The sequence below is a fragment of the Vipera berus genome (assembly GCF_964194415.1).
Source record: "Vipera berus genome assembly, chromosome: Z".
NCBI lineage: Eukaryota > Metazoa > Chordata > Lepidosauria > Squamata > Viperidae > Vipera > Vipera berus.
The window spans coordinates 23,780,474-23,852,562 of NC_138205.1; the positions used below are offsets into that span (position 1 = coordinate 23,780,474).

The 72,089-nt window shown below is 41.9% G+C and overlaps 1 protein-coding gene and 1 long non-coding RNA gene across 2 annotated transcripts; one reads left to right on the plus strand and one right to left on the minus strand.

The window, feature by feature from the left end:
* Nucleotides 1-2,068: 2,068 nt before the first annotated feature.
* LOC308677789 (von Willebrand factor A domain-containing protein 5A-like) lies at nt 2,069-36,174 on the minus strand. Its single transcript, XM_081344485.1, has 20 exons — nt 36,068-36,174; nt 34,700-34,776; nt 31,690-31,892; nt 31,052-31,274; nt 29,667-29,833; nt 27,564-27,678; nt 27,149-27,321; nt 26,435-26,523; nt 25,547-25,691; nt 22,213-22,292; nt 21,859-21,973; nt 10,163-10,426; nt 9,985-10,088; nt 8,989-9,194; nt 8,192-8,278; nt 7,390-7,497; nt 5,290-5,335; nt 5,050-5,188; nt 4,126-4,249; nt 2,069-3,547 (listed from the first exon to the last, which is right to left on the minus strand). Exons 2-20 carry the CDS (start codon nt 34,737-34,739, stop codon nt 3,468-3,470), a joined length of 2,508 nt encoding a protein of 835 aa, XP_081200611.1. The 5' UTR covers nt 34,740-34,776; nt 36,068-36,174; the 3' UTR covers nt 2,069-3,467.
* Nucleotides 36,175-45,218: 9,044 nt separating this feature from the next.
* On the plus strand, nt 45,219-47,021 carry LOC308677238. The gene is made up of 3 exons (XR_014028436.1): nt 45,219-45,281; nt 46,262-46,349; nt 46,819-47,021. It is a non-coding gene; the product is annotated as an uncharacterized lncRNA (long non-coding RNA).
* The last annotated feature ends 25,068 nt before the right edge of the window (nt 47,022-72,089 follow it).

A 72,089-nucleotide genomic window follows, 5' to 3' on the forward strand; every position in this document is an offset into this window, starting at 1 on the left:
TCTCTCCCTAAGTGTATTTGTAGGAAGATATTGGAAGGTAAAATTACACTGTAGTATATTGCTTAATATCCACTGGCCACACATTGGCCAATTCAATCCATGATTTCAATTCGTGCTTAGTAATATTGAGTGGGGCATGAGATTCTTCTGCTGAAGTAATTGAAGTGATTGATAAATGTGTGTGAATGTTTGGCTTTTAATTTCTCATTTCCCTAAGGGTCTGCAACCTTTCTTGCTTTGGTGAAATCCCAGAGGAGAAAATCGTGTGGAAACATCTCCCACAGGACTTGTTCAGTTACGGAGCCTAGGTATCCAAGGACACTGCAGAGTTATTGAGAGATGTATAAGAAAAACAACTTCAGCACACTCAAAATGCCATCTAAGGTATTGTGAGAATGAGGTGAAAACAGTTGAAATAAAAATCAATTCCAGTAACTTCCATACTATCTCAGCAGATCTTACTGCAACCTTTTAAGATAGCATTTCTATTAAAAGTGGAAGTCTAAAATCAGGGCTCTACCTAATGCAACTGGGTGAATTCAGGTTAAGACAAGATTTGAATGGGATTTTTCCCCCTCAACAATCTCTAAAGCTGTAGATTTAGTAAGATCTGTGGTCATGGAGTAAAATCTGATAAACTCTAATCATCCAAGTACAGGATTATAAAGATCTGACTTGCAAAAATCTGAATGACTACTAGATGGCAACACAAGCATACAGAAATCTCATTTTTGCTGCCATCTACTGGTCATGTGAACTGATGGGTTATAGAATATAATCTTTGGAGAAGCACTGCTAACTCTCTTACCAGTATATTTCCATTTTTGTAGCTATTCATTTCCTTTATGCCAGAGCACTTTTAGTTAATTTTTCATTTTTTTAAAATGTAATTATTACCCAGTTACTGTCCTTATATGTCACAAAAGTCTAATGGTTACTCATATAATCTGAGAGATTTCAAAAATATTGCATTGGATTCCATTATTTGTATATACAGGTAGTCCTTGACTTAGAACTGTTCGTACAGTAACCATTCAAAGATGCAACAACACTGAAAAAAGTGACTTATGACTATTTTACACACTTAGGACTGTTGCAGCATCCCCATGGTCATGTGATCAAAATCTGGATGCTTGGCAATTGGTTCATATTTATGACGGGATCATGTGAGCAGATTTTGTGACCTTCTGACAAGCAAAGTCAATGGGGAAGCCAGATTCATTTAACAATAGTGTTACTAACTTAATAATTGCAATGATTCACTTAACAGCTGTGGCGAGAAAGGTCGTAAAATGGGGAAAATCCCATAACAAATGTCTCATTTAATAACATAAATTTGGGGCACAATTGTCATAAACCAAGGACTACCTGTAGTCGGAGCCTATTTAAACTGATTTAATCTGGGAGGAAATCTGAGCTGGATCACTTAAAGAAGACTAAGACAGTGGGAGAATATCCTTGACCTAAGCTTATGTGGCCTTCTATTTAATAAGGTCTTATTCTGCTTATCTTCCTAGCCCACGCAAAATTGGGAGAGAGGCTGTCACCTGCTGAGAGATTGTATGTAATGTTATTTACAGGCTTTATCTTGACAATTGGAGGAGTGTTATTCATTTGTGCCTACCTTAGAAAACTCATTTGTTTAGGAAAAGTATTTGATTCAAGGGACTGTGTAGCATACTTTGTCAAATAGTAGACCATTAATATCCATGGAGATTCTCAGTCATCCAGATCACAGGTGCTTTTTCAAGAGGCAACTAGACTTTCTTGTTTTTCTTTGAAGAAGTTTTGCTTCTCATCCAAGAAGCCTTTTCAGCTCCACCATCCAGTCAAAGCTGAAGAAACTTCTTGGATGAGAAGCAAAACATCTTCAAAGGAAAAACAAAGAAGTCCAGTTGCCTGTTGAAAAAGCACCTTTAGGACAGTAGACCATTAATGTATCTTAGAAGCTTCATTAATTTAACTCCCTCAGTAATCTATTATATTGGGGATGACTAGTGCCCCCACAATAAGTATCTGACCAAAAAGTAAAGTCACTTTTACATCCAAGATAAAAACAAAGGGCAGTTTTTAATCACAGCATTAAATTTTTATGCAGAACAGTTATTCTATTCATTATATAAACAGTATGAATATGTACCATCTATCCAAGACTGCATGTCTGGGATGGTATAAGAAAATAATCACCTTTGGAATGCTTCAGTAAATTCAAAATTCTTTATATATTGATAAAACTCCAAATGATTGCATAATTCAACATTTTAAAACTATTGTAAGCTTACTGTTCCTATTTCCAAACTTTATTAACATATTTATGATTTAGTAAATAAAGTTATACACATAGTGAGAGAAGTTTGTATTTCTAAGTATGCGTATGCTTTTGAATTATTGTTGACTTTTCAGGAAGGTTGGAGTAGACCCTGCTGTTTGTTTATTTTGGTAAGTTTTTTTCAGCAATGGTTTACCATTATGTGCTCCTTAAGACTAAAGGAGTGTGACTAGCCTGAGGTCACACAGATGGCTTTGTGCCTAAAGCAAGATTCGCAACATCCTAATTTCTGCTTGATGCCTTAATCACTACATCAAAGTGGCTTTTATTTTTTTGTAAGCATCCCCTCCATTATTTTATACCACCAGCATAATGAAATTTACAACCAACCATAAACATTATCTGAGCTTAATACTGATCTGGGGTTTTTATTCTTAACTAGAGTGTTTAATCCTTTATTGCTCTTTCAGATCAGTGAAAATCTCATTTATTATACGAATCTATTTTGGGCTTTGCTGGGATTAGGAATGCCTAATTTTTAATTAGTGGAAGATGCATACAGATTTATGCTCCGAGGTCTTAATATAAACTTTAGATTGCAAATTAACACAGAAATATTGGGGTGGTAGATGTCAACTTTAATTTGCATTCTTTCATTTCATTCTAACAAGTAATGATTTTTTGGGTAAATATATCTATATCTAATCTGTATCTATATCTATATATCATGGAACAAATATAAATCTACTGGTTGCATAGTGTTTAGAATGCAGAATTGTAGCCAAACTGCCCACAGGCTGGAATTCAATCCTGATGATGGGGGTCAAGGTTGACTCATCCTTCCAAGATCGGTTAAATGAGGACCCAGACTGTTGAGGGCAATATGCAAATAACGTTTCAACATTGTAAACCTCCCAGAGTGTGCTGTAAAATGCTAATGGGGTGCTATATAAGCCTAAACACTATTATTATTGCTACATTTATACCTAGAATGTGTCCATATCAATGCACCAATAAAGCAATTTGTGATGCATTAGAACTTAGTGAGTTTGTAAGCAAGGCACTGGTACTTTCAAGGGAATAACAACACAGGACCTAATATATTGTTATGGGGGTTGCAGGAGGTTACATTTCAGCATGAATAGAAGCAGAATAGATGCAGATGTTCCAGTTTCAGGCATAGGATGACACTATAAACTCAGAGCCCGAATACCTGGGGGCTGACCCTACCTCCCAGAACTGCATTACCAGCCTTCACACACTTAGCCAGTTGATCTCCTGTAAATGAATAGTCAAGAATCAGGATTGATCAAGCAATATCCACTTCAATTTAAACAATACAGCATTCAGCACATCTTCCAATGTCCAAAAGACAGTTCACATCAATTTGGATGCCCTTTAAACTTCAGGAAGTCAACTCCCAGAAATCTCAGCAATAGCTATTATGGCTGGGGAATTCTAAGGAACTGATCTACCCAAAAAATACTTCCAAGAACTAGAATCAGCAAGAAGGGTGGCATTAAGTAGTACTGCTGCTGGAATTTCATTCACCAAATTCTCTTTTTCCATAAAACAAAGATTCCCTTGAATCAAATTCCTGGTTACCTCATGGACATTTCAAGATAGCCTTCTTGGCAACAATATAGAATTGATGCTACTGCCTTCTTTTGAGATGTTTATTCAACTTCTCAGTCTAGGCAGTAGTCCTACGATTTCCTGTGATCTCCAAGTACTAACAAGGTCTGGTATTGATCAGCTGTTTCCATAATCACCCAAGGTACATTAAGGACTTCCACACACTATTATTTCTTATCCTTACATTGATTTCCCTTGACAAGCTGCTCTCAGTACCTCACCTGCGTTCACTTGGAGCCAATGGACAGCTTTTCCTTCCAGCAGTTCCCATTCATCTTTCTGCTCTGCAGCATTCAAATGAAGCCAGAGAACAGCCAGCACTGTTGCCCATATATCTGAGGCCACCTGAAAGCAATGGTGGGAAAAAGATGCTGAATGAGCCTTACATGTTATTCCTATAGAAACGTGCAAAATATTTTTCCAAACGATGGCTAAAAATAATTATTCAGTAACTAAATCAGAAATACAAGCTAGCCATTATCCAGCATTCAAAACAATAGATTGAAATAGGTAATGGATACCATGGTTTTCATTAACAATAGTAGTTAAGACTCTGTTTTTCATGGAGCGAAATTCAGTTAAGACATCTCTCCTGATTATTGTCAACCATCTCCAGTGTCCTAGTCCACTCGATGTCTTAATGCTGAGATAGCTTTGTTGAGCGAGCTAAATGTTCCATGATATGTATGAAATATTGAAGATGTTAAAATGTTTTTAGGGAAAGAGCAACAATAAGATGGCTGTGCCCTTCCATCTCCCATCATGGCAAAGTGAAGGATTAAAGGCAGGGTAAACATGCATTGGCCTGTCTTCCCACCTACTTTGACAGCTCCTGTGTTCCTAAAAATGCCTGCTTACCTTCTATTAATGTCACAAAGCTCTTTTTTCAGTAACAGTTCAATCTGAACTCTGAAATTTGCTATCCTTTGGACTTTCTAAAATACAACTCTCACAACGTCTTGCTTCGGTCCTGCAGTGATGCCCCCTGTACCTGGAGGATTCTAGAACGCTTGCCTGATTTTAATTCTGTACTCCTTTCCCTCAAATTAGCTGAACGTGGACTCAAGAAAGCTTTTTCTATTAATAGACAATAATAAATGAATAAAGCTTTTGTAGTCCATTATGAAAAGTTTACAAAAACTTACATTAGCCGGTGCTTTGCCTGAGATCTCAGCTTCACTGAGGTTTAGTATGGCGGCTAGGGCAGGCCCATGAGGCCAGGAGCCATCTGCATTCTGCAGGGATACCAACTTCAAAAGAGGAGATTCTTCTTCCTCGGTTCTGCTTAAGTTGGTGAAAAAGGAGATCTCAGATTTCAGAAACCATCAAGGTTTACCTTCAATTTCCTCTTAGCTGGTTTCTTTACATTGAATGTGTCAACTTGCCTCTTTGTATCTTTTGCTGGACGGGCTGAATGGAGTGACTTTTGAGCTAAATACAGAGGCAAAAATCATAGTGTAAGAGAGAACTACTAATGTAACTCTGGATTATTTACTTTTTTAATCAAATTCATATGACCAATTGCGTTGTCTTGAGAGACGACAGCGAGACAGCAGGCAGGTTCAAACCAACAGCGTTTATTTGGGCAGAGGTCCCGAGCGAAACAATGCTGGGAATCTCTCTTATTTATAGTAAATTGGAATAGCAACAATAACTCTCAAAACCAATAAACAGGCAAGAATCTCCCGCCAGAATAGGACGCCCAATAAGCAGGGGGCCGGCTGTGGCTGAGGCGGCTTGTTGCCGGGGCCAGCTGGCAGTTTTGACAGATCCGGCCGAACTGCGCATGCGCGGCTCTGTTGAGTTTGACAGCTGTCAGTGTACTGCGCATGCGCGGTAGTTTGACAGCTGTCAGATTTGGCCGGTTTGACAGCTGTCATTGCACTGCGCGTGCGCGGCAGTTTGACAGCTGTCAGAATCGGCCGCTCGCCGCGTGTGTGGGGGGGGGGAATGCCGCGGCAGCCATTTGACGGCTGTCAAACGGCTGCCGGGGATTCCTTATGAATGTGAGGGGTTGTTTGTGTCTGAATATATAACACCAATCATCTCATAAATGTTACCTTCACCTTTTCACTTCTAAAATCCACTCGTACCCAAAATATTCATTTGCTGTCCAACTTCTTAACTTTTTACCAAAGAGGCTACTCTTAATAAAATGAAATCGGGTTTCAATAAAACCAAATAGGTTTTAAATAATATTTATTTTTATTTTATTTTTGAGTTGAGGCAGAGAAGGAAAACAATGATGTCTGTTAATTCAGGTGTTGCATTTTAGATTCGTTAACCAGAGATGGAACAAAGGAATAAGATCCTTTTTGTGTTATCTGGCTACAGGTAGTCCTTGACTTACCACAGTTCATTTAGTGACTGTTCAACGTTGCAACAGCACTGAAAAAAGTGACTTATGACTATTTTTCACAGTTACAACCTTGGCAGCATCCTCATGATCATATGATTAAAATTCAGATGCTTGGCAACTTATGACCATTGCAGCATCCCAAGGTCATGTGATCCCCTTTGTGACCTGACAAGCAAAGTGAAGCCAGATTCACTTAACAACCAAGTTATTAGCTTATCAACTACAGTGATTCCCTTAACAATTGTGGCAAGAAAAGTCATAGAATGGAGCAAAACTCAATAAATGTTTCATTTAACAACAGACATTGGGCACTCAATTGTGGTCCTAACTTGAGGACTACCTGTATTAATATGAAGAGATTTAAAAACAGGATTTTGAGGAACAAGTTTCTAGATCTCATACTTACCAATTATTAAATTGCGTTTAATCCCTACTCTACATTTACCATTTAAATTTGATTATCTGCAACATCAGATATGAATCTTTGGGCGGCACAAATCCCAGGTATCTGCTTAAAGGTCCAATGTTGATCTCTCATATTTTTCCACCCCATTCTACCAACCTCACAAAAGCAAAAGGTTGGATATCAGAAGATACACTATAATTTAAAGATATACAAATGGTAGCCAGGTGATTTGTGGGACCACCCATCTCCCTCTCATTTGTGTTTGTGAACAAGTCGTGCTTTAGGTCCCTTTGTGTCACTGTCACCTAGCTGAATCAAAGAAACATGTCTTTTTTGTGCAGCACCTGCATTTTAGATTGATTCCCCCCCCTCCCCCCAACTCCAAGATTTGATCAATCTCAACCCTATCAGCTTTTCAAAAGACATTAAAAATCTATTTTTTCCCTCTGGACATTTGGGATGTTAAATATTCCCATCTCAGGAGGCTGATATCAGGAATGTGTATTTTGTCCTTATTGATGTTACTGTTTACCCAGATTTGGTTTGGCAAGCTTGGACAGTCATATAAATAAACACATTTCCTACTTTTATTATTTAAGTCACTTTGTAGTTACTGACACAAACCACATTCCACGTTCGACTTATACGCAAAATGTAATGGACATTTGTGAAAATGGCTTTTTTAAAAAATTAGGGTTCCATTGTGATGAGGGGAATTACCTTCAAGTGCCATTGGTGGTGCAGCACGTGCCTTCCGAGGGCTTCCCATCTTCAAAACTGAACCTAATGACATTGCTCCGAAATATGCTCCATCATCTAATTTGGCAGCTATAGACATTCCAAAATGAAACACCACAGGAAAACAACTTTTGCAATAAAAGCTGTAATAGCCCCAAATTAATGTTTCCTTCTCTTTGTGTCTTTCCAGTCCTCCGTGAGCTCTGGATGGTTTAGATCAGTACAATATTTCTCAACTTTGACAACTTTTAACATGCATGCACTTCAACTCCCAGAATTCCCCAGCCAAGTGAAGTTCACATATTTTAAAACTGACAAGGTTGAACCCTGCCCCCACTAAAGTAAAGTATAACTCATTATTTCAATCAGTCACTGAAGGACAGATTTCTAGAGCTCATTATTGTTAACTATAAAACTGCCTATATTCTTCCCACCATATCACAATACTTTACATTTTGTTATCTGCAAATTCAAAAACAAGACTTTCCGAGGTGCAAATGTTAGGCACTGTCTTAAAGGTCCAATTTTGGACCCCCAACAGTTGTTTCCACCTCAATTCTGCCAGCCTCACAAAAATGAGAGGTTGCAACAGCCCAAAACCACTTTACACAAATAATATTCTACATTTATTTATTGTATTTATTAATACGAATGAACGTATCCCATGTTTGATCTTCATACAGAATATAAAGGAAATTAATGAGAACATCATTTCTTTTGCTTGTACAATGCCTAACAGGAATTACCTTGTTGGTTATGATACACACTTGCCCATAGAGGTTACCTGAACTTTTACGGAGGATCTTTTCACATTGATAGTTAGATGCTAATGTTCGTGGCATGCAGTTTGCTCGTGATGCTGCCATCAAAGCTGCAGACGTTCCAAAATAAAACAGAACACAGGAAAATATTTTGCAATAAAAACTGTAATAAGCCAAGATTGATTTTTCCTTCTTTTTGTGTCCCATTCCCTGCTGAGTGGTCTAGATCAGTATTTCTCAACCTTGACAACTTTTAAGATGCATGGGTTTCTTAAAAGTCCCAGAATTCCCTAGTGGGATTAAGTCCACACATCTTAAGGTTGCCAAATATTGAGGGATGCTAGCCTAGATCCCAGCAGATGCAGAGTGAATGAGGTAGCAAGTACCACCAGTAAACATTAAATGTGACCCCAAATTACTAAAAGGCTGTCCTTCCATCCTTCTCGGAAGGAAAGAGGGGATGTCCTAATGAAGAAATCATTGCTGTATTCATTCTTTCGATTTTACAATCAACGATTCTCATTCAGATATTAAAAAGCAACAGCCTGACAGCTCAGGAAGGAAGTAGAAAACCAGCAATCCAGCGAGGTCACTACAAAAATATGATATGTTGATGATACCTGGCAATTAACACCTGGCAATCAATACCTGACACTCGCTCTGCCAATTGTTGGACAGCTAAAGTCCAGGGAGCAATGGGCTTTTTAACAGAAGCTCCACCAGACTATCTGAAGAAACTCAGCTGCAAATCAGTCCCTCATTTGGTTCAATGACCACTCAAGGCCTGGGACTGATCCGCCGTATTTTGCTGCCAACTCACCTGGAAGGGGGACATCTCGGTGGAGGAGAGCTCCTTGAACCGGCTTGCCCAGCTCTGTGTTCACACCCACGTAAGCCGTCTGGGAACACACCACCCCAGAGCTCAGGCTTGTCTCTAGTGCCAGGAGCTGCTTTTCTTCAACCTTCTCCTTGTCCTCCTCTAATTCCTGCAACAGCGCCTGAGCTGCAAGACGGTGAACAGGGAGCCTACAAAGAAAGGGGAGGGATGGGCAGAGAAAGGTCTGCCATCACGCCACACACCAAGTCTTAATTTGTTGTCAGCTCCTTTTATATCGTGGGTTTCTCTCCGGAGGATCAGCTGACAGTAAATATAACAAAGTTAATAATGACTAACTGCTTGTGTTGGATTTTAACTCAATGAAGCTGAAAATCTGGAGCAAAAAACCCTTTCCTTGTTGTCTCTTCCCTGAAAAGAGAAAAAGCAGAGCCTGAATGTACCCCTGGAGAAGCACTTCTGTAGCCTGGAAGTAACATAAAAGAACACAAGTGGTTTATTTTGCATTGGCTTGGGCTATTGGGCTTTAGTCAATATGTTCTTAACTATGTTTTCACAATGAAAACTGCCAGAACAATGATGAATCTAGTCAAATCTCTGGGTCCTTAGCTAAAGGTTTGTGAATCCAGAGGGCAAGAGATGACACACACATCTAAGCAATAAAGTTGATCAAGGTGGTGGCTTCCTACTTTCACTTGGCATTAACATACAAAGGACACGTCATCTCCAAGGGGAAATGGCTCTGCTAGGTGAAAAGCACCTCTCTCTGAATCAACAAAACGGCTTCATCTTTTTCTTGGTTCATAAGCTACTCCTGGCTGCATTGTATGTGAAGAGATAGCTGGGAGTAGGACATGAAGAAACTCTGTGAATCTGAAAAAAGAGGCATCTGCTTCAGGAGTCAGAGAAATATTTTGGATGTGCTCCCACTGACTCATTCATGTGCCTCTTTTCAAGGGTTTCCTCAGCCTTGGGTTATACCTGTCTGTCTTCTCAAGTTGGAGTGAGAACTTGGTTGTTTCTGTGGAAGTCTCATTTTGGAAATTATACCGAACAATGGCTGCCCCCTCCATGGAGCCTGACGCCTGTATAAAAACAAAAGTTGCAAAGGAAGGAAGGGAAAAAGAAGGGAAATTCTTTCTGAGGATCAGGACAATTCTAGGATTAGAGCTGCTGAAGGAGGGCAGCACAGGGTATATAGTCTGCACCACAGGAGGGAGGATTTCTCAGGTTGGTGGGCCTCAGGTGGATCACTTGCCTGAAGTTGCCCCCGGATCTGGGCATAGATGAGGCAGCGCTGACCTTGGAAAATGACCTGAGGGCCTGACCCCACCAGTGTGGCCTCAAGGCCAGAAGGCAACTCCCAGTTCAGAGAGATCCCCGTCATTGCTGGCTGAAGGGCCTTCTTCAGACTTTGCAAAGCCTGCAGGAAACAGGAATCTTATGAAGAAGCAGTATATGATTTCAGGATGCTCTGAGAAATAAAAGGCAAAATTTACTTTGAAAATATTAAGGTTGTCCCTGCTCTAGCTTTGAGATTATAAAATAGCTTCTGCAAAAACAATCAAAATTTTGACTGCACAGTGTTCTATTCTCCCACTCCTCATGATAAACAGTAGCTTTTGGCTGCAAAGAAGGTAAATGCAGATTTATGCTGCAACTGCAGAAGATTAATTTTCAAATAATTATTCAACTGTATTCTGCTTTGTACAGCTCCACCTTGAATGCCATGTCTAGTTCTGGCCTTTACTTTTTAAGCAGAAATGAAAGAACTGAGCAAATTCAGAGGAAGATAAGAACGAAGATCAGGGAATTAGCATCTAAGCTCTGTGAAGGCAGACTGAAGGCGCAGAGTATGTTTAGAACTCAGAAAAGATGGTTGAGAAGGGATACAGTGGCCCTCTTCAAATACCCGAAAGGGATTGCAGAATTAGTGATGAATTGGGTGGACTTAAAACATTTAAATAAATTTATACATTGCCTTGAGCTCCTAAATGAAGGAAACAAAGAAGACATTATCTTTTATCCCAGAATGCAGGGTATGGAATAGTGGATTTAATTACAGGAAGACAGATTCTGATTTGAAGTTAGACAAAACTTTCTGATAGTTAAGAGCAGTTCTGCAGTGGAATCAGCTACCTAGAGAAGTAAAGAAGAAACGGGGCCTAGAGAGCTGTTGGAGGTCCAGCCGATCCAAATCCGACCGGTTGCGACTAAGAACCTATATTAGGTCTTATCTCGCAGCGATGAGGGCGGCGAGGTGTAATTACTTCTCTGCCCTCATCGCGTCCGCAGATAATCGCCCGGCCGCCCTGTTTAGGGTGACTCACTCCCTCCTTAATCAGGAGGTGAGGGAGGATCCCTTGCAGGGTCGTGCCGAGGAGTTTGGTCAACATCTGTCGGATAAAATCGCTCGGATTCGGACCGGTTTGGACTCCAGCTGGGCAGAGTCTGACGATCAGGACACGGGCGGTCTTGTCAACGTTATCTGGGAGGAGTTTGATTCTGTGACCCCTGAGGAAGTGGACAGGATTATAGGGAGGTTGAGCTCCACCACATGTTTATTGGACCCGTGCCCTTCTTGGCTGGTTTATGCAGCTAGGGAGAGGACACGAGGCTGGTTCCAGGCAGTTATATCTGCTTCTTTGAGTGAGGGTAATTTCCCCACCGTCTTGAAGGAGGCGGTGGTGAGACCTCTCCTCAAGAAGCCTGCCCTGGACCCAGCTGTGTTAAACAACTTTCGTCCAGTCTCCAACGTTCGCTTTCTTGCGAAGGTTGTTGAGAGTGTGGTGGCGCATCAGCTCCCTCTGGTCCTGGATGAAGCGGATTATCTAGACCCGTACCAATCGGGTTTCAGGCCCGGGTACAGCACGGAGACGGCATTGGTCGCTCTGGTGAATGATCTCTGGAGGGCCCGGGACAGGGGATATTCCTCTGTCCTAGTCCTATTAGACCTCTCGGCGGCTTTCGATACCATCGACCATAGTATCCTGCTGTGGCGTCTCAGGGGACTGGGAGTGGGAGGCACGGTTCTTCGGTGGTTCTCCTCCTATCTCCTGGGACGCTTGCAGTCGGTGTTGGCAGGGGGGCAGAGGTCGACCCCTAGGTCTCTCATTTGTGGAGTTCCTCAGGGGTCGGTCCTCTCGCCTCTCCTGTTCAACATCTACATGAAACCCCTGGGTGAGATCATTCGTGGTTTTGGAGTTGGGTATCATCAATATGCCGATGATACCCAACTTTTCATTTCGACCCCAAACCACCCCAGTGATGCCCTCGCTGTGATGTCCCGTTGCCTGGAGGCGGTTCGGGTCTGGATGGGGAGGAACAGACTTCAGCTCAACCCTGACAAGACTGAGTGGCTGTACATTCCGGCATCCCGGGACATTCAAAATGCTCCATCGCTCTCTATGGGGGGTGAGTTTTTACCCCCCGTGGATAGGGCTCGCAACTTGGGAGTCCTCCTAGATTCATGGCTTACCCTAGAAGACCACATAGTAGCCGTGACTAGGGGGGCTTTCGCTCAGGTTCGCCTGGTGCGTCAGTTGCGGCCCTATCTGGACCGGGATGCCCTGTGTACGGTCACTCATGCGCTCGTGACCTCTCGTCTTGACTATTGCAATGCTCTTTACATGGGGCTTCCCTTGAAGACCACTCGGAGGCTCCAACTGGTACAGAATGCGGCCGCGAGAGTTGTCTTGGGAGTTTCCCGGTACTCCCATGTTACACCTTTGCTCCGCGAGCTGCATTGGTTACCATTTGTCTTCCGGGTGAGGTTCAAAGTCTTGGTGATGGTTTTTAAGTCCTTACATGGCATGGGTCCGGAATACCTCAGGGACCACTTGCTGCCGGCGTCGACTCCCCTCCGCCCTGTGCGTTCCCACAGAGAGGGCCTCCTCAGGGTGCCTCCGGTCAGAGAATGCCGGCTGGTGGCCCCCAGGGGGAGGGCCTTCTCTGTGGGCGCCCCGGCTTTATGGAATCAACTGCCGGTTGAGCTTCGGATGGCACCGGATCTTCGCTCCTTCCGGCGCAGGTTAAAGACCCATTTATTCGAACAAGCTGGCCTGGCCTGATGGGGGAAATGTTAGGGTTTTAATGTTTTTTTTATATTTTGATTGTTTTAATTCGGGCAACAATTTAATCCTTTTTAACTTTTGTACTTCTATTTATATGCCCTGTTCACCGCCCTGAGTCCTTCGGGAGAAGGGCAGTATAAAAATTTAAATAAATAAATAAATAAATAAATAAATAAATAAATAAATAAATAAATAAATAAATAAATAAATAAATAAATAGGCTTCTGTTCATTTGATGTGTTCAGATGGAGGTGAAGCAAGATGTTTTAATGAGGGCACCTGCTCTGAAAGGGAATTGGACTGAATAGCCTAAACAGTACATTCTGTGATTCTATGAATTATATCTTGCAACTTTGGTTAATACTGGACAACCTATGCCTGACTGGGTCATTGTTTCAGAAATATTTCTAGCATACAGATAGATTTTATCCCATCTGATGGCTTCCAGTTCAGAAAGAGATGTCATACAGGTAATCTTTGACTAACAATCACAACTGAGCCCAAATTTTCTTCTGATAAGTGAGATAATTGTTAAGTAAGTTGCTTGCCCCATTTTATGACTTTTTTGCCATAGCTGTTACGTGAATAACTGCAGTTAATAACATGATTGTTAAGTGAATTTGAGTTCGCCACTGACTTTGCTTGTGAGAAGATCACAAAATGTTATCACACGATCATAGGACACTGCAACTGTCATAAATATGAACCAGTTGTCAAGCATCCAAATTGTGATCACAGGACCATGGGGATGCTGCAATGGTTACAAGTGTGAAAAATGGTCATGTCACTTTTTTTTTCAATGTCATTGTAATTTCAAACGGTCACTAAACTTATAAGTTGACTATTATTAATTTCCAAGTTCCAAATTTATTTATTTATTTATTTATTAATGGGACTTATATCCCGCCCTATCTCCCGAAGGACTCAGGGCGGCTAACAATAACATATAATAAGTACAGAAATTAAGACTTCTGGTGGCGGCGCGGCGCCGGAGACAGCCTTTTCGGGCTGCCCGCGGCTCAGCTGTGTTGTTTTCACCCGAAACAGCGCCGATCAGCTGTTCGGGTGAATTTGAAGCTCCCTCCTCAGGAGAAGAGGAGGGGGAGAGGCCCCAGGTTGAGTTCTCCGGGGCTGAGTTCTCCGGGGCCGCCTGAGCTTAAAGCTTGGGCGGCTGAAGGATTGAACTCCCCCGTAGCCTGGGTTGCTCCCAGCTGTTCAGCGTCTCCGCTCCGTGATTTCTGGAGTGGAGCCAGGCGTTTGCGACCACCCCTGCCAGAAGGAAAGACCATGGAATAAAAAGAGCAGGCAGAGCGGTACAGGAGGATAAGGTGAAGAGGACTTTTATTTTTGCTCTCTAGCTTAATGGACTTTATAAACTTAAAGTGAAAGTGCGTCACAAGTGAAAGTAAAAAGATGGCGGCTAAACCTCCCCCAAAAACTCTCCGGAGTGCTGGAACTTCTCCGGTGCAACAGACATCATTGCAAGCTTTGCTTCCTCCCGCTGCACTGACATCGAAGGACTTACAAGATGCTCTTGAAAAACATGCCCAGGTAATTTTGGAATCAATGGGTGATAAATTGGCAAAGATGGAGGAGAAATTGGAGGAGAGGATGGAGGAGAAGTTCAGTGCGATGAGGGTAGACATTTTGTCTACAGTGCGTAGTGTGGCTGAATGTGTGCAAGATCTGGATGAAAAAGTGGAGGACTTGACTCAAAAGAATGCCATATTAGAAGCAAAGGTATTGGAGAATGAAGATTTAAGAGACAAAATGGACAGAGAACTGTGTCTAGTTCAATATTACCAGATGCAATATGCTGTTAGAATCAGAGGTTTAAAAGACAATGTTAAGGAAGATCTAAAGCAGCTGATTTCTGAAGCTCTGGAAGCAGTATTGGGTCAGCCAGCATCTGAAATAAAGGGAGGCATGGATAAAGTGTTCCGTGTTAACTCATGGATTGCTAGACAGAGAAAGTTACCTAGAGATGTGGTGGTATATTTTGCAAAGAGGGAAATTAGAGATGAAGTTATTCAAGCTGCCTATGATACTAAAGTTGTGATTGCTGACCAAGAAGTTTTGGTTTTAAAAGAAATTCCTCCAAAGATTTTAAGGAGAAGAAAAGATTATGCATTTCTTGTGCAAGAGCTCAAACAACGTGATATAAGGTTCAGATGGGAGATTCCAGTTGGATTGGTGGCGATGCATGAAGGCAAAAGGTACCGTCTGGTCACTGTGACACAGGCGCGGGATTTTTATAACAATGTTTTAAAAGCAATCCCACTATCACTTCTGAAAGCTGCAAAGGGATCTGGAGAAGGAAAACTTCAAGAGGCTGAAGCTGGACAGACAGAGGAGAATGGTGCTGGAGGAGATCAAGCTACAACTTCTTTGGCTGATCCTGGAGAGCAGAGGGTGACGCGTGCTGCTTTAAAACGAGCAAAAAAAATAAAAGAACAAGATCAGCAGAAGTCTATGGAACTTCCAAAACGTACTTACAGCCAAGCAGTGGGAGGAGCACGGCCTAAAGGAGAGCCTATTAAAGATGTGCTCCAACAGCTTTGGGATGACATGCATGGCGACTAAATTCTTAACCTGGAACGTTAATGGACTAAATTCACCACAGAAGAGGAAGAAAGTTTTTCAATATTTAAAACAATTCAAGATAGATGTTATATGTTTGCAAGAAACGCATATTAGGGCTATGGACCAAAAGTATTTATTGAACTTAAGGTTGGGCACGCAATTTGTTGCTTCTGCAATGAATAAGAAAAATGGAGTCGTTGTTTATGTTAAAAGTGCCTTAACAGCGGACTTAATTGAAGCAGATAAGCATGGAAGATACGTTATGATAGAGTTGCTGTTAGAAGGTAAAAAGACGCTTTTAGTTGGATTATATGCTCCTAATCAACAACAAGCTGATTTTTTTAGTTTACTTCACACAAAGCTTACTCAGTTGGATTATAAATCGTTTATTTTTATGGGGGACTGGAATGGTGTTTTGGATGTACAGATGGATAAGGCTGGTTCTTTTAAACACATTCCAAGTCATGCTAGACTGCCTAAATCCTTTTTTGAAATGAAGGATGACTTGGAACTGCGAGATATTTGGCGTGAAATACATTTGCATGAAAAGGATTATACTTTTTTTTCTGACAGACATCAATCTTTCTCCAGGATCGATTTTATTTTGCTGACTAATGACTTTTTTTCAAGGATTAAAAAGGTGAAGATATGTGCAAGAACTATTTCTGATCACAGCCCAGTCTGGCTAGAGATTAATAAGGAGAATAGAGATAGGCGCTCGTGGCGCGTAAATGAGAATTTGTTTAGAAATCAGAGAAATGTGGAAGAATGTAAACAGCGGATGAAGGATTTTTTTGAAATTAATATGAACAAAGACACTTCTATGGACATGGTTTGGGATGCTAGCAAGGCCTATATGAGAGGGGTGTTGATATATATGAACAATAAACATAGACGTATTTTGGAAGCCAGGAGGAAAGAATTGGAGAATGAAATTAAGGAAAAAGAAAAGGCTTTGATTTTGAATCCAGCGGATGTGAAGACTAAGGAGGTTATTAAGCTATTAAAAGGACAATTTGATAAATTAATGGCTGACCAAGTGGCAACCAATTTGCGGTTTGCCAGGCACAACACCTTTTGCAATGCTAATAAACCAGGCAGATGGTTAGCTTATAGACTGAGGAAAAAGCAAAGGGCTTCTAATATAGATAAAATTGAGCATAAGGGAAGGGTTGTGTTTCAACAGGATCTTATTAAGGATGCTTTTGTGGATTTTTATTCTAAATTATATGCTAAGGAGAAGATTAATGAAAAAGACATTGATATATATTTGGAGAATGCTAGCATCCCAGTTCTTACGCAAGAACAAAAAGAGGGGATTAATCAATTGATAACAGAAGAAGAAATTCTTATAGCAATTAAGGAATTGAAGGTGGACAAAGCGCCAGGCACGGATGGTTTGACTGCGGCTTATTACAAAAATTTACAATTAGAGATGATAAAACCGTTAAAGGAACTGTTCCAGACAATTCAGAGGGGGGGAAAGGTGCCTCCGTCTTGGAGAACTGCTTTTATTTCTTTGATTCCGAAGGAAGACCAAGATGCTACTCAAGTTAAAAATTATAGACCGATATCGCTTTTAAATACAGACTACAAGATATTTGCTAAGGTGTTGGCTAATAGATTGATGAGGGTTCTGCAACAGACGATTCATGGGGACCAAACGGGGTTTATTAGTGGTAGGCAAATGAAAAATAATGTGAGGCATATAGTTGATGTGTTAGAGTTTTTGGAAAGGAATAACCAGATCCCTGCGGCGCTAATTTTTTTAGATGCTGAAAAAGCTTTTGATCAATTGAATTGGCAATTTTTGATGAAAGTCTTGGATAAAATGAATTTTGGGGATAATTTTTTGCAACCAATTAGGGCATTATATCAAAAACAAACTGCCCGAATAATAGTTAATAATAGCCTGACAGAAGCATGTAATATTGAGAAGGGCACAAGGCAAGGGTGTCCGTTATCGCCCTTGTTATTTGTACTAACATTGGAGATATTGTTGGTTAAAATACGGAATTCGGAAAAAATTAAGGGTATACAAATTAGAGATCAGGATTATAGATTGAGAGCGTTCGCAGACGATCTGGTTGTTACAGTGACCCAGCCGGAGAACTCTGTTGTGGACCTGATGGAGATAATAATACAATATGGGAAGGTTTCTGGATTTAAAGTTAATACACAAAAAACTAAAATTCTGGCCAAAAATATGACAGCTTCGCAAAAGGCTCTCTTAGAAGGATTAACTGGATTTGAGATTGTTAAAAGGGTTAAATATTTGGGGGTGCTTTTGTCGCCCTCTAATACAAAGTTATATAAAAATAACTATGAAAAATTATGGGGGAAAATTCAAAAAGAAATGGAGAGTTGGGAAAAATTGCAATTGTCTTTGTTGGGGCGAATCGCAGCAGTGAAAATGAATGTCCTGCCTAAATTCTTATTTTTATTTCAAATGATACCGGTTCTTAAGAAAGATTCTAACTTGGAGGAATGGCAGCGAGGTATCAATAAATTTGTATGGGCAGGGAAAAGGCCACGAGTTAAACTAAAGATAATACAGGATACTCGTGAAAGAGGTGGTCTTAAAATGCCTAATTTTAAATTATATTATGAAGCTGCTGCTTTAGCAGGAATAAGTGATTGGATCAATTTGACACAAGAGAGATTATTACATCTTGAGGGCCATGACTTGTTGTTTGGCTGGCATGCATATTTGTTGTATGATAAGAAGGTAGATAATGTCTTTAGAGTGCATATTTTAAGACAGGCATTGTTGAGGGTTTGGAAGAAGTACAGACATAAATTAGATTGTAAGATACCATTGTGGGCAATCCCAAAACACGCAATAGAAAATATACATGCTGGTTTCAAACACGATGTGACTACGTACAAGGAGATTCTAAGCTTGGAAAGAAATGTCTGGTGTTTGAAACCATATAGTCTCTTGCGAGATGAGAAGATTGTTCAGACTTGGTTTCAATATACTCAGCTACGGGCCAGGTGGAAAGAAGATCAGAAAAATGGTTTTACAATGACTGATGAAAATCTGATAAAGCAAATCAGAAATCAGGGTCCAGCACATATTAAACGGATATATCTTGCCTTGATAGAAATTGACTCAGAAACAGAACTCGTTAAGGATTGTATGATTAAATGGGCCCAAAATATCCAAGAAGTTATTACAATGGACACATGGGAAAGGATTTGGGTGAAGAACGTAAAATTCACACAAGCTCAAAATTTAAGAGAAAATTTTTATAAAATGTTTTACAGATGGCATTTAGATCCCAAAAAGCTGGCAAGTATGTATCCGAACTATCAGCCTAAATGCTGGAGGTGTGGTGAAGAAGATGCAACATATTTTCATATATGGTGGACTTGTAAAAAGGTTAAGGCCTTTTGGATAAAAATTTGGTGGAACATGCAGAAGATTTTCAAGCAAAGGATAAAGTTTTGTCCGCAACTTTTTTTGTTGGGTATAATTACAGATGCTACGGTTGTGGACACTAAGCTGATGTTGAATTCAATTACGGCAGCAAGACTCTTAATAGGCCAATATTGGAAGAAGGAGGAACTGCCGACTGTAGAAGAATGGACTTTAAAGGTTTCTGACCTGGCAGAGATGGCAAAGATATCGGCTTATTTGAAAGATCACTCGCAAGAACGTTATGTTATGGAGTGGAGAAAATGGATTGAGTATATCCAGAACAAATATGGGACTAAGAAGTTTCATGTAGCATTTGAATAAGTCTTCCTTTTTTTCTCCTCTTTTTTTCTCTTTTCCTTTTTTTTATATATCTTATATTAATAGTGTTTGTAATTACCCTATATGAGCTAGAGAGAGATGGATTTCAGAGTTTATGGTTGTTAGCATATGAATGTCTACGATTGGTTTTTTTTTTGTTTTTTATACCTTGTACTTAGCTCTGGGAAGTCGGGGGGGGAGGGGGGGAGGGGTAGGGAGGGAGGGATAGGGGAGGGCTAGGGGGGATTGTTAAAGATAAAATGTATGATAAAACTTTTCAATAAAAAAAATAAGTACAGAAATTAAGATAAAATTAAAATTAAAGTCATCTGTGCAATAAATTAAAATTAAAAATTAAAAATAAATTAAAAATTGTAAACATAATTAAAATGCCTGACAGTCCAGGTCAGCCAGATGGAAAAGGAGTGTTTTGAGGCTGCAGCGAAAGGACTGGAGATCTTGGGCCATCCAAAGCTCAGGGGGGAGCTGATTCCATAGGACTGGCGCTCCCACAGAGAAGGCCCTTCCCCTGGGGTTCGCCAGCCGACATTGTCTAGCCGACGGTACCCTGAGGAGGCCTTCTCTGTGTGAGCGTACTGGGCGATGGGAATTCGTTCCCGGTAGCAGATGGTCCTGCAAGTATCCCGGGCCTAAGCCATGTAGGGCTTTAAAGGTAAGTACCAGCACCTTAAATCTCACCCGGAGGGCAACCGGTAACCAATGCAGCTCATGGAGCAGAGGTGTTATATGGGAGTATCGGGGAGCTCCCACCACTACCCGTGCAGCCGCATTCTGCACCAGCTGAAGCCTCCGGGTGGTTTTCAAGGGCAGCCCCATGTAGAGAGCATTGCAGTAGTCTATACGGGAGGTAACGAGTGCGTGGGTGACTGTACGTAGGGCATCTCAGTCCAGAAAGGGGCACAATTGGTATATTAGGCGAATCTGGGCAAATGCCCCCCTAGCTACAACTCCTATATGATCTTCAAAACTGAGTCATGAATCTAGATTGCATGCTCTATCAACGGGAGGTAACATCCCTCCTCCTATAATCAAAGATGGAACCTCTTGGACTAAATGAGATGACGGTATGTAAAGCCACTCAGTCTTGGCTGGGTTGAGCCGAAGCCTGTTCTTTCCCATCCAAATCTGTACCGCTTCCAGGCAACGGGACATCACATCGAGGGCATCACTGGGTTGGTTCGGGGTGGAGATGAAAAGCTGGGTATCATCAGCATATTGATGATACTTCACCCCGAAGCCACGGATGATCTCTCCCAGCGGCTTCATATAGATGTTGAACAGGAGGGGCGAGAGCACCGACCCCTGAGGCACTCCACAACTAAGGGGCCTAGGGCTTGACCTCTGCCCCCCTGATAACACCGTCTGCGAACGGCCCGAGCGGTAGGAGGAGAACCACCGCAGAACGGTGCCTCCCACTCCCAACCCCTCAAGACGACGCAGTAAGATACCATGGTCGATGGTATCAAAAGCCGCTGAGAGATCTAATAGGACCAGGACAGAGGAATAACCTCTATCTCAGGCCCGCCAGAGATCATTCACCAGCGCGACCAATGCCGTCTCCGTGCTATACCCGGGTCTGAAACCCGATTGGTACGGATCCAGATACTCAGCTTCCTCCAGGACCAAAGGGAGCTGCCGTGCCACCACGCTCTCAATGACCTTCGCAAGAAAGCGAAGGTTGGAGACAGGACGGAAGTTGTTTAAAATAGCTGGATCCAATGCAGGTTTCTTAAGGAGGGGCCTTACCACCGCCTCTTTCAAGGCGGCAGGGAAGTACCCTTCACTCAGTGAGGCATTGATAACTGCTAGGAGCCAGCCTCGTGTAACCTCCCGAGATGCATAGACCAGCCAGGAGGGACACGGGTCCAACAAACATGTGGCGGCACTTAGTTTCCCCATGATCTTGTCCACTTCATCCGGAGTCACAGGATCAAACTCTTCCCAAATGTTCTCGGCCAAATTCATCGTTTTCCTCTCGTCAGATACTGCCCAGTCAGAGTCCAGACCAGCCCGAATCTGAGCAATTTTGTCCACCAGATATTTACTAAATTCCTCAGCCCGTCCTCGTAGGGGGTCCTCTCCCATCCCTTGATTTAAAAGGGAGCGGACCACTCTAAATAGGGCGGCCTATTTAACATAACAATGACAAGGCTCTATATCTGCTACCCCAAAATATGTTCCTATATTTGTGCCTCATATAGAACATGTATTATAAATCAAAATAAACAGTGGGTTTTCACATTAGTTCTTGTTAGCACTAAAGAACTGAATCCATGTAATTTCTGATGCCCCCCTATATCTCAAAGATATTAAGCCACTGCAGCTGAAATATTAAAGACATATAATAATGTGGCAGCATAAAAGATGCTAAATCCTGGAACTATATATCAGTGACATGCAGCAAAGCTAAAGCCCGTGAAGAGGAAGAGACCTGACCTTGGCCTGCATGCGTTCTTTGCCAGTGATGAATTCGGCACTGCCTCCAGCCGCTCGAGCAATGCCTTTGACCAGGGATGTGGAAGCCCCTTCCCCAATGCCAAAGGAAAAGCACCTGTTTGGTGAGGAAGGAAGAGGGCAGAAGCTGATGGAAACTAAGTGACAAGAACATCAAGAAAATAATTTCAGCCTCTCTTCTTACCCGTTCTGTGTGCCTCTGACATATAGCCATGCTGGCTACATAACCATGGAAATTGTCTTCGGACAATGCTGGCTCCCTCAGCCAAGATACGGAGATGAGCATGTGCACTAGAATCGGACATGAGTGACAGGGAAACCTTTACCTTTTCTTACCTGTGGCAACGACTGTTACGTCGAACTTCAGCAATGACCTCATCTGTATTGGACACTTCTCCATCAGTGAACACAAAGATCTGTGGAGATAGAGAGCAACTTGAAGTGAAAACTGTAAAGGGCAGAGAGAAGAAGATTGGAAGCAGGCAAGAAGAAATGTAATTTGAACTTCCTATGGCTAGTCAAAGAGACAACAGGACTAGAATGAAGCCAAAGCTTTGCTTAACAATCTCTAAAGGTAAAGGTAAAGGTTACCCCGCACATGCGTGCTAGTCGTTTCCGACTCTAGGGGCCGGTGTTCATCTCTGTTTCAAAGCCAAAGAGCCAGCGCTTGCCTGAGGACGTCTCCGTGCTCATGTGGCCGGCATGACTAGATGCCAAAGGCACACAGAACGCTGTTACCTTCCCACCGTAGTGGTCCCTATTTTTCTACTTGCATTTTTACGTGCTTTCAAACTGCTAGGTTGGCAGAAGCTGGGATGAGTAACAGGCGCTCACGCGGCACTCGGGATTCGACCCGCCAAACTGCCGACCTTCTGATCGACAAGCTCAGCATCCTAACCCACTGAGCCACCGCATCCCTTGTTAACAATCTCTACATCCCCCAAAATGGCTTGGTTCAAGACATGATGACCTGCTGTCTCTGTGTATAGTTACTGTTTTTGTTCTACCAATGTTGGTGTTCTGTTCCAGCCTACGATCAGCCCTGTTTGAATGTCAGGGACACCCTGTTTTTATAGTCAACAGGCTGGAAAAACCCAACCAAATTTATTTACAAAGAAATCAAAAGTTCAAACAAGAGTTAAACCAAAAGTTCAAACAAGAGTTAAACAGGAATAACAGACCAGGACTCTAGCAGAAGATCTTCAAACGGTTGCCTTCAGCAACCAGCACCTCCCACACCTTCCCCTTTTATCAGCAGTCCCAAGGCGTGGCTTCTCATTGCCTTCTCCTTCTCTTACCAAGTTGCCTCATGGCCTTTCTCAACCTTGCCTCAGAGCTTTCAGGCATCGGGTAGCAGTCTGCATCTTTATGGGGTCCTCATACATCAGACGCATATGATTACAAAACCCCACAATGTTGTCCAACAATGGATTAGGTTGGGCCAGCAGGGGTGTGCCCCAACGAGCTGCATCACCACAGAGAAGGCTTAACACAAACCCCACCTTATCCCAGTCAGTGGGGAAATCAGCTGCTCTCACGCTGATAAATAGCTGGCATTGTCCCAGGACAGCAGGAAAGATATCTGGATTGCCATTAAATTTATCCGGCATCGCAACTTGGCATTTTCTCCTGGCTGGTGGTGATGGTGGTAGTGCAGCATGTATCTGTGCTTGTAATTGAGCCACCTGAGCTGCCAACAAAGCAAGTTGCTGGGTGAGCTGGGCATTCTCAGCATGTAGCTGCTCCATAATAGTAAGGGGTGGGAGGCTGAAGGCAAACTGTTCTGTTACAGCCTACGACTGGCCCTGTTTGAATGTCAGGGACAACCCATTTTTATAGTCAACAGTCTGGAAAAACCAAACCAGATTTATTTACAAAGAAATCAAAAGTTCAAACAAGAGTTAAACCAAAAGTTCAAACAAGAGTTAAACAGGAATAACAGACCAGAACTCTAGCAGATCTTCAAACAGTTGCCTTCATCTCCTCTCACCGAGTTGCCTCATTGTCTTTCTCTATTCTACTCTGCTGGATTGCCTCCTGCTCCTAGCATCCCTGAATAGATCCAGCTGTGAATCATCTACGTCCAATACCTCGTGCTCACATGGCTGAGTCTGATGAGGAACATGACGGGAGGGGCCAGGCTGAGAGTCCTGCAGTGTATCAGAGCCTCCCTCTGACACCAAAGGCTCTCTAAACCCCTCCTCCTCCTCCTCTTCAGAATCATCAGACTCAGCTGCCGGTATCACAGGCTGATGCTGAATCACAACAGTTGGTGAGATCTGAGTAACTGTATGTTGGCTTGCAAAGTAGTCTCTAGATTAGAAATTTGACTTGATCACAATAGCACAAGCAAATTTGGTTTTCATCTTGGTTTTCTTGATGGCATATTGACAAAAATATGCCCAAACTGATCAATAGTATTTATCATTAATAAAGAATGCTGCATATAGTATTGGTATAACTGAGACTGATAACCTAATTCAGTAGTCCCTAACTTTTGCGGCTTGGTAGCCTGGCTGGAGGGGGGGAAATGGGGAACTGAGCCATGTGAGTGGTGGGCTATTGTGCGTGTGCACAAACAGCTCTACTCATGCAAGAGAGAAGTCTTTGGGGTGTGGTTTCACGCTCCTTCATGCTTTCATAAGCCAAAAGCTTTTGCAAAGGGACAGAAAGCCTGAAGTAGTGTGAGATCACTCCCCTGAAGCCTTTCATCTGTTTACAAAAGTTTTTGGCGCAGAGAAGAAAAGACTTTGTGGGCATAGTCTCATGCTCCTTCAGACTCACCGATGCTCCAAAAGAGAATCCGGTGTCCTGCTCAGGCAGCCTCAGTCAGTCAGCGAAGCTGAGCAGGGCACACTCATCCCAATCAACCTCTGCTCTCACAGCTCCATTTTTGGAGCATCAGGAGCAGGTAGCTTGGCAGCCTGGCTGGGGTGGAAAGGGGAACTGGGCCACGTGAGTAGTGGGCACACATGTGCATAGCTCCATTCATGCAAGAGAGGAGCCTTTGGGGTGCTGCTCGTGTGAATGGAGATGCATGTGTGCACCAGCCCACTTCTCACATGGCATGGTTCCGAATAAGCCATAGCCTGGTAGTGGACTAGGGCCTGCAGATTGGGGACCCCTGACCTAGTTTGTATCTTCCCTATCTTATTAAAAGTGGCATGTGAAGACCTTAATGATCTAATGCCATGATGGGCTGTGCAGGTTTATGGACCCACCAAGTAATGATCACTACGTTTGGAAGAATATAAGAGTAGTAAATATAGAGAATGCAGATTAATAAGTGGAAGAAAAACAGAAATGTATCTGAAATTAAAAACAAGAGAAGGATGTAATAGATCTAAGTGAAGGAGTTTTGGTCTTCTAGAATAGAATAGCTATACTGTATATACAGAAATGAAAATGAATATTTAACGATGAATGAAAGGTCTCAATTGTACGTTAGAAAATATGAATTAGCCTCATCTAAATCTATTTGGCTGCAAACATGAAAGGTTGCAGACCATGACTATGCTTGTAACACTTACAGCATATAATAAAAGTAAAACTTCCTTCTAAGAGTCCTTATTTGGTAGTTATGGACATTATGCTTTTCTATAAATCTTTTTGTGCTCGTGCATAAATCTTGATTCTATGTAAAAAGAAAGATCTTATTAGAATTGAATACCTGTCGAGGATGTTCTTCAAGGCATGGCTGGCTGTAAATGGCGTTCAAGGGTTTTACAATCTGTGTGCCTCCCAAGTCACAACGCAGCTCCTTCACACGTTGGACAGATGTATCCATGGTCTCCTGGGTATACTTAACACTCTGCCTGTGGAAGGCGCCAGAGGGTGAAAGCTGTTACTAAGCTCAACCAAGTTCTCCCAAACAATCTTTTATATATTCCTCATATCCACAAGAAGCTACTCTTCATCATCTCACTTTTCATAGCCTTAAAGTACAACCACACAGACCAAAGCCATTCTTTGTAATTTATCATCCTTAATATGCTAAGAAGCATAGAGAACCCAAGGGCTCTATATGGCTATCAAGAAGGCCAAAGACGACAAGGGAACACCTCCTTAGGACCCAATAGGAGATCTCAAGGTCATGAACTTTCACCCAATTATAATTTTCATTATAATTCATGATAAATGAGGAAATTACTAGAAACACTGGGAGAAATTAAAGTATGCTTACTTAATGTTTCTTGATGTCAGTAAAATTTAGTTTTTGTGTTTGCATTATTTCTCTTTGGAGTGCAGACTCTCAAAAGTGAAGTGGGGCCCTACAATCCGAAAATTCCACATGCCTCTGGTCTATGATAAAGCTTTCATATGATTTTCAAGTTAAGAAAAGGGATTTCAAGGAAGTGGCACATGCAAGACATTGTGTAATTTTTTTTCCCTTCTACTCCTAATTTAAGGACTTTGGAGTTTCTCCTATTTAACCCTGTATTTCTTTTAAAACCAAATTATCCATTTAATTCTTTCAAAATATTCTTTACGTTAACAAGTAGAAGCTGAAGAAACCAAGAAATAAAAAGATGGACAAAAGGCATCTTTTAATACTCACGGGTAAAATGAGTCATAAGTAGAGCCAAAGCCATAGATGTTGAAATAACATCCCAGAGGGAGACTCTTTAACAAGAAAATCAAGGTCTCCTGAAATGGAATGGGGGAGCGAGAGAAACATCTGGAGTCACTTTAGATATCCCAGCACATCCTTTCAGACTCAAAATGACAGTTTCCATATTTATCACCTCCACTTTTCTGTAGTCCTCCCTTTGCAGTCAATTGTTGTGTTTGGATGTAGGTTATAGGGATTTGGGCTCCAATTATCATCACAGCTCTCACTTTGTGACCTTCCCTAGACACTAAATCCAGTGTACTTTACAGAGTTGTTTTAAGTCAGAGGGGTCTGACAGGTCAAAGGGAAAGGACCATGTACAGTAGCATAAGCACCTTGAAAGATCTGAGGAAATTCTACACAGGCAATAGATGTAGCCTATAAATATTGTAGACCATTAGTTCTCAACCTTTTCTTCACCACAGCCCCCCTTTAAATAGCTTTTGTGGTCATAAACCATGGCCAAAGGGACCCCCCCCCAGACTTAACTCAAGATTTAAACCATGACATTTCTTCAAGCCTTCACGGACCCACTGTGATGACATAGCAGCCCCCCAGGGGTCCGTGGACAGCAGGTTGGGAACAGCTGTCATAGTCCACTTTTCATTCTCCATCTTCAACAATCCAACTGATTCATCCACTTATCTACCTTTAAAGTACCTTAGCACTCTCGATGCGTGATAGTGAGCCAAAACTGGTACCCATGATGGTATCCATGCTGCCAGAGCGATCCAGTAGGAAGATAAACTCTCCAGGAACATGCTGACCTGCTTTAGCAGCTAGAATCTTGGGGTACAGGCTTAGCAGGAGGGCTGGGTCCCCCATCAGTGAACCTATATATTGCAGGAAGAAAAGCAGTCAGTAGGCATTTCACTCAAGACAGGACTCCTCCAATTCTTAGGACTTCCACTTCGGCCACATGATAGCTTATGCCAAAGATGAAGAACCCGTGTTCCTCCATATGTTGCCGAGTTGCATCTCTTAGCATCCTTTAGTTATAGGCAGGCTAAGAGGGATTGCTGAGTACTATAGTGAAGAGGCATAAATTCCCTCCTTTGTCTTCAGCTTTGCTCACCTGGGGCAGCTCCAGATTTCCCAGCCTCCAAAATGGCACTGGTCTTGTGAACATCTTTATAATATATCAGCAGTTCCACATCACGGTCAAATTGGTGCCCTTTAGCCAAGGAGACCTTTGGGAAGATAAGCAAAACCAAAGTGCTTGCAGGTTGCAGTTCTAACCCTGCTGTGGAGCCCAGGCTATGAATTCTCAAAGTAAGTGCTATGCTAAGTTGCTAAGATGCTACAAATGCTGCCTTGCCTTAAGTCTTCCATTAACAGAGGATCCCTTTTAATTCTGATAGGAGCACTGATAGGAGCAGATCACCCAGATCCCTAGCCATTTGGCCCACTCTAAGAGGACTTTCAGAGGACCAGTTCATCCTTGCAAGCTCATTTACTCTTTGCGAGAAAGACCATTTATAAAACCCGGTGTTCTCCCATTTGCATAAACCTTGCTTTCTGGGAATGATGGGAATGGTAGCACAACATATCCGAAGACTACCTGATTGGGGAACAGGCACCTGGGAATCTTCTGGCCATGTATAGTCAGCCCTTGGAGCCATAAATAACTTCATCAAGGCAAGTGAGTTAGGGATTTACTCATTATTTCTAAATAAATAATATGTATTATTTATGTACAAATAATTATTTGGGAAACCATGTACGAGTAGCCCTTGACTTATGACCACAATTAGGTCATAATCTCAGTCATTGAGCAAGACCCCCATATGAGTGCTTTGCTCATTGGCTACAATCCCAGCAGAGACACACTTGTGTGCAGCATGCGCTGGTCCTGCCCATGGCACTCTTCACTCCTTTCCTTATCAAGCTGCTTCTCGGCTCAGGAGCTGAATGTCTTTCCTGCCAAACTCCAAGCAGGATTTTCAGCCCCTGAAGAAAGAGACGTTTGTGCAAGGCTTGCGCTGGGCCTCTCCCATCCATCAGGCACCCACACTTCTTGCCTTACCACGCAGCTTCTCTGCTTAGATTTTGATGCCCACTCGTCTCTGGGGGCTGGCTGAAAGAACTGTTTGCCAAAGGAGTTCAGATCCCCTTGATACACGAAAGGGAAATCCTTTGATTGGGTGCAAGAATATAGTTTTTTCAGCCAGCACTTATAAACCAGAGGGCAGATGCAACAGCTTGCAACTACTGACTTTCTGGGAAAGGTAGTAGAGAAGATTGCAAATGACACTTACTGTACATGATTAGAAGGTGCTTGGCAACTGGTTGTAACTGTGAATAGGTTGTCATGCACTTAGACAGTGATCACATGACTGCTGGGGTTTTGCAATGGCCAGATATGCTTTATGGCTGTAAAGCATCTTTTCTAGGCTTGTTGTTGTTGTTAGTTTTCTAGGCTACCGTAACTATAAACCATCATTAAATGAAGTTATTAAGTTGAGGATTATCTGTAACTCTACTTTTCAGCAGACCATTTTTTTCCAGCAGTTCTAAAAGGAACTGCATCTGGCAGCTCCTAAGCATTTAGAGCCCTCTATTGGGGCAGCAGCACCATTGCTTTTCAGCATCAGTCTTAATCCCACATCCCATTTCCGTTTTTTTCTTCTAAAAGTCAGTTCAAATGGTGTGAACAATCCTGTATTTCATTTGGCTGTTAGGTTCATACAGGTTACAGGTAGTCCTCGACTTACCATAGTTCGCTTAGTGACGGTTGGAAGTTACAACGGCACTGAAAAAAGTGACATGGCCATTTTTCACACTTATGATCGTTGCAGCATCCCAAGGATCACGTGATTTACATTTGGATGCTTGACAATTCACGTTTATGATGGGTAGCAGTGTCCTGGGGTCATATGATCACCTTTTGCAACCTTCTGACAAGCAAAGTCAATGGGGAAACCAGAGTCACTTAACAACTGTGTTACTAATTGAACAACTGCAGTGATTCACTCAACAAATGTGGCAAGAAAAGTCATAAAAAGGGACAAAACTCAGCAAACTTCTCATTTAGCAACATAAATTTGGGGCTTAATTGTGGTCGTACGTTGAGGGCCACCTGTACTGATGAGGTGTATGAAGTGTGCAGGTGCTGGAAAAATACTTTTTTACCCAAAGTTTCTCCCCATCCAAATCTTTAGGTCCTAAGCAGCCTTACCTGGGCAGCAGTGCAATCCTCCGACATATTTTGTATAAGACTGCATTTTGAATCCACCCGAATGATGCCATAGGGGGACTCCACCTTGGCGTTGAGGCTGAGGGTGTAGGGCAGAGCTTCTCTAGACACTCTTGGTATCTGCTGGGTAACGGTGCCCCCTTCTGAGCCTGATAAGAGATAAGGGATTCCTGGGGATCGCTGCCTGAATCTGGGGGCAGCAGGACACCACCTGAAACAAGAAAGTGGCACTGGGGTGCTGGGATTATTGAGCTGGACCAAGACAGGTTCAGAGCCCTGTATGGCCACAATTCTCACTCTGATTTTGGATCCCAGTAGATGCTTTACTTGGACTTCAAAGCTAAGCAGGGAGGGATATGCTTACTACTTGGCTACCATGGAAGAAACCAATGGGAAATCACTCCTGCCAAGAAAAGGAAGTGTCCATGAAGTCACAAGGAATCCTGCTCAAATTGGAGAATTTGTCCTAGTCAAACCCAGCCTTCTTCATGAAGATGGTGTGAGAAGAGGAAGGGAAGAAAAGCACTTTATATCAGTATTTCTTTTTAACTTGGAAAGGAAAATAATGGGATGCGATAACGGAAGGTCTCTGAATTCTTTGCACCTTCTTATACTCATTTGGCGGGCACCATCTTGCAAAAGTCTGGTCTAGCAACTACACACCATTTTGAGCTCTATCCATGAATAAAAATAAAGAAAATGGTAAAGTTAAATGGAAAGGATCAATGGCAGCATGCCTCCTTCTCAAGCTTCTTACTTCAAGAGTTTATTGTTCTAACGGCAAACTATAGCTGTGTTTGCACAATGTGACTGAAACACTGCTTAACTGCACATCCCCAAAGATTGTACAGAATACGTCGACTCCTATGCAAGTATCGTACATTATGCCTTCATGTCTTGTATGAATAGAGCCACAACTATTGGTTTTTAGGATGAAACTGAGTTAACTGTCCCAGTGCGTGACACCATTGAGCAAGGAAGGCAGGGAAGGTGCCTATTGGAGTCCTTGCTTTGGGGGCCTCCATGCTGAATTTAGGAATATAGTTATTTTATTTATTTTATTTATTTTATTTTAATTCTATTTATATCCCGCCCTTCTCCGAAGACTCAGGGCGGCTTACAAGCTTAGCAGTAGCCTTCATTCTATGTATATGCCTGCTTATTAGGGCTTTCATACACCCCCCAAGCGGCATTATTACAAAGTCAGCTTAATTGCCCCCAACAATCTGGGTCCTCATTTTACCTACCTCGGAAGGATGGAAGGCTGAGTCAACCTTGAGCCTGGTGGGATGCGAACCTGCACTAATTGCAGGCAGCTGGTGTTACTTAAGGAGGCATTAGCCCATTGCTCCACCAAGGCTGGTTACCTTCAGGAACATAGCGGGGGTTCAGGACAGCTGGCAGGACAAAACGGACGGCCTCATCTGGTTCCACAGCTAGAGCTTGAACGTAGCGCAGTTTCAGTGTGGCCTTCGCACCAGGAGGAAGATTGCCCAGGTTGCATGTGAAGATGTCACTGGTATTTTCTTCTCTCTCGAGCAGAAAAGCCTGGCGGCCTTCGCTTAAGGCATCGTCGTATTCTTGCTTTGCCTGTGTTGAAGAGGGAGAAAGAGGACAAGATCAGTCACAAATAAAGAGCCTCTGGGACTTTGGGTTTTAAAAAAATCCCAGCCAGCAGTGGCAATTCACTTTCATAATGTTCTCAAGAAGACTGCACGCACTTACTCATCAGCAACCTTTCCAGATAGTATTCCTTTCAAATGAAAAACACTTTCACATGTTTGGGCAGTTACACTGTTCCTACCACCACTTAACTTTTCACTATGGTAGAGGAACAAATGTCATCAAGAAAATACATCAAACCCGAAGGAAATGTATTTAAGTCTGTTTAGCATAGCAGACTGTGATGTGTAGATTTCTTGACACAATCTGGGTGCAGTGATATAGCCTCTTATGCCTTCCCAAAACTATACCCCTGTATTCTGAAATGTTTAGTCTTCTGCACCTGCTTCTTCTCTCGGATCTCGGCCTCAATCCGTGTCCCACCGATCAGACCCTCAAAGGCATAAACTGCAGCTTCATCATCCAGAGGGAAGACAAAGGTGACCTCCACTGGATTCTCTTCCTCATTCTGGTACTGGAGTTCAGATACTACATCAGCCACGAAACCTCGTATAATGACATCCACAGAAATGCTTTTCAAAGGCACTGGCGTGTGGAAATAACAAAAAGAGGATAATTAACTCAGTATCTGGCCTGGCCCAGAGCAGAAAGCCCTGTGCTGAAAGTTAACTATCGAAAATGCTGACAAAATGTCTTTTGTAGGTGTTATGCTCCTACCCCAAAATCTGTAATCCCCAGATGATTATTAATGTATATGGCCACCCATCTCACACATCTTACTCTGGGCAGCATACGTAATCAAAAAAATGAACAATCAGAAAATTCAATAATCAAAACCAATTAAAACCTGCAAAAACTACAATAACAAGGCAGGGGGAACACCTTCTAAACTTATATACAGTGCAGCCATTTAAGAGGTTCTACACTTGCATGGGATTCACAAGCATGATGCATATCCAGGTTTTGAGGGTCTTTTGGAAGGCCTGTAGGATGGGACTAGAATCATCTTAGGGGGAATGCTGTTCCAAAGGGTGGGTGCCACAATAGAAAGGCTCTTTTCCTGGACCCTGCTGAGGAGTGTGTGACCTGGACTTTGCAATTTGTTAACTAACATAAGTTACTTTGTATTCTTTTCCTCTCCTTTAAAATGGTGTTAATGCTCATTACAGGCTGGAATGTAGGAAAAGGTTTTGTCCTATTTATTTATTTATTTATTTGGTTTATATACCGCCCTATTCCCAAAGGACTCAGGGCGGTTTACAAGGCAAAATTTAAAAACAATCCAATATAAAATTAAAATAAATTAAAATAAATTAAATTAAGTCTAGCCACAAAAATTAAATCACAATTTAAAAACATTAAACCCCTCAGTCCAGGCCAGATAGCTCAAAGAGCCAGGTTTTTAGGTCCCGGCGAAATGAACGAAGGTCGGGGGCAGTCCGGAGTTCCGTTGGCAGTTGATTCCATAGGGCAGGCGCGTCCACAGAGAACACCCTCCCCCTGTGGATCGCCCGTCGGCAATCCTTGACCGGCGGTACCCTGAGGAGGCCCTCCCTGTGGGAGCGCACAGGACGATAGGAAATTGACGCTGGCAGCAGGTGCTCCCTTAGATAATCCGGGCCCATGCCATTTAGGGCTTTATAGGTCATCACTATGACTGTATGCATTGATTGATAGCTTCTAACATTCCTAAACTGAAAAGACAAACTATGGAAGGGAGATTATCTCCTGATAAGAAAAAGTTTGTTAGTGTTAATTGGTGTCTGGTTTGTCTCTTTCTGAACTTCAAACAACCTTTTCTTTGTTAACAATTTTACACCCCTTCTGACATCAGATCTCATTTAAATGGATATACATGTAACATGTCTGACTACCGGTATTTGTAGATAATTTACTGTGCAAAGGTTACTTTTATCTTGTCCAATCGACTCTACTCTTGCATTTTCTTTGTTGTGTTAACTATAAAATGGAATGTAAGATAAGGAGGAATTCCTTTTTTCTGAACATTCTGATAAATTATAATCAACTGAGGACCCAGATTGTTGGGGGCAATTAAGCTGACTTTGTAATAATGCCGCTTGGGGTGTGTGTGAAAGCCCTAATAAGCAGGCATATGCATAGAATGAAGGCTATTGCTAAGCTTGTAAGCCGCCCTGAGTCTTCGGAGAAGGGCGGGATATAAATGGAATTAAAAATAAATAAATGATCTTTAAATCTCCTTTAAATTTCTGGGAGTCTACCTCTGTGAAGATCTGACCTGGAAAGTTAATATAACCCAGGTGGCTAGAAAGGCCCAACAGAGGCTTCACTTTCTTAGGGTCTTGCGGAAGAACAGGGTAGAACAACGGCTAATGACCCTCTTTTACCGGTCTACTATAGAGAGCGTCCTCTCGTATGGTATTGTGGTTTGGTATGCTGGTCTGACAGCCGCGGACAGGAAAGTATTACAGAGGGTAGTGAGCATAGCACAAGACATTGTGGGCTGTCCCCTGACACCACTGGATGACATCGCCAGGGCTCGCTGCCTTGGAAGAGTGAGGAAAATTCTCAGGGATGACTCACACCCTGGACGATATCTCTTTACTCTCGTACCATCCGGTAGGAGATATAGGAGTATAGCCAGCTGTACCAACAGGCTGAAAAATAGCTTTTATCCGTGGGCTGTTAGGCTTTTAAATGGGATATAATCTCTGTGAACTTATGCAGAATTGACTTGGGAGGCCGGTGTGTGGTGTAGTTGGTTCACATGGTGTGGTAGGATGGAGGGTTTGTTGTCACTGTGTGTTGGAGGGAGAGAGCAGGGGGGGGGAGGCTCAGCTAATCTCAATGTACACATGTTGTACTTTGACAATAAAGGTTTATTATTATTATTATTATTATTATTATTATTATTATTATTATTATTATTATTATTATTATTATTATTATTCCTGTCTCAGTTTATCTTATTAAAAATATGCATACCAAGGCATACCAAGTATTTGTTCTTCACTGCTAAACAAAGTTCCTTGGCTGACTGGACGCACAGCATGCTATTTCTGCTAAATGTAATTGGGGAGAGCCGGTCCCTCAAATAACCTGTCCCATGCCATATAAGGTTTGAAAAGTTATAATTAGCATCTTGAATTGGATCAGGAAGCAAACTGGCAACCAATGCAGCTCACAGAGTAGAGGTGTAATCTGTGTAGTTCTTGGAGCACACAAAGCTGTCTACCCTGTTGCATTTTGCAGCAGCTGATGCTTTTAGACACTTTTCAAGGACAGAGTATACAAATGATCTGCAAAGCTATAGAATTAAAATCTTAAGTTTAAAGACACCATACCTTATTTTTAAGTCATATGCAACTTGTCATTTTACTCAACATTAACTAGCAATCAGATACTCAGTTTACCTGGCACCTTAAAGGATGTGAGAAGGCCACATTGATGCATAATTGATGCTCTATGAAGGAGAAGCAAGGCACACCAACTGTGGAAGACAAAAAATATTATAGTTTTTTATTTTAAGAGAATAGTATATTCCCACAGAGGTGAAGATGCTTCTTGCATGAGAAGCGAAATGTCTTCAAAGAAAAACATGGAAAAGTATTTTTGTGAAAATGCATCTTTGGGACAATTATGACCTGGATGACTGAGAATCTCCATAGATATATTCCCACATCATATATAAGTCATTTCAACTAAAAAAATGATTTTCTGACATAGCACAGGGACTGTTTCAGCTAAGCAAAGTCTTTATGGCTCATCTGGCCAATTTCTGGTGTTGATTCTTTCATTTTTAGCCATTGTTATCTTGCATCTCTGTGAATTAGAGGTTCAATGGGCCTCAACACAAACCAGGAATAACCATGTTTCTCTGTTTGCACAGTTCATTATGTCAGATCTACATTCAGGAAGCCAGAAGAGAAAATTGAATAGTCAAATCATAAGACAACAACCTTCGAGCGTTTAGTTTATGTCTATAAATCATGGGTTATTTACTGACCCTGTATGCATCATGATAAGCCAAAATTAAAAAAAAAACATATTGTAGTTTAATTCAGTTTGTGAATTCATCCAAAGATATCCTGTGGCTAAACCCTGCCAAAACTTTGCTTTCCTCAGCAGAATCCATTACTGCAGTGAAATCTTTTTTCTGTTCTGTTAATGCCACTGAGATTGAACATCATCCAAATGATAAAAAACATAAATAAACAACACCTTAGCTATTTCTGTGCAATGATAAGCTAACAGTTACAGCATCCCACTAGCATAAAAAGAATTTGAGAGAAAATATTTTCATCTCTTCTTTCAAAATAGGTGCAAATCGATACAACCACTATCCCTTCTATACGGCATGATTTTTCTGGATAATCCGATAAAAGAGGTAACAGCAGTTAGCGACTAGAAGTCAATGCTTACTGGAAAGTATGCGTACATACCTTACACTAGGAGGAGCCAGAATGTTGGAAACTATATATGTGATTAGGAAAACAGGAGGTTATTGACCAAGTACAGAGAAATATAAATACAAGGTTAGGTGGATTAAGGGCATAGAAGTACAGTAGCTTGCTTCCTTGGGAGACTTCAATGTAAACGGACGGAGTCGGAGAAAAAAGAGGGGGGCTTTTTTTTTTGATTCGCAAAAGATCCAGAACTGGAGATTGCGGAAGTAACGTATCGGGAAGGCACGCTTACACTATTTTGTTTTTCCTGTAAAAACAGATAGTCGTGGGAAAGATGCAAGAAAGCGCTCCGATACCCAAGACAATTGTGCCTACCTTAAAGTATCCGGACACCGTCGCTCTTTCCTCTTTCATTAAAATTCAGCATTAAGCGTAACTCCGCTGTTTTTGAGGAAATCCCCGATTATCCCCGATTATCCCCGCCCCTTATTCGGAAAGCACCAATCAGCGCGAGCCTGGGTTCCGTACCTGCGCCTGTTGGAGTCACCGCAAGTTACCCGTTAGGCCGCTCCCTGTTTTCCTCCGCTTTGGAAACATTAAATGCAACGACGGGCCTTTTTCTCTTTCCTTTTACCCGGGGCTGCTAAATGGCCATTGCAATCCCTGCGGGGAGATACCGTAGCTTGGCTTTTCAGTGTTTTCCTCAGTCCCTCCCCTTAGACCCAACATGGACTCCGCGTCATCCTTGGAAAAGCCCCGTAACTCCATTCCCCGTAACTCCCATTTCCACAATCCATTACGGAAGGTGCCAATAAAGGAGAATATTTGTAGCTCAGGGTTTGACATGAGGGGTCCTCCGTGCTCTCTGAGCTTGGTGGTTTTGTTGCAGACGTTTCATTATCCAAACTAAGTAACCTCATCAGAGCTAGTCACTGATGATGTTACCTAGTTTGAATAATGAAACGTCTGCAAGAAAACTAGGGAAAAAGCAGGTAATGAAACGTTTGCAAGAAAATAAAGGCAAGGTACTTCTGCTAGTCACTGATGATTTTACCTAGTTTGGGTAATGAAACGTCTGCAAGAAAATAAGTTCAGAGAGCACCAAGGACCCACCAGTACAGAAGGTGGGTGACAGGAGTCCCACAATTTCTATAGTTGACCACCATCATCCGGGACTCTTTAATTCTCCTAACCCCCCCCCCCCTCCTGCCCCCAGCCTATGATTTTGCTGTCAGGATTTGATGGAAGCTGCAGCCGAAAGAAATGAAAGATGCACCAATGGCGAAATGGTGAACTCATCCCAGTTCAGGTGCCCACAACCTGCCCATGCTGCAGCCCAGCTCAGTTCAAGGAGGGATTTTTGCCATCTTTCATGGACAAATTTTTACTCCCTAACTCACTTTGTGCTGAGAAATGAGCACAATTTGTGTGATTTTTCTTCTTTCAGAACTGCTTCTTAACCCCACTGACGGTCCAGAGTACTGTTACTTTTGCTGGTGAAGTTTAGGCAAAAGTCTGTTTCCCTCAGCCAAATGGCCCTGGGAATTTGAAGAAATATGCAACAGAACTGGGTTTGAGCATTTGTACCAAAGGAAGGAAAATAGTTAACATCATTTGCTCATTTTCGGTTTGACCAAGTATGTGAGTTCAGTTAGGGTATCGAGTTCCCACAATATCAGAGAACATCAAATAAAGTATATGAAGGTTAATGTATTATGGAAACCCAGCATGTTGTGCATCATTCTGTAAGGTCCCAGTTCCTTACTCGAACTTGAGATATCATATCAATCTAATCAGATAACCCAAGCGGAGACTTCTTGATCAAGCAGCACTTTATTTGATCAAATTAAGCAGCTGGGTGGCCAACAATCTGGAATGCTGGCAGAGTTATGTCCAGAAGTGCCACACATTAGAAAATTGGCATGTATAAACTTTGTTAGGCAATGAAAATCAGACAACAGAACCATTACATCATAAGAAAGACATCAATCATTCCTGTACGCTCCCTTATTCCCTCCTTCAGTATATCACATCCATGTACATGTTTCCCAAGTTTGCATAAAATTTCTCTGGTGGAGAAGCTGATTACAAAAAGCAAGAAAGCAACAATTAGACTAAATAATTTCCCTTTGTTCCAGAACCCTTCATTCCCCCCCTTTAATTTTTGTAACAGAACGGTTTCTGTTGCTTGGTGACCAATGACGTATATTCCTTTGTTATTGTGGTCATAATCAGAACCTTGGCTGGCTTACGGGGTTTATCACTACTTACAGAGGATGCTATGACCTTCATCCCCGAGAAGGTAGAAATAACTGTTCTTTGGATAACAGGAATCAAAGATGGCAAAACCAAAAGACCTCTAAATGCTAACATAACCAGAAAATTTTCCCTTTGGCAATCGCCAAAGATCTCTCCAAACCAGCTTGTGTCCATGGCAGCTGTCCAGGTTTCTGAAGAAGCTGGGTGTATTTCCTCCACACACAGAGGAAGCAACATGTAAAAAGGAAAATCATACCCGTTTAATTTTGTAGTGTTATTTTAACTAATTAATTTTCTTTATCTTTCTGTATGTGTACTACTTGCCTTAGGGTAATGGAGGTTCCTGCGCAAGTATAGTATAGAGAAGCAAAACAGCTTTATGTTATTCTAAATGCCCTTGATTTGTAATTATTTCTAATACAGCTTGCAGTCTAATAATTCTATTGAGCATATAAACAAGAGTCCTATTTGTTGTATACATAGTTGAGGTAATTTGACAGTTCAGCCACCGACAACAGCAGGTGGCACCGGCGGGCGCTCGGATTGGTTGACCAGTGTTCGGCGGGATATTCCAACACAGGGATTGGTCAAGAGTGCACCGGCTAGAGTATTTAAGGGGCTCTAAGAGGGCTCCAGTTGTTATGTTCAGGACTGAATAAAAGCTGAGATACTGAGTCTCCGACTGTCATCTGTTCCCTCACAGTCCAGACCACACTATTTAACAGTGGCGACGAAGGTGGGATAGATACTGCTGCAAGCAGAGCTGAAGCACTAGCTGAGTCACGCTGAGCTGAAGCACTAGCCGAGCCATGGGAAAGGTGGAAAGAGAAAACTGTTCCAGGAAAAATCCTTCCCGCTAAAGCAGTATCCTGGACTGGGACAGCATGACTCAACTTGGGCATATCTGCGAGTTCGATATCCGCTACCTTGGTCACTGGGAGTCGCATTTGGGGCAAATTGAAGGCTAAAGTAAAGTAAAGGTAAAGGTTCCCCCGCACATGCGTGCTAGTCGTTTCCGACTCTAGGGGCCGGTGCTCATCTCCGTTTCAAAGCCGAAGAGCCAGCGCTTGTCCGAGGACGTCTCCGTGGTCATGTGGCCGGCATGACTAGACGCCAAAGGCGCACGGAACGCTGTTACCTTCCCACCGTAGTGGTCCCTATTTTTCTACTTGCATTTTTACGTGCTTTCGAACTGCTAGGTTGGCAGAAGCTGGGACGAGTAACAGGCACTCACTCTGTTACGCAGCACTTGGGATTTGACCTGCCAAACTGCCGACCTTCTGGAAGACCGTATGAAGACGGCAGCTTTGCTGTGCCTCAGCGGTCTGGCCGTTTACGATGTAGCCATCGGGTTATGTAACCCAGACCCAGTCACAACCTTATCATGCGTTGACCTCACTGACAAACTGAGTCAACATTTCATGCCGAAGAGGTCTGAAATTTTCTGGCGGCTACAGTTCATCCAGTGGAACCAGCTCCCCGGTGAATCATCGACAGACTTTGTAGCAGCGGTATGGTAAGCTGCTCGCATGTGTAAGTTTCCCGACCTGGAAGACCAGATTCGAGATTGAATCGCCTTCGGATTGAGTGATGAGCGGCTCCAGCAAAAGATAGTCGCTAAGCCAACCCTGAGCCTGTCAGAGGTCATTAATGAAATAATGGCCCAGGAGGCTATCAACCACAAGAATACACTCCAACCCGGCAACAACTCAAGTGGATCCGTTCACCAGGAGAGCGGAACCCGAAAATGAAGCAGAGATCGACGCCATACTACAAAGACTTGAGAAATTCAAAGTCCGACATGACAACAGTGCGAACCAAAAGAAACTGGGGGCAGCCAACAAAAACTCAAGATACCCAAGCTACAGTTCCAGAGACAGTGACCAGAGATGTGCCAGCTGCGGCGGCAGTCATCCAAGGGCGTCCTGCCAGTTTCATAGCGCAAAGTGCTGGTTTTGCGGTAAAACCGGCCGCATACGAGCCGTCTGCCGCAACCATGACCGTGACAACCTCAACGAACTTGACTCATCGCCAGCAGGTACAGATAACTTGCCATTCCCCGACACTGAGCCCCTAGGGACCTTGGCACAAACAGTTGTAGAAAATTTGGAAGTGGCGTGCCAGTCATCCATCCACCACCTGCTTAAGCCAAAGATCAAAACTGAGATCCGTTTGCAAGGAATTCCTTGCAAAATGGAAGTGGATTCGGGTTCATCTGTCTCTTTAATATCTTATGAGACATATTTAATGATTTGTGGCCAGAGCAGGCGGCGGATTCCCTTAGAACCAACCCAAATTAAATTAGTGGATTTCCAACGCACCCCAATTAAAATGAAGGGACAGGCCACAGTATTAGTTGGTTATAAGGGGTTCCAGGGCCACTTAAACATATTAGTAATGGAGGGCAAGAGGACTAATTTGAGGGCTGGACTGGTTTGAGGCCCTGGGCATTTGGCTTGGGGGAGTTAATACCATCCAGTCTGGAAGCCTTGAATCTGTCTGCAAAAAATTTGCAGACATATTTGTTGGCGAACTGGGAAAATACACGTGGGCCCCCATTAAGTTAAAATTAAGACCTGATATCCTGCCGATTAGAATCAAGGCCAGGAGGCTTCCGTTCACTCTTAAACTCAAAATTGAGAGCGAACTAGAAAAACTAGTGAAACAGGGAATTTTGGATCCTGTGGAGGGGGGAGACTGGGAAACCCCCATCATCACCCCATCAAACCGAATGGACAAATAAGAATTTGCGTGGATTATAAGGCCACGGTAAACCGGGCCTTGAATCCGCATGCTTACCCGGTCCCATTGGTGAAACACGTCCTCTCGGCAATACAGTCAGGTGCCATCTTTGCAAAGCTCGACTTGGCGCAGGTGTACCAGCAAATTCTGGTTGCCCGTGAAACAGCTGACATTCAAACTATCGTGACACACAGAGAAACCTTCAGGGTGAACCGCTTACAGTTCGGCATCTCCGTAGTTCCTGGAATATTCCAAGTGGTAATGGAGAGGACGCTGAAGGGTATTCCTGGAGTGTGTCTGTATTTTGACGACGTACTAATTGCTGGAGAGTCAGAGGCAGTTTTAGCAGATAGGCTGCAGGCTGTATTAAGTAGATTCTGTACTGCTGGTTTCAAACTGAAGAAGAAAAAGTGTTTTAGGATTCAGGGTAGATGCACTGGGCATCCACCCCACCGACTCTAAGGTAAGAGCCATTAAGATGGCTCCTACCTCTAAAAACAAGGCAGAACTGCAAGCTTTTCTAGGGCTACTTAACTTTTATCACTCATTCTTGCCCCACAAGGCAACTATTGCAGAGCCATTACATAGGTTACTGGACAAGAAAACCCCTTGGAAGTGGTCCACTATACATGACAAAAGTTTTAAGAGCCTTAAGCAATTGCTGTCCAGCAATTCAGCTGTAACTCATTTCATTGAAAAGAAGCCAATCTGCTTAGCATGCGATGCCTCTCCTTATGGTGTGGGCGCAGTACTAAGTCATGTAGAGGAAAATGGAGAACAAAAGCCAATTGCTTTCTATTCCAGGATGCTCTCAAAAGCTGAAAGGAATTACGCCCAGATTGATAAGGAGGCCTTGGCCCTAGTTGCAGGTGTAAAAAAAATTCCATGACTACCCTTATGGTAGAGAATTCACCATCTTTACTGATCACAAGCCCTTGTTAGGATTATTTGCAACTGACAAAGCAACACCACAAATTCTGTCTCCCAGGATTTTAAGATGGTCCGTGTTTCTCTCTGCTTATACATATAAATTGGTATACAAACCAGGAAAGGAAATGGGCCATGCAGATGGGTTAAGCAGATTGCCTCTAGCAGTTGGTGAGCCAGACCTGGCACCAGCTGGTCATATCTTAGTCATCCAGGAACTCCCTGAATGCCCTCTCCAAGCTAAAGACATTGCTGTCAGTACAGCAGCAGATAAAGTCCTAAGCAGGGTGTTAGCTTGGGTAGCCTCCGGGTGGCAGGAGAAGAGCCCAGGGTCTGAGTTCCAGGCATACTTCACTAGGAGGCATGAACTGTCTTCCCATAAAGGCTGCCTGTTATGGGGAAGCAGGGTCGTGATTCCTGACAAGTTAAGGAACAGAGTCCTGGAAGCACTACACGAAGGGCACCCTGGTGTCGTAAGAATGAAAGCATTGGCACATAGTTATTTGTGGTGGCCAGGCCTTGACAAAGTTGCTACCTGTGCCAGAGATCCCGGACAGAACAACCTTGTGCTCCAGTACATAAATGGGAGTCAACACACACTCCATGGTCTAGGATCCACATAGATTATGCGGGCCCTTTCCAGGGTTAGCTATTCCTAGTGGTAGTGGACAGTTATTCAAAATGGTTGGAGGTGGTTCCAGTTAAGAGCATGACCACAGCCAAAACTGTACAGGTGCTTAGGGGGCTCTTTGCTACACATAGTCTGCCGGATGTGATAGTCTCTGACAATGGCCCATGTTTTAAATCTGCTGATTTCCAGGATTTCACCAGGGCCAACTTGATTAGGCACGTCACGTCTGCCCCTTTCCACCCGTCGACTAATGGCCTTGCAGAACAAATGGTGAGAACAACCAAGGACGTTTTGAGATGCATTATCAACAGTGATTGGCACCAAATGTTGGCTCAATTCTTGCTAGCACAACACTCCACATCTTCAACTGTCACCGGCAAGAGCCCCGCTGAACTGCGTTGGGGCCAGCATCTCATTACTAAGTTGGACAGACTGCACCCTGATCAAGTAGCTGCTGAGGTGGAGCAGCCCACCCCCACCAGGGAGTTTGACATTGGTGAACTATTGTGGGCCAGGAACTATGGCTCTGGAGACTTGTGGGTTCAAGGGGTGGTGGTTGATAAAACTGGACCATTATCATACATTATAGAGGGAGAAGGGGGCTGCCAGGTCAGAAGGCATATCGACCAACTAAGGAAACGGGCCCTTGAAAACCAGCAACGTGAGCAGGCCCTAGCCCTCCAGTCACCACCATTGCCCCTGGTCACACCAACACCACCAAGAGCCCCTGGTGTTTATTTCCCTGCTCCTCTAACCTTGGCAAATGAGCAGAAGAGAAGGGTCCATTACGGATATGGAACCAGTCACTGCGCCCATGGGTCAGGGGGGACAACCTCATAACCTAGCTTTCAAAGATAGTGGGGGTGTAGAAGATCAGGGCCTGATGCCGGCCAGGGTTGTACAGCCTATAAGGCGTTCAAGCAGGACTCACAAAGCACCGGCGTATCTGGAGGACTATGTAAGGTCATAAGGTGGAAGGCGATCAAGAAGTCACACACACTTAGCTGTGTCAAGTTATTATTGTGTTTATTGTTCTTATATTGGGGGAAGGGGTGTTGTATACATAGTTGAGGTAATTTGACAGCTCGGCCACTGACAACAGCAGGTGGCGCCGGCGGGTGCTCGGATTGGTTGACCAGCGTTCGGTGGGATATTCCAACACAGGGATTGGTCAAGAGCGCACCGGCTAGAGTATTTAAGGGGCTCTAAGAGGGCTCCGGTTGTTATGTTCAGAACTGAATAAAAGCTGAGTTACTGAGTCTCTGACTGTCATCTGTTCCCTCATGGTCCAGACCACACTATTTAACACTATTAATTATACTTTCCATCTTCTTGCCATGTAGTAGGTCTACCTGGGGCAATTCAGTTGAGGGTGGCATCTGTTAGATTGGTCCATAAAGTAGACAGTTGGGGAATGTTTGCCATGGGATTTTGGGGTTAGGCCGAATTGGTGGTAATCCACAAAAAGGACGCAACCTACAAGAGATGTTCACACCTAAGTCTTCCCAAGGTTTCTACCAGAACCTGCTCTTTTTAAAACAGAGGCTTCCCAGTATGGAAATGGTCAGAGTCCACAAGTTGGGTCTATTGATGGCTTTTCCCAGTCAGATTTTGACTAGTCAGGCTAGTAAAATTTATTTCATGTGCTTCCCAAGGCCATTGTTCACCCATATTAGTACCCACACACATATAACAGTTAGTCACATTCAGAGATGAAGCAATTCTTTTGGGCCAGATCAATAAAAAGATTCTTTGATGCTAGAGAATTTCAATTGTGGTTTCCAGTTAATCATAAAAAGAATGAAAACTCAAAAATGTTTTTGGGGCAGTGGTATAAAGTGTCACACTGAACCCATAATTGTGTCTGGTTTAATGGATAGCTGGTCCAAATGATGCTGAGAGTTCTGCTGGTCTGGTCCAAATGATGCTGAGAGTTCTGCTGGTCTGGTCCAAATGATGCTGAGAAGTCTGCAGGAATCAGCATTGCACTGAGAAGTGCTGACTCCTTTAATCATATTGAATTTTCCTTTGATTGTGCCATGTTGGGTAGGATGTAGTTTGCATTAAATGAATAAGCCTGTCTCTGTACTTAGTCTATTTAGCTTGATTATAGTCAATAGATGTACATGTATCAAAAGAGATTCTGGCACTTGTCCATAAGTCTCGTGTTATTCTTTCAAAAGAGTTAATGTCTGTGTGTCCCTCCATATGTCCAGATTTGAAGTTGTTGGTAGGGCTTTACTGTATTGACAGAAGCATAACAAGTGGAATACGTAGTCTTGTTATGAACACAACTCCCTTTTGTTCCTTTAAGTATTGGACCCATGGTCTGAAGAAAGGTGTGAGGGAAACAGCAGCAAACAAAAATGTAGCAATACACAGTCTAGATATTACGAACCCAAGTTCCGGGGTAGTCCAATCCATTGAAGCTTTTCTCTTAGTTAGATGAAAATAGTTCAACAGGCAAGGCATGTCAAAATTTCATTTTCAGGCTGTCCAGCTGCGGAGCTTGTCACTGGAGAGGGAATGATGATGGAACTTTCCATGGGCTCATGTTTTCATTCCTTAACTCTCACTGTAGTTGAGGTCAAGAAGGCTTGGCATGGTTGGGGCCACTCAGGACTGGTACTTATAGGTGATAGTTCTTTCACCTGAACCCACGCTCCAGGAACAATGGTCAAAGACAGGTGGTAGGGCAGGCTGGGCCTGTACTGGAATAGAAGACAAAACCTGCTCCAGATTATGCAAATACTGAGTAACAGTCTTCTCTTCTTCATTGACATTCTTGAATACCTTCGTGCAACTCTCCCATTTATAATTTCAAACAGGACAAGGCAAATTTTCCAGAGTTGAGGCCTGTATTGAAATGGCCTCACCACTAGATGTCACAACCTATCCAGCCATTGTGTACCATCCACAACATCAGCCAAAAACAAAACACATAACTCCTCCCCTTCTTCAACATTCATTTCCTTCCTATATCTGCCTTCAGCCTCCCATGTGCGTTCTCTTCTCTCAACTTTACCTACAGTAAGTAATTTTTTCCCTTTTACTATTAATCTTTCTTTCCAACTTCCAAAACTATCCATGTCTCTTCTCCTTCTTAGCCTGGTGCAGAACCCAGAAATACAGGGAGGGAAAGCCCACCCCCCCTCAGCCTCCCCTAACATTCTCTTCTCCTCATTCAACATCCACCACGTCTCTTTCTTATCAACTTTGCTATAACCGTCTATCCATGAACAATCAGGCTAAACCTTTATCTGCAATTCTATCCAGAATCAACATTCATAAAGACATTTAGTGCAGCTTCACAAAGGAAAAAAACCCGTAATGAGATATTCTGAGTTAACATACTGAATATATTATATGTGTGTATACAAAGACTGAAATTAGAGCATCAAACTTTTTGAAAACATTTACAAATCTAAGCAAAACTATTCAAAATCATTTTCTTAAGGTTCTTCGTTTTATAATACATTTAGCTTTCAGAGAAGGGAGAGCTTGTTGTCATTGGTTACGTTATCAGGTTAGGTCAGTTACATTATTTTCGTTTTGCACACACACAATCATTGGCAACCAGCCCAAAACTCTGAACAGAACTAAAGCTTCAGCAAAGAGGGGAGTTGGGGGAACAGGATGTTACAGATTCTGCATTTCTAAGCTTTTGAACACAAACTGCAGCAGAGAAATGAAATGATACAATTGCAACAAGAAGAAGCATACTAAACAAGTTGTCTTTGTTCTTTGTCCCTGAGTCCATACACAAAATAGTGTGGTATTAATCCATGTCTAAAGTAACATTTTTAATAACATTTTTATATATTTCCAATCAATTAAAGAGGAAAAAGGATGTAAAAAGTAACACAGATGCAGTAACACAGAAAGTCTTTATCTAAACCACTTAATAAACCAAATAGTTATTAAAAATTAGGAGAGTGAAAGAAGAGGAAAAAAGTAAGATTGTTATGCTGTTTGTCTTTCCTTAACTTATCTGTGCCTTTATTCCATAGGCCTGTGTTTCAAATGTTACCAATGCAAATTAGTGCAGGTTCGAGTCCCACCCGGCTCAAGGTTGACTCAGCCTTCCATCCTTCCGAGGTAGGTAAAATGAGGACCCAGATTGTTGGGGGTAATTAAGCTGACTTTGTAATAATGCCGCTGGGGGGGGGCGAAAGCCCTAATAAGCAGGCATATACATAGAATGAAGGCTATTGCTAAGCACATTGATTTGTGCTTTAGATTGTAAGCCGCCCTGAGTCTTCGGAGAAGGGCGGGATATAAATGGGATTAAAATTTTTTTTAGAAATTGGGTATGTTATTTTATTTCATATGAAATAGCAAACTTAGAATTTATGTGGGTGGCTGGATTCATTTAGGTGTGTTTGTATTTTCAAGAGTTTGAGGAGACTGAATCCAAAGGATTGCACAGCTCTAAATTTGTAACACTGTTTATTTTACAAAACTGAAAAATAATAAGAAATAGTTTTCCTTTTTTCTGAATATAGAAATAATAATTGTCGACAATTATCTATCTTTGATTTTTTTGATTATTTTTTTTGATTAACAGAATGAAACTTGGTGTTCTGCCAATTTTTACTGAGAGAAAAAAACTGTGGTTTCAAGTAAAGCACATGATGCTGATGGACCTTTAGCCAGGAAAAATGAAAATAACAAATTAAATATTAATTTGATTTTATAGCTTTCAATAAATGAAATCCTGTTATCTGTATTACAGGCATCACCACCATCACTTTTTACAAATGTAGAGGGGCTGGCTGAAAGGCTTTGGAGGAGTCTGGCCGGGGAAAGGGAATCTTGGATAGCTGTTGCCGGTTTTGGGTGCGGCAGGCGTGGATCGGGCAGAAGGAAAGAAAAAGAAGGAAAGAAAGGGGGTGGGGGAGGCTGTTGTTGCTGTTTGTCGGAGAGAGACCAGGTGAAGTCAAAGAGGGGTTGGAGGTTTTAAGCTGGTCCCTTTCTGTGAAGAAGGGGGGAGGGGGGGAAAGGGAGAGTGAGAGAGAGTGGGAAGGTGGAATTTTATTGCTTTCTTTTGCAAGGGGGATATCCCAAGTGGAGGCAAGGGAGAGAGTGAGGAGAGAGAAAGTTGCTGGGGTTGCTAAATTCAGATTTTAATAATAAAGGACAGTGGGGAGGGATTTGACACCGACGAGACGAGACCTGAGGTTGCAAGCAACAACAGAAGAGAAGGAGAGGCTGGTTGTTGCTGCTTTGGAGACTAGCAGCCATCCAAACTTTGACTATTGCTGCTTGTGCAAGTTTTAGACATTGTGGGGAGTTGCCCTGAGGGACGAGCTGTTACTGCAGAACATTGACCATCTTTGTTCATGTTCCTATTGTTGCCTGGAGCTGGGACTTTTCCCCCACCCCACTTGTTTCCAAACAGTCACTGGGAAATCATTGACTATTGCTGCTATGACTGCCTGGGGCTGTTAAACACACCACATATTGACATATTGACTATGGCAATCTTTGTTCCTGAAAGCCCCCTTTTGACAAAAAGAGTCTGCCACCTCCTCACTTCGCATGAGCTTCTGCTAGAAGAGACACTTTACTAACATCTAGGGAGCACAGCTGCAGAGCTCGATGGAGGGGAGTGGGGCTGGGAGGGCCTAGGCTTTGGCGGCCTCTGAGGGGGTAACGCCACACAAATAATCTACCTATCAGATCAGCTCTTTGGAATGTATCTCGCTTATCACCAGTAGATGGACCTCCAAAATTAAATAAAAATGCCTTAGATCTCATGAGACAGTTTAATTTTTTTGTAATCTTGACCATCTTGACCATTTTTAATTTTTTATATATTTTTTAGTTTTTTTTTATAATAAATGGATTGTAACCTTGGATGAAACTTCATTATTGTATGTGTGATTCTGCTTGAGAAATCTGATATCCCTGCACTGTCAATGATTTTGAGATAATACATTTCTACATAGACAAAAATCTACTGAACGCGCTAGGCACTGGGGAAAGCATAGGGGTGGAAAGAGACCAGCCTTTGAGTATTTTTTCTTAACTGTCCCAAAGGTGCTTTTTTCACAACACAATTGGACTTTCTTGTTTTTCTTTGAAGACGTGAAGATGTTAAGGAAAATAGTCTAGCCTTCCTGGACTGTGGAGTATACATTTAGGATGACAGAAGCCTTAACATTGAAATTTACAGAAAACTCCCACACACAGATCAATATTTACATTTTGATTCTCACCCACAGGAACACAAAATGGGTGTTATCAGAACCCTACACCACCGAGCTGAAGGCCTGCCTATCAGCAAAGATGGTGTCAAATCTACAAATGAGCATGGCTGCAGCTATTTTCCTTCTCTTTCTAGGTTGCCACGCAGAACGCTAGTGAAAATAATCTTTTGTCCCGTGGGAACTAAGGTCATTTGTTCCCGAGATTAGGGACTGGGCGTTGCATAAAACCCCCATCAAATAACCATATTGGGGAATATAATTGCTTGCATAGCTTTTATGGGTGAGCCATTTAACTTTGTATTGGAAAATTGTGTATCCAGACTTGGTTTCACTCTTGACCATGCCGATACTTTGTAATTAATAAAAATGTTCTTTGAGGAATTTGCAAGCTTCATAGTTCTGCTTTATTTGTCTCTGTCTGTTGGAACCATGACATTAAACCAAGTCTCATGAAACTTCGTTTTCTCAGAGTCCTGGACCCCAACCACCTACCCACTCACTTTTGGGAGAGCGGTAAAGACTTGACGAAGATTTGATATGGAGGAGAAGAGTGAAACCGCTGCTAGCTGCAATGAAACTCTGGCTGCCAGAGCACAAGCTGGCACTCCAGACATCGAGGAGGTATCACTGGCAGGGGCTTGGCCAAAGGCCAAGTTAATTCAACCTGGGAAACTGGTACTGCAGAAAGGAGCTACGATCCTGGCTGCCCTCTCTGAAGCCGAGGCTGCCCCTCAGCACAGGAGCACTCCTGTAACTGCTGGAGAGGAGCTCCTATTACTACCATCCCAGGGTTCTTCATCTGTGGATAGCAAGAAAGGAAAGGGGTGGATGGGATGGGGCGACTCTGGAGAGTGTAGGTTTCAGTCTTCAGTCCACAGCCCCTTGCTCAAACAGCTGAAGAACTTCAACAAGCTGGAGGTAAAAAGGATATGATACCTGTTACCCAGGAGGTGGGTGCCATGGGGGGGGGAAGCCAAGAACTACCCATCTCTTCCCCCCCCCACCAGAGTCCCAGCCTGACAGCGGGAGCCCATGGTACTTCACCCATCCCCCAGCCAGCTGTGATGTCAAGCCCTGTATCCCAGTCATGCCCGCTCCTGCAGCCTCAGGATGCCAGTCCCAGAACCCACCCAAGAGAAGTCCAGAGAGTGGTTTAGCCATGTCCCCAGGAGCAACAACCTGCCCAAGCCCAGCAGCAGGTGCAGGCAGCTCTGCTGAGGTTCAAGCCACCTCCAATCAAGCCCACCTTTGATGGGGACCCCAAGAAGCTAACCTTCCTAAACCATGTGCGGGCTCATTTAGATCACTACACTTATGCCTACCTGGATGGGGCTATGATGGTGAATGCTGTGGTGGCAAATTTAGAGGGGGAAGTGGCCAACTGGGTGACCAACCTCCATGATGAAGGGGCTCCTGAATTGAACAATATTAACCTATTCATGGAGCAACTGAGAAGTCATTTTTAAGATGAATCCCAAGCTCTGCTGGCCGAAAAGGAGATCCACTGCCTGAAGCAAAGAGGTCGCCCCACTAAGGAGTATGTTCATGAATTCAGGAGAGTTGCTGATCAGCTGGGGCAGTGGCCAGAATGGTCACAGGTCAACTACTTCAAGCAGGGGCTAGATCATGACTTACTTCAAGCCTGTATCATTCGGGGTTTCCCTAACCTATTGCGTGGGTGGTACAGCATGGCAGTGGTGCTGGACATCAAGTTGGACTGCTCAAGAAAGTCAAGCACCACCGAGCCCAAGCTGCCACGTGTCCAGGAGAAACGCCCGTTTGGCCAATGTTTCCAAGCCACTGTAGCTACCAGCATCTCCTAAGCACCAGCTAGGGCTCCTTTCAAGTGTTACTGGTGCAGTCAGATGGGCCACGATGCTGTGGAGTGCCCAGCTCCTAATCCTCAACCCAGGAGCATGCCAGTCACTGCTGCAAAGCTGTGAAAAGCTCCCAGAGGGGAAGAGAAAAGTAAAACTGGGCATGTCAGGACCCGAGCATTGAGGCGTCCCCTCCCATTGAGCTTGAGGCCAAAACATGATTTGAGCCATAGCAGATGCCGGCACCTTCCGACAGTGATGAAAAAGGCAAGGAGGACCCCATGGTGAGCCAGCCCATTCCCTCCTTTGCCATTCCCGCTAGGCTAATAGTGCTCAAAACAAGAGCCCGTATGAGCTTGAACATCCTAATAGACTCAGGGGGCACTCAATGCTTAATTAACCTACCCACCATAGTCAAACTGGACATCCGAGCCAAATTACTGCTCCTACCCATGAGGTTTGAACAAGCTGATGGTTCCCTCATTGGAGTATCCCTGCCGCACGCATAACAGAACCTGTGCATTTGGAAATGGGTCAGCATTGGGAAATAATCCATTTTGTGGTGGTTCTGAAGATGACTGAAGCAGTAATTTTGGGACTAGCATGGCTTGATAAATGGCATCACTACATCTGGTGGGAGAAGGGAATGCAGAAGTTAAGATTGGGGACAGGACTCCTCTCACCTGCCACTGATGATAAAATAAAGACACTGTCCATCAGTGAGATTTAAGGGGAGCCCCATGAAACCCTAAAGACTGTAGCTGAAAAGCTGCTGGGGATTCAACTTGTCCCCACTGAGTACCGTGATTTAGTGGAAGCATTTAGTGAAAAGGAATGTGACATATTCCCCCCACACTGGGCTATGGACTGTGCTATTGAAATTTTTCCCAGTGCCAAGCTCCCTAAACTAAGGATGTACTTTATGATGCCCAGGGAGATGAAACAACTGAGAGAGTAGATTGATAAAAACTTAGCTTGTGGTTTCATTCAGCCAGCCAAATCATGCATGGCTGCTCCCATGCTTTTCAAGGAAAAGAAAGATGGATCTCTTAGATTATGCATGAATTTTAAAGGGTTAAATGTGGTCAGTATAGAAAATATATACCCCCTCTCCCTGACGAAGGATATGTTAGCCCACCTGGCTAAAGGAAAAGTTTTTACCAAGCTGGATATAAGAGAGGCTTATTACTGGATCTGGATTAAGGAGGGGGACAAGTGGAAAACTGCCTTTAATTGCCCTTTAGGGAGTTTCCAATTTAAAATGATGGCTTTTGGACTGCAGGGGACCCCAGCTGTGTTTATGCAATTGATAAATCAAGTGCGCCATGATCATTTATAGAAGGGGGTTTTGTTCTATCTTGATGACATCCTTATTTACACCAAAACCATGGAAGAACACATCAGTTTGGTCTGCGAGGTGCTAAAGAGATCGCTAAAAGCCAAACTGTGTGCAAAGTTGTCAAAGTGTGAATTTTACCAGACGCGCCTTGATTATCTGGGGTATCGGATTTCAAATGAGAGGATAGAGATGGACCCACTGAAGTAAAAGTGGTGCTACAATTGCAACCCCCATGCACCTGTAAGCAGCTTCAAAGCTGAGTTTTGCCAACTTTTACTGTCAATTTATTCCATCTTTCTCAAAGATAGCCATGCCAATCACCGATTTACTCAAAATGGTGGGGGGGACCCTGACCTTGTCAGCCATTGCAATGGTCGTTAAAGTGCCAGGCTGCATTCGAAAAACTAAACAGACTCTTTGCTGTTGAACCCATCCTTAAGCACCCTGACTCTGAACAAGAATTCATCATTCAAGCCAATGCAAGTGACGTAGCCGTGGGTGCCATTCTCTTAGAAAAAACCCACAGGGAAAATTACAACCCTGTGTTTAAACTTCCTGAAAATTAACTGACACTGAGAGGAGGTGGGCTATTTGGGAGAAAGAGGCTTTTGCAGTTTGTTGGGCATTGCTAACATGGTGTCATTTCTTGGAAGGGGGGAAATAACTATTGAGGTGTGGACTGATCACAAAAGCTGATAGTTTCAGAAATACATTTTAGCTTTAAAAAATCAGAAACAAACAGACCATATTAATATGAAGTAATTATTGATCTCAGAATTATCTCCCCAAAGTATTCATGTTTTTATGGCTCTATGGAAGAAAACATATTTGTCACCTGCAACAATAGCCTTAGCCTGTGTCATTAACTTCTCAAAGAACCTGCGCATACAGAATATTTTTTTCTTTTTGGGTCATCTGTGTTGAATTTGCAATAATGTCATGATGTGATATGTTCTTTGCTACATTGTACCATACATCAGGAATATTTCACATTGTGTTGGATACAGAAGCAAACTGACTGAGTCTCTATGCTGTCCTGTAGCAAATTGAATGATGTATCCACAGGTGATTCAAAAATCAAGATGCATCCACAACTGTGGAATTGAAGCCCCTTCCCTTTTTACATGCAAACATACTTGGATTAGATCCTGATTAAGCTAAACAAAGTTTATTTAGAAATAGAAGGACCTTAAATTAATCAGAGATTTTCTCTTTGATTTCAGTGAGATATATGAAGTACCAAGTGTTTAAACCTAAAGCCTATTGTTTAACTCATTCCTAATTTGAAGTAATTTGCCTATTTATGAAACATTTTCTTTGGCAACCAATTATTTCTTCTAAAAGGCAGAAAGAATGAAGGAATATTTGAAATACCAGTTTGAGACATTGCTATATTTTTAAACTCCCTTTTGGGGGGTTTTAAGCAGTTGTAATAGCAGAAAAAACTTATGTAACTATATAAATAAACCTGATTAAAAGCACTTCTTTGGGCCTATATATTTTGCCCTTTTATTACATATTTATTTACTTTATTAGTTGCTTCTTACAGTTTAATTCAGGCCTGATAATAATTATATACAATTTTGGACAAAATATGCAAATAAGTAATCCAGCACTGGAAGTCAAAATGGAGAAGACTTCCACAGCTATCATGTATTTACCCTTGGTGCTCAGGTAGCTGGGGACAAAACAGATCCATACAGTGCAAAACACCAGCAAGCTGAAAGTGATGAATTTGGCTTCATTGAAAGTGCTGGGCAAGCTTCTAGCAAGGAAAGCCACAAGGAAACTAATGAAAGCCAAAAATCCCAAGTAGCCCAAAACACAGTAAAACAGAACGGGAGATCCTTCATTACACTCCAGAACAGATTCCTCAATCAAAGAATGAATGTCCTGGTCTGGAAATGGGGGAGCAACACAGAGCCAGACAGAACAAAGCATTGCTTGAATTAGAGAACAGAAAATAACTATGGAATGGGCCAATCTTTTGCCCACCCATTTCCTTATTCTACTTCCTGGCTTGATGGCCAAGAAAGCTACAACCACTGTGATAGTTTTTGCCAGTATCAAAGAAACAGCCATGCAGAAGATGATTCCAAAAGATGTTTGTTGGAGGTAGCAGGTGACAGCATGTGGTTGGCCAATGAATAGGAGGGGGCAAAGGAAGCAGAGAAAGAGGCAGATGAGCAGAGAGTATGTGAGATCCCGGTTGTTTGTTTTGACAATGTGAGTATTTCTGTGCTTAATAAAGATTCCTAGCACAAAAACTGTGATCAGAGAAAAAAACAGAGACAAAGAAACTAAAATGATTCCCAAAGGTTCATGATGGGAAAGAAAATTTGGGATCTTTGGAAGACATAGATTTCTGCCTTTATTTGCGTATTGATCTTCTGGGCAACTGTAACAATCATCTGAATCTGAAAAATAGAATAGAAGCCATTGCTGTTTGTCAAATATATCACATGGAGACTGGCTAAATAGCTAGAATGGAAATGGAAAAGTGAACTTTTATCCTTCTGCCTTCATTCCTTTTTAAATGCTTCAAACTACTTGGATGTATCAAAATTACCACTAATTGTAATGAATTTAATCTCAGGCAAAACACTGTGCCTGGTGATAATTTCATTATTTCAATAAATTAATTCTTATTAAAGAAATACCCAAGCCTGCAAATTAGATGCCACTAGATATTCATGTACTTCTGTGGCCACATAACCTCTACACAAACACACAGACACAGACACAGAGACTCACACTCACCCATGTTTCTCTGCATGGTTTTGGCTTGGTTGGTTCAACCGGAAGCCCCAGGTTGGTTGGTTGGTTGAACATCTTCTGCTTCATTTATAATTTTTTTTATTAAAAAGTTTTATCATACATTTTATCTTTAACAAACCCCCCTACCCCTCCCCTATCCCTCCCTCCTTACCCCTCCCCCCCTCCCCCCCCGACTTCCCAGAGCTAAGTACAAGGTATAAAAAACAAAAAAAAGAATCATAAACAACCACATGCTAACAACCGTAAACTCTAAAATCTATCACTCTCTAGCTCATATAGAATAACTACAAACACTATTAATATAAAATCTTCATTTCAAAAAAAAGGATTTAGGCAATCTAGCATGACTTGGGACGCGCTTAGAAGCTCCAGCCTTGTCCATCTGTACATCCAAAACACCATTCCAATCCCCCATAAAAATAACAGATTTATAATCCAACTGGGTAAGCTTTGTATAAAGTAAACTAAAAAAGTCAGCTTGTTGTTGATTATGAGCATATAATCCAACTAAAAGCGTCTTTTTGCCTTCTAGCAGCAGCTCTATCATAACATATCTTCCATGCTTATCTGCTTCAATTAAGTCTGCTGTTAAAGCACTTTTAACATAAACAACCACTCCATTTTCCTTATTCATTACAGAAGCAACAAATCGCGTACCCAACCTTGAGTTCAGTAAATACTTTTGATCCACAACCCTAATATACATTTCTTGCAAGCATATAACATCTATCTTGAATTATTTTAAATATTGAAAAACTTTCTTCCTCTTCTGTGGTGAATTTAGTCCATTAACGTTCCAAGTTGAAAATTTAGTTGTCATGCATATCATCCCAAAGCTCTTGAAGCGCTGCTTTGATAGGACTATCTTTTTTAGGCCATGCTCCTCCCACTGCTTGGCTGTAAGTACGTTGTGGAAATTCCATAGACTTCTGCTGATCTTGTTCTTTTATTTTTTTTTAACCGTTTTAAAGCAGCACGCGTCACCCTCTTCTCTCTAGGATCATCCAAAGAAGTTGTAGCTTGATCTCCTCCAGCACCGTTCTCCTCTGTCTGTCCATCTTCAGCCTCTTGGTGTTCTCCTTCTCCAAATCTCTTTGCAGCTTCCAAAAGTAATAATGGGGTTGCTTTTAAAACGTTATTGTAAAAATCACGCGCCTGCATCACAGTAGCCAGACAGTACCTTTTACCTTCATGCATCACCATCAACCCAACTGGGATCTCCCATCTGAACCTTATATCTCGTTGTTTGAGCTCTTGCACAAGAAATGTAAAATCCTTCCTTCTCCTTAAAATCTTTGGAGGAATTTCTTTTAGAACCAAAACTTCTTGATCAGCAATCACAACTTTAGAATCATAGGCAGTTTGTATAACTTCATCTCTAATTTCCCTCTTTACAAAATAAACCACCACATCTCTAGGCAGCTTTCTCTGTCTAGCAATCCATGAATTCACACGAAACACTTTATCCATGCCTCCCTTTATTTCAGATGCTGGCTGATTCAATACCACTTCCAGAGCCTCAGAAATCAGCTGCTTTAGATCTTCCTTAATATTCTCTTTTAAGCCTCTGATTCTAACAGCAAACTGCATCTGATAGTATTGAGCAAGACTCAATTCTCTGTCCATTTTATCTCTTAAATCTTCATTCTCCAATACTTTTGCTTCTAATATGGCATTCTTTTGAGTCAAATCTTCCACTTTTTCCTCCAGATCTTCCACACATTCAGCCACTTTATACACTGAAGACAAAATGTCTACCTTCATCACACTAAACTTCTGTTCCATCCTCTCTTCCATTCTCTCCTCCAATTTCTCCAATTTCTCCTCCATCCGTGCAAATTTATCTCCCATTGATTCCAGAATTACCTGGGCATGTTTTTCAAGAGCATCTTGTAGATCCTTCGGTGTCAATACATCAGGAGGATGCAACGCCTGCAATGATGATTGTTGCGTCGGAGAAATTCCAGCACTCCGAAGAGTTTTTGAGGGAGGTTTAGCCGCCATCTTTTACTTTCACTTGTGACGCACTTTCACTTTAAGTTTAAAAAAGTCCATCAAGCTCGAGAGTAAAATATAATAATCCTCTTCATCTTTTCCTCTTGTACCGCTCTGCCTGCTCCTTTTATTCCATAGTCCTTCCTTCAGGCAGGGGTGGTCGCAAACGCCTGGCTCTGCTCCAAGAAATCCGGAGCAGAGACGCTGACCAGCTGGGAGCAACCCAGGCTACGGGGGAGTTCGATCCTTCAGCCGCCCAAGCTACAAGCTCAGGCGGCCCCGGAGAACTCAACCCCTACCTGGGGCCTCACCCCCTCCTCTTCTCCCGAGGAGGGGGCTTCAAATTCACCCGAACAGCTGATCGACGCTGTTTCGGGTGAAAATTACTCAGCTGAGCCGCGGGCAGCCCAGGAAGGCTGTCTCCGGCGCCGCGCAGCCACCGGAAGTCCACAATCCAAGAATTAGAATAGAAGCCATTGCTGTTTGTCAAATATATCACATGGAGACTGGCTAAATAGCTAGAATGGAAATGGAAAAGTGAACTTTTATCCTTCTGCCTTCATTCCTTTTTAAATGCTTCAAACTACTTGGATGTATCAAAATTACCACTAATTGTAATGAATTTAATCTCAGGCAAAACACTGTGCCTGGTGATAATTTCATTATTTCAATAAATTAATTCTTATTAAAGAAATACCCAAGCCTGCAAATTAGATGCCACTAGATATTCATGTACTTCTGTGGCCACATAACCTCTACACAAACACACAGACACAGACACAGAGACTCACACTCACCCATGTTTCTCTGCATGGTTTTGGCTTGGTTGGTTCAACCGGAAGCCCCAGGTTGGTTGGTTGGTTGAACATCTTCTGCTTCATTTATAATTTTTAAATTACTATTATTGCAAGTTGCTAAGTGTCATTATGTGGTCAAGCATTTTTTTGCCAATAATAAATAAACATGCAAAAGATTAAACATAAATTGAGAATAGAATTGGCATTAAGAGTAGAAAGTGTCATAAAAGAAGAAAAACAGTTCATCAAACATTCTTATTTTTCTTTCTTTCTTTTTTTAAAAAAAAGTTTTATTAGTTTTCCAACTTTACATCAAAATATAAAAATGTTTATAAAGCAACGTGGTGATTGGGTAAGCAATAGTCCAGTAACAAAATCATTTGTGCCTATCTCAGGTTAAATCATCTAAAAATTTCCTCTCTGTTTCCCATAATTACTATGTCACAGTCAAGTTAATACATTTCTAGTTATAGAACAATCAGTTAAGATATTTATCAATATATTTTTAGTTATAGTTATCACGTCCTGCTTTTTAAAATTTTACCCATTTTCAATTACAGTGCTCCAATTTAGCTTTTAAGATCCATAGTATTTAAGTTTCGGGTGACCACAATTTCCCCTATTTCATTAGATAATAGTTGTCATATCATATTACATAGTTAGATACATTCTTGTTTTAGTTCACAAACACATTTCACAAATATATTCTATTTGTCATCCTAGTACCTCATCACTTACTAAAAAAGTATCGTTTATTATCTCAATCCAACTTCCATATTATAATTCAAAACTATATTCTAATAGGCAATTTTAATTTCCATTACAGGTCTAAATACTAAATATTAAATCAAATAAGATCTTTTAAAGTCACCCCTTGTCCCATTAAATGAAATTGTAGGCTTCTCCATTATAGATAGAAAAAGAAATAAAATAAAAAAAATAGAAATAAAAATAAAACCATTTTTTAAAAAAATCTAACTCTGGCTTTCTTTTTATGCCAGATAGGCTTCCATACCAGTGCCTTTAAATCCTCAAATGTATCTCCCTTCTTTCCTACATGTTATTTGAATCAAGGGAGACCATCCAGTTGTCAATTTTTGAAAGGAACCTGGCCCCTCTGTAGTCATTAATTTGTTGCTCTAATAGTTCAAATTTTCGTGTTTGGATCAGTATATTTGTTATCAGTTCAGTCTGGTTTTCTTTTTCTTCCGGTTTCATCTGGCTTAGGTGACAGGTCATGTCCAGTGTTGTAGTTGTTGTATGGTTGTCTAAGTTTTCAATAAGTTGTAGTTGTAAGTCTTTAGAGCTCTCCATCTTAATGTTGTTTTCTCCAGTTTGTGTTGTTTTTTGAGTTGCAGGTTCTATAGCTGAGATCAAGGTTTGGCTATCAAAGTACCAATCAATTGTACTTGTTGTTCTTTAAAGTCCTCTGTCTTGGTATTAATTTCTTCCTCTTCTGTTGCTTTTTGGATTGTAGATTCATTAGTTGGAATCAGGGCTTCATTTTGTAAATTTAGGCTGGCACCTTTGTTTTTTAGTCTAGCTTTCATCTGTTCAGTAATTTCAAGGATTGTTTCAAGTGTAAGTTTATAATTAAGTTGTGGATAGTATTCCTCCATTTCTAAAGTGTTTACAGCCTCTTTAGTGGAGGCTGTGCTGGACCAGTATATATTCAGCTGCTCCATTTTATATCTAGTTTAGGAATTAGGAACTATGTTAGTGCTTTGTGTATCTATTGCCACATACATCTTTATGGCTTCTTCTGGGCATCCGTCTGGGTAGACTTTAGCCAGACAGATGTGAGCGCATGAACGAGGGCGCAGTGAGTCTCCACATATTGCCATGCAGTGGACATTGATCGTTTCTGGGTGCTCTTTGGAGTCACATTGATACTCCTTTGACGTAGAAGTGGTTGAGGTCACTTGCTGTGGCTGCTTAAAGTCTAGGTGCAAGGCCCCCGGGTGCTTGTTACTGTTGCACAGGTGGCATTTCACCTTAGCTGTGCAATCTTTGGCTATGTGGTTGGTAGACTCACAGCACTTGAAGCATATCCTGTGCTTTTTGAGCAGGGCCTTTAGTTCATCCATGGATTTCCTTTGGAATTCTCTACATCTGTTTAGAGAATGTGAAGATTTATGAAGTGGACAAGTCAGGCCTTTATCTGATTGTTGAGGTCCAGGTTGAGTTGTCCTCTGCAGACGCTTGTCTGAAGTCTTCTTTGGCCAGGTTGTGACCTCTGTCTTGTGCACAGAAATCTGGGTTTTGCCCCTCGTGGTTTGGAATGGGCCCTTGGAAGCGCCAGAGTTCTGGCTGGTCCGTTTGTCCGCTGGAGATGAATTATCTTTGTCATCGTGGTTGAAGGTGTTGGTGGACCATTCTGCTTCAGCGGCTACAAATTCTGCAAGAACAGCAAAAGGGGGGGGGGCTTCAGGATTCTGTTTCCTATAAACTTCAGCTATATCGACCCATTTATTTCTCAACTCCCTTGGTAGTTTTTTGGTGATGAGCTTCTGCTTCTCGAACTGATCGAGGCAGTCAAGCCTCGGCATGTTGGGCTCGCTTCTTACTGATTTTAGCATTGTGAGTGAATTGGCCAAGTCCAACAACTGCTTAGGGTTATTGATACTGATGTTGGGGAATTTGTGTAAATGCGGTCCAGGAGCAAAGCCTCTGTCTGTGCGGGTTTGCCATACCGCTTCTTGAGCTTTTCCCAGGCTTGCTGAAGCGCGATAACTGGGTTGATTAAGTGAGCTATTTTCGTGTTCTTTACTATCTCTGCAGATGCTGCTCCCAGCCATGCCGTCATGAGCCTGAGCTTGTTGCCTGACGATAGCCTTTTGCCATGGAGGGCTTGCTTGAACTCATATTTCCACAATATGTATTCCTTCCCCAGTTAATCAGAGAATTTCTCTATACCGTTCTGTATACCTTTGTATACCTAACTTGGATGCCAAGTTTAGCCTTCCTCTGGAGGGTATTTGAGGATACGTTGGTGCTGCGTAGGGGGTGTAACTGGGTGGAATTGGTGCACTGCTCCCGAAAGTGGGGCCATATGCCAGGGCTGGCAAGTGATTTTCTTCAGCATGTTGTCTGCTGAGCGTAACTTGCCACGGCGCATACAAGGGGCCTTGAGGGTTTGGCCTGAATTCCTCTGCCTTTACTTGTTGGGGAGGATCTCGTCATTCAGGTGGTGCATTGCCATCTCCCTGGCCAGTAGGCACATCTGGTGGTCGAGATTCTCCTCCATGGTTGGGCGTGTAGGTGGCGCCTTGGGATGCTGTTTACCTTTGACACTAGCCTGGCCTGAGCCCTGGTAATCTCGTCCTGTAGCAGTTGTTCTTCTTGCTGTGGAGTCGTCAATGATGCAGATGGACCTGTCTGGTTACCACACCTGGTTGTGGAGATTCTCCATCCTGCCCTCTTGGTCTTGGGGGATTTGCGGGTAACTGCAGCTCTCCTGCCTGGTCCTGTCAACTCGTGCTCTGGTTGTCAACATAGGCCTGCACATGCTCCTGTGGGCTTACAACTTCTAGCCTTTCCAAATTGTGCATGAAGGCAGCCCCCTGAACTACCTTCTGAAAGGCTTCTGCTCTTGCTGATGCTTCCCACTGGTGCTGAAAAAGGTCAAGCTTGGCTTGGACTCACTTTCGTCTGGCGTCCATCTGAGCAGCTTCTTCCAGTTTGGCTAATTCATCCCTTTGCAGTTGCTCCGCTTCTGTCACGTGAAGAGCTGCATTGGCCACTTTGGCTTCAATTGTTGCTTGGGCACCTTGGGCGGCAAAGCTCTCTGCCCTGGAGGCTCGGGAACAATGGCTGTGGCAAGAAGACGCCTTGGAGTGACGGGAGGCCCCTGAAATGGAAGGTTGTGGTGACATGCTGGAACCCGCCAGAGATCATGGTGGGGTATGACGAGAGGGTGAAGCCTTGTTAGAGGTGTGAGAGGGAGCCATGTGTGATCACTGGGATGATGTATGCAAATGACGGGACACTTCAGATGTGGCCTTCTCGATTGGTGTCTTTTTCATGTGAAATTTGACCTCAGGGAGGCATCCTTTACTTTCTAAGAAATGCTTGTGTTCCTTGTTGTCTAACCTGAGTTGTTGCATTTCCTTTTCGAGTGTTGGATCCCCTAGCTTCAACTGGACCTTTTCAAGACAATGTTTGCATTCTTTCCATTTGAAGAAAAACTCCTCTGCTGAAAGAATGTGTTCCAGGGAAAGCTTCTCTTTAGGCACTCGGCAGAGTTCCTGTAATTTCTCTCAGTTTCTTTTGTGGCATTTATAGAACCCATCCCTTTTCTCCATCAAATTCAGCTGCATGACTCCTGTAGGCTTTCTTTGTTGCCTCAGGCCACAGGGTTTCTGGGATGTCTTTGGCTTCACTGAAGCTTGGACGTCAGCTTCTGTGTACAAATCAAGGTGGGTTGTTTGAACCAGCTCTTCTGAACTAATAGGACACTATGTCATGGCTAGGACAGGTTCAAAAAACTTCCTAGCTATTTTTAATTAATTCAGTGAGCTTTGCTCTTTGACCACCAGGGAACACCTTATGTGTGTTTAGAGACTTCAGGAAAGTTCACCCTTTGGCCACTAGGGTGGCACCATTTATGTGAGTGGCAACTTCAGCGAAGTTCACTCTTTGACTTCTAGGGAGCACTGTTTATGTGTCTGGAGACAAGCCTTTTATTTGCAGAGCAGCCGCCGGGGTGCTGCTTGTGTGAGTGGGTACTTCAGCAAAGTCACTGTTTGGAAGCAAGCCTGTTATTTGCAGATCAGCCACTGGAGGGTGTGCTGTTTTGCATGAGCAAATGCTAGCCTGTTATTGCCCCTAGCCTTCACTTGGACACAAGGTCAGCCAATTTTTTTTTCTTAGGACCACAAATTGTAAGCCGGTCTGGAACTCCTAAGGGACTGCCTGTCCATGTTAAGAACTTCAACCATAGGCTGTGAAACTGTGCCTTTAACAAAAGTTAATTTGCTCCTTGTTCCTTTGTTTAGAACTAGCGGGGATTGGGTAGGGTTGCTTTGCTTTAGGCTTCAGTTGCAGGTAACATAAATGTAGACTTATTGTTTGCAGGTTGCCACTAGAGGCCGCCACGTATGGGCTTCTTATGATGTTCCAGGGCCACAAGCAGTTTGATGTTAAATGTTTGTAATTCAAGCACTTTCCACCAGAGGTCGCCAGGGGTCGCTGCCTGCTTTGAAACTAGGGCTGTCTTGTCTCACTACATTCCATTAATTCCAAAGGGAGGGGTGGTGTAGAGGCTAGCAGTGGCTTTCTCCCACCAGTTGCTGTTACCAAGGCAATTAATTGTTTTATTGATCTTTTATGGCTGAGCCAGAGAGGCTGGAGAAAGAGGAATGCTTGCTTTGAACTATGCTGAATTAAGCAAACAGGAGGGGTTAGGCTACCTACTCTCAGTAGTCTTTTAAACAAAAGGACTTTAGGAAACTAACACACTTTTCTCCTTTGAGTAAAAATACTGCTTTAAACACAAATTGGGTTTGCAACAGAGGGTGATATCTCTGATCTTCCCAATCAATTTGGGGGGAAAGCAGTTTCCTTTTGGAGAAGGCAGGCAGGGGAATTTGATCACACATGGAGGCTTTCTTCAGAGAGCAATTATTCCCTGCATTTGATTACACAAAGTCTTGGAGGTTGCAAACAAACAGTCTCTCTTTGCAGATTGCAAGCTGATATACAGATACACACACCTGTTCTTTGGAAACACTTGTAAACATTCAAAGCAGATCTCTCTGAGGAAGTAGAAAACTTATTTGCAGTTCAAATGTGTTGGTTTTTCTTGGCAGAGGAAAGAAAAGGGGGCAATTCTCCAAATCACTTTAAAATGCTGAGTGCTGGCTAGAAACTCAATGGCAAATGAGGCAGTAAGAATTAAACAGGCTTTTCAAGCTGGTCTCCATATGAAAGGAAAGAGAAAAGGAGGGGTGTGGCTTGGAACACAATCACAGGCTTCCTTAGCAGGCAAGTTAACTCTTTTAGCACATTTCCAAATGGGAAATGGAGCAGCTGAATATATTATTATTATTATTATTATTATTATTATTATTATTATTATTATTATTATTATTATTTATTATTTATTGAATTTGTATACCGCCCTATTCCCGTAGGACTCAGGGCAGTTTACAGGGCAGTTAAAACCATGAAATACAAAAATTAAGATCAATTAAAACAATTAATTAAATTCAAGCCCCAAAAGTAAATCTAAAATCCAATTAAAATTAAAAACCCCTCAGTCTGGGCCAAACAGCTCAAAGAGCCACGTTTTCAGGTCCCGGCGAAATAAGCGAAGGTCGGGGGCAGTCCTAAGTTCCATAGGTAGTTGGTTCCATAGGGCAGACACACCCACAGAGAATGCCCTTCCCCTGGGAATAACCCACCAGCATTCATTAACCGGGGGTACCCTGAGAAGGCCCTCCCTGTGGGAGCACACAGGACAATGGGAAGATGATGCTGGCAGCAGGTGTTCCCTTAGATAGTCTGGACCCAAGCCATATATACTGGTTCAGCACAGAGGCTATTTTTAATAAAACTCAGTGAATGTCCACCTCCATTATTCCTGGGAGTTGTTTTCTCTGCCAGCTGTTTCAAATTCTTATCTTTTTTAGATAATGCCAAGGACAGCTAGACTGTAGCCAGGTCTCACAATAGAAAATAAATTTCCTTGCTGTACCAGGCTCCGCCACAAGATGTCCTTAGTAGCATATAAAATCCTTTTTCCAAGCTCCAGTTAATCTTTTATCAGTTTAGATCAGGGGTGTCAAACGTCTGGCCTGCAGGCTGGAGCGGCATGGAGAAGCCGCACCCATGCCATTGCCGGCAATGGGAAAAAGTTCCGATACGTCGCGCAACGTCACGTGACATCACGAATTTGACATGTCTGGTTTAAAGTTTTCCTTTTTTTCCTTTTTTTCTTTTTTCAGCTTAACAAGTAGATAGGGTAGTAGGTCCCCATAGAAATAAGAACTTTTTGGGACCTCAAATGTCCAAAAAGAGGAAGTCCAATTTTTAGTTATTTAATTTTAGTTATATTTCTCTTCTCCTCTCCTCTCCTCTCCTCTCCTCTCCTCTCCTCTCCTCTCCTCTCCTCTTCTCTTCTCTTTAAATCCCCAAGTATGCAGACGCCGCTATTCCAAAAGGGGGGGGGGGGAGAAAGAGATTTTCAAAATGCTCCAACAGGAAAATAGTTGGGGAAAAAAGAAAGGTAGGGTCTCACCCAATTCCTCCGCATTGCTTTCATCGTGCTTGTTAGTGCTTTTGGCTTTTGGCTGGTACAGCTTGATGGTCAGCCATGTTAATGGCTGATCTTTTCCTCATCAGTCCAAAGGAGCTGCTCCGGATCAAACAGAGAGGCTGCCGCCCCTCTTTGATCAGTCAGAGGGCCTCCTCACAGTTCACAGGGGCGAATTTCGACCGTTTTCAAAGTCTCCCAACGGAGGAAAACCAGGTGGCGGGGAGAAGAGCTCTCTGCGCACATCCGCCAGCACCGTGAGCACAGACCAGAAGCCCTTATTTTTCTTTCTTAGGAGGAGCCTGGCTGCTTAGTGAAAGTTTTCATGTTAGAGTTTTACAAAGTAGGATTGCAGACACCATTTCACTGCCTCTTACCTTTTTCCTGTGATATCTTCTCTGTTGGGCACTGGATACAATCATAGCAACAAAATGGCTGTCCTTCTTTCTTTTTCCGGCTATATCCAGCGTGGCATTTACCATTGCAAACAGCAAGGGGCAAGACCTTAAAAATTAAGACACTTAAACAGTTTGCAAATACTTAGTACTGTATGCCTTGAATTAAGATCAGTGAAAGAAAGTGTGTGATGTATTTTCTTTCAGGTCAATCAATAATATTTCTTTTAAGAAGGTTTACAAACCAGAACATTTTAAAAATATTTTTGTTATTAATTTCAATTTCCTTATTATTGTTCCTTGCATATTTTACTTTAACGGGAGTGTTTCTCCAAATATAGGTTTTCCACTGATAACCAGTATTTATCTCTTCTACTATTTCATGGTGATTTAGAAGAAAAGGAGAATAGAAGAAATTTAAAAATTCTAGAAATCAAAATATGGATAAAAATGTTTTAAGTATGGTATATGTGTGATTAGGTAAAAATATAGTCAGAAAGAGGTAGTAACAGTCAATATTGTATACTGGTGAATGGATCATCATATTTTGTCAAATGTTTGAAGCAATTTTATAAACGTTACTTTGTATTTGGAAGCATTCATTAAAAATGTTTGTTATTAAAACTAAAACGGGAAAGCTACAACTTTGCAATCATCACATGCTAGTCTAGCTTCCTAGAAAAACATCTTCCATTGGTTACTTGCTATGTAGCATCAATAAAAGCAGTAGATTCCAGATACATTGCTACTCCTTAAAAATATATCTCTTTAATCATGCCATTTATTGGTAACCTTGGTTCTGCCATTTATTCTCAGCTGAATCAACCTTAAATATCAGAGATCATTGGTACCAATATCATTGGTATATTCATCAATTCATACTTCAGATTCCAATTGACTGTGTATTGTTTAAATACACAGTACAGGTTTTCTGGAATATTCATAGTAAAACTCCTTCCATTAATTGCATGAATAGTTGTAGGCATATTCAGACTATTTAGAAACACAAGTGTAGCACCACCCCCTTAGGGACCACTTAAGTCTGGGCCCTCCTGACCTCCCCTCCAAGTAGCCACCAGCCCAGAGGTCTCTCATGTTGGTGCCTCTGCCTAACAGGGCACATAACATGATGGTATTCAGTCACGATTGGCAGCCACGCACATGGGGTGGTGATGGTCGCTCTCTTTCGAAGGTGACTCATTTGGGATGATGGTGATTTATCTCAGACAATAAGAACTTACAGGGAAGATGGTAGTCAATCTCTAATGACAACAACTTGCCCAGAACGATGTTGGTAAGTCTCTGGTGACAACAACTTGCCTAAAACAATGGCAGCCAGTCTCTAGTGGCAACAACTTGCCCAGGATGATGTTAATCAGTCTTTGATGACAACAACTTACTTAGAACGATGGCAACCAATCTCTGGCACTGGCAGAGGTCTCCCTTATCTGCTCTCCTCACCCTCTCTGACCTCACTCCATGTAATCCCTTTTTATCTCTCCCAGCTGATCTTATAAAGAAAAAAAACCCTTAACTCCCACTAAAAGACGTATGTCAAACTTTTTCCTAACTCTCCCTCTGCCTATCTTACTCCAACAAGGCAAAGGAATTAAAACTCTCCAAATTACCCTCTCTCCCTCTCTTTGTCTGCCCTGCCCACAACAAAAGAGAAAGAAACAATAAAATTTCACCTTTCCCCACCCCTCATTCTCTCTCTCTCTCTGCCTGGCCTGCTTCAAACAAACAGCTCCAACCAGCCACTCTCACCCTCCCTCTCTCTCTCTCTCTCTCTCTCTCTCTCCCTGGCCTGCTTCAGGCAAACAGCTCCAGCAAGCTACTACCACTCTCTCTCTCTGCCTTGCCTGCTTCAAGCAAACAGTTCCAGCAACTACTCTCACTCTCTATCCCTCCCCATTTCATCTGGCTTGCCTGTAACAAAGCAAAAAAAAAAAAAAAGCAAATGTGAAAACCCTAGCTTCTTACTCTCTCTTCGATCAGCTGGCTCAGAATGGCAAACTCCACCAAGTCTTCTCTTTTCTTTCCTTATATCAGCTTCTTCCTCCTCCTTTTTCTTCCCTCCTCTGAGCCACGCCCTGCTGCCAGACCCCATGGCAACGGCCGGAGCTCCTCATCTTCCTTCCTAATTGGCAGGGCTCTTGCAAAGCCTCTCAGCTGGCCCCATTCTCACCCCAACTCCACTACACATGCAATTATCATAATGACAAACTCCAAAGTTAATCAGGGAGTAAGTCATTCAAGACATATTGTGAGATCAGTATATAAATCCTTACTCATCTATAAAAATTATTAGGAGACCCTGACCATTTTATACATCCTTACTTGTTAAACCACAGCATTTTGTAGTGGTAAAAAATAGTGATGTTTCTATAGACTAACATGACCTTCTTAAAAGAACTGTGAAATCAAAATGTAATTTAAAGAATCCCTAAGTTTTGAAAATACTTTTCTACTACCATATTTATTTTTTAATAATTCAAGCTTGTTGATCAGTTCTTTTTTGATTATCACTTCATTGTTGTAATCAAATTTCATTTGATAATATTTGACCTTTCAGTTGAATAAAACTGTATAATTGTTAAATGCCCAGGCGTGATCCAAACTTCTATATCAGGATCAATGCTTTCCTAAGTTGTTTGACCTATGATGAAGGCAAGATGAACATGGATAATTAGAGTCAAAACACAGGACACAAAGCAAACAAGGCTCACTGAAGTGATTTATTAGACAGAATGTACTGGAGAGAGTTTCCTCCAAAAGAATAGTGGGAGACATACCCCTGCAGACAATGAGATGCACTCAGGGCTTTTTTTCTCATAGAACGCTCAGAACGCTCAGTTCCAGCACCTTTTTTGGATGGAACCTTGTAGGGTAGGCAAGGCCGGTTGTGTGACACGTGTGAGTTCCGGCACCTTTTTCTTTTACAAAAAAAAAAAAACACTGGATGCACTCAAACTTTATTTTTTATTTGTATCCCACCTATATTCTTTTTATAAATAACCCAAGGTGGTAAACATATCCAATACACCTTTCTCCTCTATTTTCCCCACAACAAACCTGTGAAGTGGTTTGGACTGAGAGGGAAAGTGACTAGCCCAAATTCACCCATTTGGCTTTCATGGCTAAGGGGGTCTTGAACTCATAGTCTCCCCTTTCTAGCATTGTACCTTAACCACTACTGGCTTTCAGAAAGAACAGGAAAATGATGCCCTTCTGTTATTTACAGAGAACAATGGTCTTAGTTAGAAGAAACATTTGAATCTTTAGATTCAGAAATTTCTGTGGGAATGTTCTGATAAAACTTACTATAGGCTGCTGGGAGCTATAAACTATGTCACAATTTTCAATTAAACAGTCAAACAAATAGTCTCACTTCTCTGAAAAATAATACTGGATTGAGTCTCACTTTGGTGTAGTCATTAAGGCATCAGGAAGACTATGTTCTAGCTCTGCCTTAGGCACAAAGCCATCTGGATGATCTTGGATAGTCACTGTTTCTCAGCCTTAGGAAGAAGATTATGGCACACCACTTCTGAAAAACTGCAGGGATTGATGGGGGGGGGGAGGGAGACTTTTTCTCATTCAATTTATTCTCACCTGGTTAAATTGTCCTTGCCATACAATGATCTCCTTGGTAATATTGACCTCTTTGCCTGGTGAAGCTAGGGGATCCATTCTTCCAACTTTTATTCTAATGATGGATTGGTTTGGAAAAGCAAGCCAGTTAATTATGTCAAACCCAGTTGCCATTTCTCCATTGGTGTTAAAATATACTTCCTCTCCAGCACTGTTGTTAAATGAGATGCTCTTCATAAAAGAATAAAGCTGTAAGGAATTTTATAAAAAGGAAGTCTATCATACTGAAAGGGGATGAGTATTTGTTTCTGAAAATGCTACAACTGAATACATATATTTATAGTTAGAGTTGGAATAAGCAAAGATTTCATATTACAAATTTGGTATATATGTGATTCTTTTCCAATATCACTTTCCCAGGTTTAGAAATTTTGCCTAATCTATATATAGGTTTGTACCTAATGAATTTTATGACTTGTTGTGATTTACTTCTGGGATATTTTGGGTATATTCTACGTTATCTTGGCAGATTACACAGAAACAAGCCAATAAGTACTGAATGCATTGACCCAGGAATTTTTGAAGAACTCAGACATGAAATTGATGAACTCCTAGCAAAAATGTAACTTGTCCTTAATTTGATTCTCAGTTCCAATTTAATGGTTTTTTTCACTTGTTCATAAATAAATTTGACTTTAGGGTAAGCACTGAGCTGGCTAAGTTTGAAGATGAAAAAAATAATTTTTTATTCAGGGTGATAAAAATCAAAAGTGTCTTTCTCTTAGCTTGCTAGATAAGAAGATCAAATAAGGTTACAACATTGAGCAGAACTATGATTTCAGAACTGTAGCTAAATAGGGAGGTGGAGAAAATGTGACAGATTAAGGCAGAGGCAAATCACTTCCATTCTGTTGCTAAGAAACTGCATGGATGCATTTCTTCTTATTGCAAGTCAGGATGTTTGGGATGCAATGGAAAAAGATAAGTAAGGGAGATATTATCTCTCTCTCTTAATAAAAAGTTATAATTTGCCAGAGTGTATGGTGTATCTTGAATAGTATCATATTCAAGTAGTGGGCAGCCCCTCACCCAAAAATTTCACATCAGGACATAGAATTTGTATCATGTACTTTGATGTTGTTTATTTAACCCATTTAACCAGTTCAACTAATCTGACTTTTAAAATGTAAGTATTAAAGCAGAAAGATATTTGTGCATGAAGAAATAGTTGTGCATGAAGGATGGAAAACAAATGCTATTTTCTATGAAGAGAGCAGGCATCTAAGGAATCTGAATGCTCTATACAAATGATATTTTCACAGAGACTAGTTTTCTCATACCAGGAGAGCTGTTTTGATGTAAAACATCACCTGCCAATGTTGCAATTTGAGATTGTCACCTCCTCCTTTATTTTTGTTGGATTTACGTTTGGATCTTGATGAGTGCATGGCCTGCAAAGCATGTGCTATGGTGAGGACTGCATTGTAAATGTTATAGCTTTGGCCAGTCATGCTCATTTCAAAATATGGTCCAGGAATGTTCTTTAACTCTTCTTCTCCACTGCAGATTTTCTGTCTCTCTTCAACCAACTCAACGTCTGATAACGAACAGTTAAACACATTCTCCCAGAAGACTCTGATAAAGCCATCTCCTTTTGGATAAAGAGGATTTAAGCTCTGAAGGAAATATCGGAATTCTACCAGCTCACTGAAATGATGGATGAAAGATAAAGCACCATGGAAGACTTGGGTGTTCAGTCCTTGTTGAATTGTTTGTGATGCAAAAGACCATTCAGCAGTCATAATCCAAACCTTACTTAGAGTTGCTATTGTCATGTCCATCGCTATTGCCATATACATTAACCCACTCAAAGCAAACACAGTGTGAGTCTGTGCATGTATGACAACAACATTGGTCTTCTTGAAAGAAGACATCATTATCTCCATATGTTCCAGCAAGACTGTAAGGTCATACAGAGCAGAAAAGCTAGATGGGATCCTGTCAATAAAAGCAGTACAGATGCCACCATGAGAAAGCTTTGCAGTCAATGAATGAATGAACTCTATTCCTTGATCATCATCCCTTGCAATAATCCCAATCCATGTCCATTGAAAATACAGAAGTAGCTGGACAATCCCAGTATACTGAACTTCTTCATTGGGAACCATCTGGTAGATAGTAGGAAACATGGTTTTATAATCCTTTCCAGAGGCAAGGAAGGAATATGTGATCTATGAAAAAAAATTCTTTAAATTTAGGGAGTTTATATGCAAATCAACTATTTGAAAAATATTATTTGCTAAGGAAATTAATGACTTCATAAGATAAATAGTTACTAAATTAAGTGAGCCTATGCCTTCAGTCTCCTTGCATCTTGCTTTTCTTTCCATAACTAGAAAGAATAAGATACACATTCTTGAGTTCAGGAATTACTTCTGACTAAATCTTCCCGTGTATTCTGTTGTCAACCAGAAAGTTGGTCTCCCATATGAGCAGAACGGATAATGGATTATGATTTATATTATTTGGGAACAAGATAGTAGGGCTGTGCAATAACCATAAAATTGGCTTAGAATTCAATAATTTGGAAATCATGCCAGTTCCTCTCTGACCAAGGAGGAGGCCACTTGGTATACTAAATATAGGCCAAATCTAGTCCTTTTTATTTAGAAAACCTGTGCTTTCCTTTCAGTGACACTGGGAACTTACAAAAAGGCTTTAAAAAAAGAATATACTAATTAGTGACTCTTGGAGGGATGAATGCTATCATATTTCAGACAGCAAGGATGTGCCAAATGCCTTTAAATTTTGAATCTTTATGAAAAAGTTCTGCTAATAATGTTTTTATTTTATTTCTTGGTCAGAAAGATCAAAGAGAATTTGCAGCCTTATTTCTTCACTCTCCATTTTTTAAGGATTCTGTTTGCACAGTTTTAAGATTTTTATTTATTAACATAATAATTAATGATTGTATATAAACTGGCTATAATCCTGGGATAGGAATGTTATATAAATATAGGTAATCACACACACACACACATACATATATATGTACATACATACACATATGCACATAGATATGCACACACATACACATTCTCTAGTAATCAGGACACTTTAAGGTCAGTTTTTGATAATAGCATCTCTAGCATTTGGGTTGCAGATAACTGAGTTTAATTAGCTAATCTGATTGAAAACTGAAAACAAGTAAAGTATATACCATTAATAATGTGGCTGAGATACAAATAACTTTGAATCTAAATTATAAAAAAATACAAACACCTAGTCATGGTTTTAAGACTTAAGTTCATATAGAGATTTAGAGAATGAAAATATGTTCTTTATCAACCAGAATAACATGCTTATTTGTTACATGACTGAAAACATATTCCAATTTTATATATATTGTTTTGTATAGTAAAAGACTTGAATTAAGAATTGGATTTATTATATAAATAGCATTTTAGAAAAAAGAATGCTATCTATACTTCTTAAATAATGAAGGCTAAATCCATTACAGGTTTTAAAGGGATACCATTAGGAAATTGATGTCATAAGTTCTTTTTTTCAGCATCAACATGAAGACAGATTCTTGTCCTTTGCCTGAATTTGCCTGAATTCTAAAACCTTATTTTCTTTGAAGAAACTAATTTTTA

Coding starts and splice junctions, on each gene's coding strand:
- LOC308677789 (XM_081344485.1), bottom strand. CDS start 34,739: ATGCATCAATGTGGCCTTCTCACATCCTTTAAGGTGCCAG. Junction 27,322..27,563: donor GAAATCTGGAGCTGCCCCAG/GTGAGCAAAGCT, acceptor TGCAATATATAG/GTTCACTGATGGGGGACCCA. Junction 7,498..8,191: donor GATCCTCCGTAAAAGTTCAG/GTAACCTCTATG, acceptor GAATGTCTATAG/CTGCCAAATTAGATGATGGA.